We start from the raw sequence: 72,089 nt of genomic DNA on the forward strand, positions 1-72,089 counted from the left end.
CAGACCCCTTAGATGTGCCAAATGCCAGATTAACTAATTATGGGGTTGCTGTCTGCCTGAAGGGGAAGAAATCCTCCAAACTGAAGAAAGGTGCAACAAGCATTGTTAATAGGGTTTTTTTGGTCACTGGTGGTGATTATATGGACAAATGAACAAAACAGAATGAAATGGTGCAATATTCCTTTGCTTCCCTGCAAGTGCCATTTTTCTGCACTACCACAAAATTCTTCCTGCCCAGGCTGATATTAGCATAACGCTTGTAAGTGCTCTTGGGGCCCTGATTACATTCACTGCCTCCCTTTGCCAACATGTAATATATTTTTTTCATATATGTTTTACGTGTTCATAAAAAGCTATACCCCACTTGACATCTGTTATCTGGATTAAGGCTATTCATTCAGCTGGCCAAAAAGGGATGGAAATCTGTGGAGCATTTCATTTGCCACAATCCACAGATGATGGTCATTTGTCAAGTTGCTAATAGGAACAAATCCAATAAACCAAGCAATCAGTCTATGGACTTAAATGAAACAACAGAAAGGGGAAGAAATACCAAGCCCTCCTCCATAATGCTCTCCTATGTATTATTTTGTTGTAGGTTGTAGAGAGATGGGGGCTGACCTCTTCTCCCTGGTGACAAGTGATAGGACGAGGGGAAACGGGTTCAAGTTACATCAGGGGAGGTTTAGATTAGATATTAGGAAACATTTTTTCACTGAAAGGGTTATTAAACATTGGAATAGGCTGCCCAGGGAGGTGGTGGATTCACCATCCCTGGAGGTGTTTAAAAAAAGGGTAGATGGGGCACTTAGGGACATGGTTTAGAAGTGGCTCTTGTCAGGGTAGGCTAAAGGTTGGACTCGATGATCTTAAAGGTCCCTTCCAACCTCAACAATTCTATGATTCTATGATTCTATGATTTTTGTCTGTGTGGTCTTGCGATCGTAAATGTTGCCACTTAGTCTACGTGACTTGCTTGCATGAATCACTAAGCAAGGGTTTTATCATCAAGACCCTCTAGTAATGAGAAGACAAAAATGCAATGTTTTGAAGGTCTCCTCTGAATTCAAATGCCTGAACTGAAAATGGCCAGTATTACTAGATTTACTAGAGCTAGTAATGTCCAGAGTTATTTTCGCGCTGCTCTTTTACAAGCCATGTGATTTCATTTTTCCTCTATCAACACTCTAGAAGATGAAAACCAGACTCATAATCATACAATCAATTTTATTACATTGCCACTGTGTGAAAAAGAAGGCTTCAAAGATTAAGCCGCATTTTAGATAAAGAGAGTGAGCAAACCATGACCGCTTCAGCAACAACAACAAAGCGAGAGGAGCATTTAAATAAATGGTTGTGGAAAAGAACTATTTCATATAGTCAAAATGTAATTGGGCACATAAAATGGCTGGTATCCTGATGGCCATGAAAATTTAATTACCTTCTGAACCACTGAACAAATTATGCAGCCTCTGATCACTGCAGAGCAAAGTTTATAGGCCAGATTCACTGTTGGCACAAGCAAACAGAGTTACATTGGCTTCCACGGAGTTGTCATCATTTGTTCCATCGGTGAGCTTGGCTCTCCATCCCTGTGGTGAGGATGCAGAGTCCTTTGAAGTCAATGGAAAGGGCCCTTGAATTCAAGGGACTTTGGATCATGTCTGGCTTACCATGTGTTTTGCCAGCGACTGAATTAGTTATACTGCAGATCACCATGTACATACACATTCAGTGTTGTGACACGTACTGACCCGGGAGAGCGACTGGAAATGAATCCCTAGCAGCAAATACTCTATTTCTGTAACTCACAGCCGCATTTGGAGCTGGTCTCTTCACATTTAGAATATTTCCATTTTAGTGCCCAGCCCCACCTCAGTTTGTTTGCAGTTTAATTCCTCCTAGCATGTTATTCCATCACCCCCTCAAATCACTCAGTAAGTGCCTGAAAATTGAAGCTATTTTAGGTGAGGCTTCATTGGAAAAGACGTGGTTATAACCTAACGTATTCTTACCCTGCACCAGCTGTCTGTTCTCTAAACCTAGCTGTGAACATAATTTTCCCAAGAAAGATCTCTAGCAGAAGTTAGGTAGGAGAAGGATGAGGAAGAGCAAGATCATGCATTTTAACCACCAGTTAGTAGCGTTAAGTTGTAGAGCTTGTTCTTGCCAAATGCTGTCCAACCTGGGCAGAGAAGCTACATGTGAGCAATGCAGTGACTCCAGTCATCACATAAGTAAAGAAATGCAGAAAATGTCCAACGAAACACGAAGCACTTCATAGGTTCTGCTTCCCAATGACTTGGTGAGATGCCTCAGATGGCATCTCTGGACAGGTTCAAGATGCATCACCTGGGTGGCTCTCAGTGAGACCTGTGTCCTGTCCATCCTGGGCCTGGAGATCAAGCCACAGGTCTCAGCAGTGGCAATCAACCTTTCCTATTGACAGGTGGAGGGAGTAAATGGATTTTTACTGGTCCACCTCAGCACGACAAATGTTTGTGAGAGAAGGAGACCAAGGAGAGAGGGAGACTGAGCAGGTATATGGAAAAATAGCCAGAGAGGTTGTCCTAACAGGCAGGAATGGCAGCAGGGGCTGACCAAGAGAACTGAGGAGGAGAAAAAAATTGTGCCAGAAACAGCGGTGTTTTCTTTATGGACAAACATAAGCGTGAGTTTGAACTGTCTCCTGGATGATAGGAGGATGAGATGGAAAATCTGACACATTCCACTTCTCAGGTAGCATCAAATGTATTAAAAATGTTTACATGCCTAATGTGACCTAATTGCAACCTTACTAAACTAAAACTCAGGTCTCCATGTATCGATACCTCCAGCTTTGCCCTGCTGGGCTACCCTTGCTGTTTTGCTATTCTGTCCTGCAGCTTCCCAGCTATGAAGAGGAATGACCATAAATCACATTGACTGCTTTAATAAAGCACAAAAGAACCTTCTGCTCTAAAGAGGAGCAAAAGCAAAATAGGCAGAGTTACTGTCATTTAGCAGCTGTATTCAGGTATGAGATGGATACTTGGTGATAGGATGCTGATATCAGATCGCAGGTTTAAAATAGACACTTTCATAACATGAAAGTCCACAGACAAACTTGTGAAATACCAGTTCAATCACTGACCGTGGATTAGCAATGAAGTCTAAGTTCAAACTCCAGCTAGAAAGCCAAATTCATGGTTGTAAAATATAATGTTTAAACAAACCTGTATCTGACACCAACTGATCATCACAAAACAGAATTAGAGCTGGCTACATTTCTTCTGGGTTAGCATGAAACTACTGGAAGTTTAATGCTTTTTCATGTTTTGTCACAATCTTGATAATGGGCTTATTATGGGGGTTGTAAAATTTCATTACAGCACATTCATTTCTTCAACAAAATGAGGCTCATTTTTCCAGTGGAAATAGCCTGGTCTTGACGATGCTTCTCTCTGTGCCAGAGAAAAGGTTCAGCTGGCTTCTTGGATCAGCTTTACGGCCTCTTTGCAACGCCAGGCTGCTGCAGAAAGGGGAACCGTAGAGCCAAGAATTTGGCCTCTGGATTTCAGTGACATTAACACCCAGAAAGAATTCCTGGGAAGGACCACTTCCATGAGCGAAGCTGGAGCCATTCCTCGCAGTCTGGGGCTTGTCTGCACATGCGAATAAATGCATCTGGAATAAGAGAAGCTGTAAATTTAAAGTGGGAGGGTGGTAAAATGGAGTAAGTCATGTGGCAATGCGATTATTTCTTTTTTATGTCTGATGGAATCGATCATGCAAGTCAGTGAAGTTGATGCAGGGAAAGACACATTCCAGTCTCACAGCATCCACATGTACTATTGCTCCGGACTGGGGTTGTTACTTGAGGTTGTTAAATGATTGTGCTGGAATAACTCCGTCTACAGACAAGCTCTCATTTTTCTGTAGTCTATCAGGGAATAAATTCAGCTTGCTTATTTCCTCTCAGAACTAAAGATTTGCCCAGGTTTGTGAGGTCAGTATAAATAAAATTGCCAGGATAAAGAAATCGGTGTTTCATTAGTAGACATTTCAAGTTGAGTAAACTTTTTTCAACATATCAGCTGGAAGACTCAACCATTTCTGTTTTTCAAACCATAAGTTTTGAGTGTCTATTCTAGCTTTCAAGCACTTTGGTTGAAGGAGAAAAGATCAGCTATCATGTTTACCCAGATATAATTAAAATATGGTTTTAGGGCAATTTTCTAGAAAAAAAAAACAACTTGCCTTATACTTAGGTGCAACTTATTTGAAGAGGAAAGCAAGTCTCAGTTCTGAAGTGCTACACACTTAGAGAAGTTATCGATCTGTTCTTTTTTTCCCTTGCCTGTCTTTCAGTAAATGTTTTCCCTATTTTTTGCCAGCCATAAACTGTCACAATACGCACCCAGGTCTGCAGCTTTTAGAGGTGCTTCATGTTCATACAGAACTTGCAGGGATGCCCTTTGTTATTCACTGCCATTTCAGGGCACTTGGTGTACAGAACAGATCCTCTCACAACACATTCATGGAAGAGAGCAGAGGAGAGAGGGAGGGAGGAAGAAAGAAACTTGGGGATCTCATTGGGAATTATGCTTAACCTCCATTCTGACCTTCCCCAGATGCCTAATGGTACTGCACCAAGACTGAAATGAGTGATTCTGTCACACAAATATTAGTTAGGCACACTTTGGGAAATGAATAGTGCCTAAATGTTTGTTTGTCACAGGAAAGCATTTCCACATCTGCAGCTTTGCAATGAAAAAGTGTCCTGACTTACAACATCTTCCATAGGCTACTATGGTATATACTGTTCTTTCCAAACTTTGTCTACCATTAGGGTAGCATTTAAGATACTTTTTTTCTGAAAATAACAATCTGGTTTTTTCCAATAAATAGCAAGATTGGCCATTTTGTATGAATCACCTAATTCATTCCAGATCTTGGACTTTGATATTTATTTTGAGATATTTCTTATTTTGGAGCACAGCAAAGGGTACATTTCACAGACCATTTTACCAATTTCATTGGGTAAAGAATGAATAACAATCCCTTAACTTGAAAATTGTTGTTTAACCGCAGTTGTTAAGTGAAATCTTACTCTGCTTATGATTCAAGTGTGTATCTTTGTTGTAAAGGAAAGATAAATAAATTATGATCCTAACCAGCATTAGACAATTAGATGCTTAATATAAGCAGTAGAAACGAAGAGACGTTGAAATACGTCTATGGAAGGTGAACAATTGGTACTGCAAAATGATGAGTACTAGAGTCATCTGACCTCTGTTAAATCTTTTCCTCAGGCACGTCAGCCCTTTTTAATGTATAGCAACTCAGACTCACTGCATTTTAGTTTGAGGCTGGTGTATTCCCAAGAGAAAGCAGATATGCAGTGAAGGTAAATGAAGACAGCTTTATGTTTGCTGCCCCCATCGGACATTTTCCCTCTGCATGAAAGTCCTCAGGACAGAACACACGTCTTGCCCTCACAGTGCAGGATCTTAGCACCAACTTACCTCCACGACCTGGTTTTGGTTTCATCAGAGCCTGCCACATGTTTGACCCTCAGCTGGAGCCTTGGTAGTGCCAAGCAACGCTCCATTCCACTGTTGGTCCTGAGGATGCTGATCTTGGGCAAAGAAGAGGAGCAGGCAGGCAGGGCAGTAAAGTCTTTGTCCCTTGTGAAAGGTTCATGGCAATGTGTCTGTCAGGGTCATAAATCCTATGTCCTTAAACACTTTCCTCCTCTCAGTACCACTAATGTCAGTCACCATGTCATATTTTGTCTGGATAAACATTTACAGGGGATAGAAAAGAGGGAATGAATTTAACAGCCATGTGATATGGCGAGGTGCACAGTGACCATTGTGGAATTTATTGTTAAGGGGAGATGCAAAAAGCATATGTATGTTGTGCTACTTGTGGAATTACGTTGTTTTGCTGTGTGTACTGTGCGCTAACACAGGACAGGGCAGCTCTGAACAGTCTCTGCTGAGGGAATATGCGACATCCTGGAAATGCTCCAAAAGCTCTTTCAAGCCATTTAGGTACAGGATGTTCAACCTGTACCTGTTGCATTAAAAGGGCCCTGTTCTGGTAATCTAATATTTGCAGAGAGTATCTGCTGAAGGCTGAGCAGGCGAGTCAGGGTAACATTCCTTTATTCATGTAATCCCAACAACATAAGGGTGACCAGGACATGACTTTTGCGGCCAAACAGCATATTAGCAATGAATAAGCAACAGCTAGAGCATACACTATGCTTTTTTAAGCTTCTCTCCATCACGGATTTGCTAGAGTTATCACAGAGTCTTACCTGTTCTCTTTCAAGATCAGTCTGTCATCAGACTAACACTGAGCAAACACACCCAAAAGTCATCAGGAACCTTTGTTCAAATACAGAACTTGCATTCACTTTTCCCAGTCCTTTGAGTCATCTCAGCAAAACTGAAAGAGTTTGTTGGTTTTGGTTTTTTTTTTAACCTGGCATCCCATGAAAGTGGCAAATGTTCAGTCATATGGGTGAGTGTGAGGGTGCATGAGTGGGTTTTTCTCTCTCTGTTTTCCCATTCTGCACCCCCTCCCCCATGCCCAGTAGCTTTTAGACCTCTATTCAGAAAATTAGCGAACGACATTTTTCTGGAGACCACTATGCTCCCCTGTCAAATTCTTGGCTTTCCACAGACATTGTCATCAGTTTGGAAGATGAAGTGAAACATTTGTGAAGGATGGCGGATCTGACTCTGGCACAGTGAGCCTGCAGTCTCTGAAGGTTCATTTCTTCCTTTCCTAAGTCATTGCAAGGAAGCAACAGAAGTGAAATTATGCTTCTTCCACCACCTACCTCCACAGAAAAAAATAAAAAAAAGAGGGAAAAAAATGAACATTAAAGTCAAAGCCAAAACAAATAGTTCAGAAACAGTCCATGAGCTCAAATAAGTTCCTATTCAGCTGTGTGTTGTACAAGTCCAAATACTTAAAACGACTCTAAAAATGTTCTGTTCACTGATAACTCCTGAATAAAAGAAAGATAAATATGTCATATCCCTCAGTAAAGTTAAAAAATAGATTTTAATTTACCATGACTATTTTCTTCTGAATGATCTAATGACTGAAATGGAGGATTTACTTGACAGACATATTCATGCACTTAGTGCACACAGGGACGTGGGGCTCCACCGCTTTGTTTAGTCCCTGAAATTTTGGATTCAGATTTAATTTAAATTTATTCATAAATTTAGAAAATTTTAGAGACTAATATAATTATCCAACTCAGTTGTTCCCAAAGCGGTATCTTCCATTTGTGGGGCGGGGAGGGGACTGAGAAAGTGTTACTGTGGGCTGTGTAAGGATCTGACCTGCTGGTAGATGCTCTGCCCCGACACCCTCGGGACAAGCAGTTGGCGGACAAGGAGGCTCTCACACCCTCAATCACCATGTGGGCAGTACAGTCCTTACTCATGGATAAGGCAGCTTTGGGATGGTCATGGAAGCTTTGATTTCTGGTTCTCTGTCCTGCCCGTCTTCAACCAAGGTAAATCAGCATAGCTGTATTTATACAACCCGAAGATCTGACCACAAGCACTGAGAGGTTGTGGTTTGCTGGTGATTCACATCAGATGCACATGTCATGACATTTTTCCACTGTAGTGCACTACTCCGCAGCTAAGCATGCTGCATCAAGGCCGCTTCTGCTTTTCTTAACTTGCAGAGAAAGCAATGGAAGTTAAGCTTGTACCAAAGCAGGAAGGAAAAGTCCGACTTGTTGCAGTGTATGACAGTGCTCTGAAGCTGGAAAGAATGAATAGCAGTGCATTATATATTATACTAATGTATGTATATAATACTACTGTACAGTCCCTTACTGCCCGATGAAAGTTTGCTATGACTTTGACGAAGATTTCTAGCCCTTTCTCCTCTCCTCTCCTCTCCTCTCCTCTCCTCTCCTCTCCTCTCCTCTCCTCTCCTCTCCTCTCCTCTCCTCTCCTCTCCTCTCCTCTCCTTTCCTTTCCTGTAGGACTGAAAGTTCACAGAAAATAGTGAAGATCCTAAAAAATTACTGCTAAGCAGCTGTCAAAGCCTGGAGCAGCCTGGTCGCTGGACTCCTAAATGGCTGCCACAAAAGTCCCCACACAAGCACATTGCTGCAGATGCGTACCCACAGGACTTCCTAGATCTGACACTCAAGAAATATGTAGACCCTTTGGGACTTGGCATGTGTGTCCCCTGCAGGGCTCAACACACTACAATTTCTTAAGATATAAGCAAGAAAGTGCAATAACAAACAAGTTTATTGAAATGGATGGAGCGCTCATCTGAACGATACAAATTGACATGTCTCTCTTTATTTCCAGGGATGGGAAGGGAATGGGAGGAAGGGGTTGGGTTCATTGTCAGGTATTTCTGGAGAAGAATTAGCTCACTTGTAGTTGATGAAACTGTTTTACAGTCAATACACAGCTGAGACATTGACTTTAGGAATGATTAGAGCCCTTATCCAGATAAGAAAGAATTGGAGCATATGTTTGATTATCAGCACATGGAGGCTAGGGCTTGACAGAAGAAGGATTAAGACACCTGCGCACTTTCACCTCAGCACCCCAAAGCAGTGTTCTTTGAATTGTAGGACATGGACATCAGGTCTACAAAGTGACTGAAAAAAGTCATGGAGCACACGTGCTTCCTTGCAATGAAACAAGCAAGCAGAGAAAATGGAGGAAAATTGAAAGTTAACGATCAATAATTTAAACATTAACATCCTCTATACGTGGCTGCAAATGAAAACCTCTGTGACAACACAGCATAGTACCACCTGGAAATGCTTTCCTAAATGCTAGGTGAGCCCTGCAATTACAATAGTTTGAGAAACCTCAAACTTGAGAAACCTCAAACTTGAGGTTCTCAAACAAGATTGAGAAAATAGTTTGAGTAGTGGGTAGGGAACCTTCTTGGATTAAGTAAGTTTCTCTCTTCAGACAGGGACTTGGATCTCTGGCTTCTCTCACAGGAGAGCTAACCATTTGCATAAATGAGCAGTTTTAAGCCTGTCATGCACCCACTTATCATTCCCATCCCCCACAGCGTGCACTCCCTTCTTGACGTTCATTCTTGGTGCCACAGGCATCTGTGTGCTCAACTTGTTGCATGCCTCTTTAGGCAACAAGCTAGATTGATTTATTGTGTAGAATATTTTATGGCAGACTGCAGGACTGCATTCCACTGGGCCACACAGTGCTGGGAAGCTAAGCACAGTAACAGTAAGTTAATGGTGCCAAAAGTCTTTTCTTCACTGCAGGCCTTGGTGGCTCTCAGTCCAAGACCTGGCCCACAGACCCAAAACTCGTACTTAATACAGCTTTTCCTTGCCAAAGCTTTAGAGGAGCAAAATCTCTAGAACTCAGAAAGCTGCCAAAGATATTGATATGAGTCAGAAATAAGTCCCATTAGAAAGTCGACTTCTGTATAATAGGCATGCTACGTGGACAGCACTGCTACCTGGTTTGCTACTCATAATCTGACCGCTTCAGTGATCTGCTGAGTCCCTGGGTTGTGTGCTGGATGCCACTGCCTGCACCAAGCACTCGGCTCTTTCAACATCTCCGAGGTACCACACCCTCTCCCCATGCCACAAAGAGATCAGGAGCTGCTCAAATTAAATTCCTTTATTAATGGAATGGTTTTAAAAGACCAAAAATGAAATCCATGAAAGGAATGCTTGTACTTTACTGCTGCCAGAAAAAGTAAATATTGTCTACAGACATTATACAGCTTTCTTTTAACCAAAATTAAATATGGTCCATAGCAAAGCAAGCAATCTGTAGAAATGTTTTGTTATGCTGCTATTACAAACTATTTACATTGGATAGAAAACAGGTATCTCAAAGCCAGCTGTAACCTTAGTTGATTACAGTTACAATTCTGTGTAGCTTGCCCTCATCTCCCCTTTTTGCTATTATACATAAATCAGTCATTAGCAAGGTTAAAAAAGTGAGTGGTCACAAAAGAAGCTCTGAGTAGCCGACACAGAAAGCAAGCTCCCTTCCTCACCACCCAGCGCGACTGCTCTGTCACCCTCCTTCAAGATTTAAGAAGGAGTTTATCAATTCCCTGCAGGCTGTTCCCACATCCAACCATTTGTCTCTCCAATCAACTTACTTTCAGTGCCAGGAATCCCTGTGAAGGCACCAGCTGGTACAAGAATATCCATTTTAAATATACATATTTTAAAGGAGCGTATTTTCTTCTAGCAGTACGGTGTGCTGTCTCTGTGAATGCAGGTTCACAGTAAAACCATGTCAAATAAATATGTGAAGGAATCAGCACAGTGCATCCAGTTTCACTTTCCAAACGGAAAGTGGTGTATCTGCTTTTAGTGGTGGTATAAGGCAGAGACTTAATAAAAATCCAACTTTGCTAAGTCAAGATCATGAACAAAGAAATCCTGCCTAATTACAAAATACTTGATTAACAATTCAGCCAAAGGGATAGGTTTACTCTACACCAAAGCTATTTGCTGAAAATAACTTCACTGCTGGTTTCATAGCAGACATACAGCACAGAGAGTATGTTTTTTCAGTTTGCAAAAGGGATTAATCAAAATAGTTTGTGCATTCAAACATTGCTCTGCTGTAACAACATTGTTCTCAGTTCCCTCTCTCTTTGATCCTCCTGCCTGTATTTCTCCTCTAATTTTTGTTTTTCAGAGTCCATACTATAAAAAGTAGAATCTGTGCTTCTCCTAATCTTCTCAAACTGACTGAAATCCGCAACGTACTTTCCATTTGGAGAGAGAGAAACCACAGGCACGAACTCGTAGCCCCAGTGGATCTCCTCGGGGATGTAGGAAGTCCTGCTTTGGCAGACAGCACTGGTGGACTCCACCGTGGCATTCAGAAGCACCACAAGCTCGAAGTCCTTCTCCTTGAGATTCTGAGGTGTGAGATCTCTCAAAGGGCTGCTTTCATCCAAAATATGGTAGAAGGTTAAAGGCAAAATGAGAAATGGACTCTCCGAAGAGGAGTCAACATTGAACTTGACACTGGCTTGATTCAGCAGGATCCGCTCCCCTTCTTTGGTTTCATACGTCTGAAGAAGCTTCCCAGACAGCTGACACTGTATCAGAAGGCTTTTCCTCATATTTGCTACTCTGATCACCAGGCAAAGTTCTCCATTGTGTTTAGTAATGACGGCACAGTGGCTGAATTTAATAGTCTCTGCCCTTTTTTTAGGTCTTGCAATTTTGGCCAGAAAGGTACCCGTGATGAAGATTTCAATCAAGGTGGTGATTACCAGTTGGGCCACAAGTAAGAAAATGGCATGAGGACACTCCTCTGTAATGAAACGAAATCCATAGCCAATGGTTGTCTGTGACTCCAGGGAGAAGAGGAATGCCCCAGTTAGAGAGTCTACGTTCTTGACACACGGCTCGCGCTTTGGGGTGAATTTGTTTATTTCTAAATCACCATGAAGGAATGCAATGGCATAGTAGATAACTCCAAAGAGGAACCAGGTCATAACAAAAGTAGCAGCAAATAAGGTGAGTTTGTACCTCCACTTCATGTCTATGACTGTAGTCCACAAATCTTGCAGGTAGAGTAGGTAAATGCCATCGACTTTGTCTATCCGCACATTGCTGTGACCGCTTTTGGACATCACACGGGGTTTGTGTGCCTTGAGCATGGCAGTGTCGATGCCTCCGTTAACCAGCGGTATGCGAGACATATTAATCTTTGTGGTTTCCATTCTCACTGCTTCAGTCCTAAGGAGAGAATAAAAGAAGGCTGTTACTCAATGAAATCAAAGCACATGGCTGATTCTAAAAAGCATTTGAAAATGTTGATGAAGAGAAGGCACAAACATAATCTAAACACAGCAGCAGTGAATAAAAACAGTTGGAATATAAAGTTACCATCATACAATATCTGACATTACAAATAATTTTATATTCTTTTTTTTAAAAAAAAAAAAAAAATCATTCTTTGATTATGGTGACTGCCAAATATGGAGAAGTAAGTTTCTTTTTTATGATAGCCTGCAAAAGAAATTTGACCAAGCTGAAATTTTATATTAGTATTTTATTTCTGTAAAATGCATTAAATTTTTTTTCTTACGTTTCTCTAGAGAAGAGGCTCTTTTTGATTACTGAGCAGGTTTTCTTTAATGCCCTGAAGAGAGACATCTGATCAAAATTATAGTCGCGTCAATGCTTGGTTTAGAACGGAGATCCAGCACACCACCTCTGTCTCTTCCTGCGACGGAGGCAAAATGAGCCAGACCAGCTTTCACTGTGAACAATTAACTTCCACAAGTGATTTACTCAATCGGATCTGGCTCTGGCTCTTTGTTACAAGCCTACATCTAATCTAGAGGGAAACAAAGCAGACCTGAACACATCAAAGTCGAGTTTTGGAAAGGAATATTTACACCTGAAAATGCTTCGAAGCTGTTTGCACTGTACAGCACTCCGATTTTAAGCCGCCTAAGGAAAAAAAAAAAAAAAAAAAGGAGGCAATTCATGAAGTCAGCATTCTAGCCGTGGGCCCTGACCTGCGCGAACCCAGCAATCATTGGACCACCCGACTCCTGAAGTTTGTTTACTGTGCATCAGTCCGGATGGAGAGTAAGTGTGCGGACACTTGGGACTGAACAAAGCCCACAGAGTGGAGAACGGTGCCTGTGCCAGTTTGATGAGGCAAGTAACAAGACCCGGCTTGCAGGACCAGACAGTGATTACGTAGAGCAAGGACAGTGCATGTTATAGTCGTTTCCAACAACAAAACTTCCTGCTGATAAAAACAACAAAGAAAAAAAACATCCCATGCATCCTTTGTGCTTTGGCAGGTCATACAAAAAGCATTGTTTTGTTTTTTGTTCCATTGTTTTCCTCAAAAAGAGTCTTAAGTAAGTGATTCGTTTTCTTGAACCACCAAAAAAAAAAAAAAAAAAAGATCGTCTTCCTTATAGCTACTTAAAAGCATTTTGCAGGAAGTACAAGATATATTTGTGGTACACACATGTGCCAGTCCAGGACATCAGCATAATTGCTCACTGAAGTACCTTTCCTGTTATGTCAATTAAGGAGCATTTTTGTTTACGACTATACCCATCACACTGTTGCAGATATTCTGGGAAAGGGTAATGAAACTTAACTCCCATTAACACCTGTAGCTCATACCAGTTTTGGTTTAATCACCAACATTCTCTTCCGTAGCTTAGGAGCCATTGCCATACACACATGTACATATATAAGAAAGGAAGGCATCAGTGATCCCAGTAGGAGATTCCTTATGTGACAGTCAAATCAACACACAGTACGCAGCATGTCCGGATAATAAACAGGAAAAAACCTTCAAGTGATCTGAAAAAGAACAACGGGAGGAAATGGGGGGGTGGGGGTGGGAAGGAGCATACATGCAACTGCTCTTTAGGCAAACTCAAAATCAAGCCCTACTGTCAGTGCACAGTAAATACATGCAACCTCTAATGGGAAACCTTTTAGGAAAATGCATACCACTTAGTGAAGAGGCTCCATTCCCCACACCAAGCCTCACCCTGGATAAGCTGTGGATATAAATGTGTGCAAAAATCTGTCCCAAAATAAGAACATCTCTTCCTCTCAAGCACAGTTTCCCTTAGCCATTACTTCCAGGCACAAACATTACATTGTCAGAACAAATTTCCCTGCCACAAATTGCTAGGTCACGAGATAGCTGTCCTTTCCAATCCAGCGCCAGGGACACGTTCCCATCTCATCCCCCTGCTCAGCCTACCTGGACGCCTGCTCCTGGGAGCAGCTCCCCAGGGCTGCCGGCTCCTCCTCCTTCGGAGGCCACGAGGATGGAGACGGCCAAGGCTCCACCTTCCCTCCTCAGTGCTCCAGCTGGTGGGCTTGAGCTGGTGGGGCAGGGACAGGGCTTGTGGGCTCAGCAAACAGCAGACTTACCTGGTCAGGGTCGGGGTGGCCCAAGGCGAGGGGCGTGTGGACGCTCGGCACAACACGCTCACCATGGCTGTACCATGCCCAAGAAACACTGGCTTCTGCACAAGTGGTCAGCATACGTGTAGTAAATCTGGCATGTTTGGGATGCACTGGGCACGCTGTGCAGAGCAGCTCTGCCCAACATGCACTGTGACTCTGATATGTCCTTCATATGCCAGGCTTGGCATGCGTACGCTGCACCGTATGCATCTGCAGCACCTGCCAGGGACACAGTTTCAACCCACACAAGGGGTATGTACGAGTTCTGGCCCCTGCCTCTGCTCTGCCCTGAAATAATTTGTTCCCTGTCTGGGAGCCCTGACCAGACAAAATCCTGATGCTGCAGACTGCCATGTTCCCAGACCTGGTGCAGGACACCTAACATCACCAGCATAGCGAAATGCCGTAGCAGAAGAGTTCCCTGCACAAGACGGAAGGTAGAAAGCTAGTTGCAAGGCACAATGTCTTCCCTGGGCTATGCCAACAGCGAGACAGCTGCAAAATTTGCCATTTCAGGCTTAACCTGAGAAATAAAGCTTCGCTGAAGCCCTAGGCAATGTCTGGCACGCTCCAGACTGTGTTTCAACTCACAACCGAAGTCGTTTCTCACTATGTCTCTCTGCTGTCCCCATGTGTAAAGTTGATCTCCACATGTGAGGTCAGCATGGCAGAGCCGTTAGTTTTGGAGTCTGCGATAGAAGAAAGAGGCTGTATCAGAGCTCCCCTGTCATCTTTTCTGTCCTCCCTTGATTTGTATTTCTGTATGTGACAAAATTACTCAGCTTTACAGTGATTTCCTGAAATGGATCCCAGCCAATTTCTGGTGCTTTTTTTGGTGGTAGGGTATTTTTTTATGTTGATTTGCTTCCTATTTTTTTTTCTCTTACATCACTTTTTCCTGTGTGATCCTGAATTCCTCTAGTGCTCTTTTCCTCTCCAGGGAAATTCATCTTGGTTTCCTTTCCCTGCAAAAATACTGATGCGGGAAGAGAGGATCTGTCATGCTGCCTCGGAGCAGTGCTGCTTCTGCTTCCCTCCCTTATCACTGGCAGCAGCCAGCAGCAGTCACTTGGGGGAAGAAACTCTGATGAAACCAACAGTGGAACAAATCTGGGCTTCAGAGGAGGGTTGTCCCCTGCCCTCCACCTCCCCACTGCTTCCTGAGTGCAGTAACCAGTACAATATCCCACAATAAATGATTTGTGGGTGTCCATATGTATAAAAGCTGTGTTATAACACCTGCATTACTACTTCCCGTCTTATACCTTATATAGGCGCCTCAGAAACTCTACCCCTGACAACCATCCTCAGCACCTCAGACAAAATGGTTTGTTTTGTTTGGTTTCTACTCCTTTCCCTTTAAATTAGAAAGCATGTCTACCACAGTAAGTTAATATAAGCAAACAAGACTGTATAATAATAGCAGTATACATTTTTAAATTAAATGAACGCCTACTGTCCCTTAGCTAACTGATTTTACACTAATAAAGTATTTTCTATTACTGTAAAAAAAACCCTACTCAAGCCGTAGCCAAAAATAAAAGGGAACTGAAGGAAACAGATACTTAAAGAGGAAGAAAATGAAATCGTCTCAGACTTGTCTAGCACTCTAATGTCCTATGAATTACCTCTTTTCCTCACCAGCCCTTTGGAACAGCCAAAGGAGACTCCCCATCAGAGCACATGCTGGTAAGGAAGTTTAGTGCAGACAAAGTCAATAAAACGTAGAGCTACATACCAAACCACCAACCATGAATACCTTGATATTAAGGTAATTCCAGCAGCCAGGGATATAACAAGCACATTAACACTGCTTCCAGAGACCACATTATCTAGAAGTCGAAGCCAGCTCGCATGCACGCAAAAATGTTCCTGTTACATGAAGCCAGATTTGCTTGTGCAAGATCTCTTTTGGCAGACACAACTGATTAAAAGTGTACAGGAGCATGACTTGTTCGAATGGCCTCGGCTGTTTGCTTTTTCTCAAATCAGATATGCTTTGCCACTTGAACAAACCCTCACGCACGCTTCACTGCCACTCTGATACAGGGGCAAAACTTGAACTGTATTTTCAACCAGCATAAACCACTAGCAGGCTTGGCATTAAAAAAAAAAAAAAAGAAAGCAGGGGTGAGCTAAGAAAACGTTGAAAAGAACTACATAATCTTTAGATCTTTCCTAGGTCTGGTGTGGTTCAGTAGGTTATAAAAGTCCCTCCTGAATTCTCAGTGCTCTGTCTAGCATGAACACCCTCCTCCTTTTGGGCTACGCACCAGGTTATGCCACGCAATTGTCAACCAGCAAAATCCTCTTCTGTAGCTGAGTTATGGAATACAAAAGGAGAGATCTGAGGTAGAGGGAGGGAAGCGGTGGTTGCAAAAGGATGCTTCACCTCCGCCACCAGCTGCTACCCTGGACTTCATAAAAGAGTCCTTCAGCGCTAGGACTGATCAGCGCTGAGAGTGGTGATAGGCAGGCTGGCAGGCACTCATATTGTGAAAGATGCTGCCTTTAAAAACTAAATTAACACATTTTTATTTTCTTCCACAGAAGTACTGGGCCAAGAGAACTGTAAATACCCAATCAAGTCAAAATCAGTTCCCACAGCTGTGCCTTTAGCTCCCCCATCCTTCCCTAGAGCCACCCATCAGCACAGGGCAGCCCTGGGAATGGTGACTCTCCCCGTGCTCCGGCACCCTGGAGCAGATGACAGCAGAGGCACGGCCGAGCCTGAGGGCAGGGTGGTGCCCGGGGGCTGCGGAACTGACTGTGCCAGAGGTGGGGGCGAGGGGGGCAGTGGGGGAGCCGGCGGTGTGTTTTTCATTACTTCAGGCAGGGCCAGAGCAACCATTTACAGAGCAGAATGAAGAAAGTGAAAACCCAAATCCATCTTTGTCTCTCCCAGGCCACCTGCCTGACATCTGGCCATGAAAGATGAATTAAAGCTGGAGAAGTCTCACAGTGCATTGTTTCTGAGGGAGATTTGTACAGGAATCTTGTTCCTTCCAAGGGCAGGGTATGTAAGGCTTCGCATTAACTACTGGTTTACATAGACGCGCCTTGGAAACTATACTGATGCAAGCAAATAGGAAAACAACCAAGCAGGCAGAGAGAAGGCAACAGATGACTCAAAGCTTATTGAGGTTAATGGGGAAGCTCCCAGTGATTTCCCAGGTCTCTGGATCAGGCCTCCAAGTGGAGAAAAAGCACCTACCACTAGCGTCTGAACTGCTAACACACTGCAAGTGGGCCATTCGCCCTTCCAAAAACCCACCCTCCAGCCTTTACACTGAGCTCTGTGGATGAACAGGGGACTTGGCCGTGCAGAGCCTTCAGTCCAGGAACCTTCACCTACACTAAAGTCTTCTTTCAGAGAGAAGTAAGCTGATCAGTTTCTGAAACTCTCCTTTTTGTGTTTGGTAATACGGTTTATATAACGCTGCTGGAAAAGACAGAAAGGTTCCCCAGAAACCCGTTCTGTTCTTTTATTTTTACAAATGGCTTTCCTTCAGCAGTGCAACATTCAATACTTTTGAATGTCTCCCTTGCTGGCATATTGTTGCTTCAAACTCTTTTTAGTTTCAAACACTTCATTAGCACAATTAAGCATTCAAAACCTGCCTCTGCTATGATGCTTTTCCCACCCACTAACCCTTTCCTTGTTCTTTCTGTGCAAACCTTAGCTGGCTCTTTCTACACAGGCAAGTCTGAACAGACTCTCGAGAGCCTGTCCTTTCTGTTTCTGGGGAGCCGGGTGCCAGAAGTATTCTCCAAGGCTGAAAGGGACATTTTTGTTGCATTGTGCTTGTCAAGCTCATACCCTGTACTTCCACTTTCATTGACATCTTTGACCTGCTGTAGGAACTTTAGTGACCCCTCACAGTAGGCCTCTGGCACAGGCAAATATCTCAGCAACACCACAGAGAAAGAACTGAGCTAAGGGAGGATGGGAGTGTTGTCCTAGCCCAATCAACATTAGCAGTCAATACTAAGGCCAGGACTAGACCTTCAGAGAGCTTAACGCCTTCTGTTATCCTGTTTTGCAGTCCCTGCCACTATTTCTTCACTCTTCCCTTCTAGGATGCCTTTGAGGGTTTCAGTAGCTACATCCTGCCCTTCTTTCTCCCTATGGTATTTCTCTTTTTCATGAGGGTACCTCTCATTGTCCTGTTTTCCACCATTTTGCTTGGTATCCCATTCCTCTCCTCTTTCCCACTCTCTGTGAATCAAAAGATCCAAATTAGTTGTCTTAGGCCAACACCAGAGAAGCTTGTAGCTGTGGCAGCAGAGTTGTTTTTCACAAGACTGCACACTGGTTTATGTTCTGCAAGTATCTTACCATAGGTTCACAGCACCTATTCCTGACCTCTCCGTTATATGACCCTGTTTTCAATGGTTTCAAATTTTACAAGGCTTCAACACTTTGGGCTGAGGTTTTCCTCAAGCGAACACACTTTTTTATTAATTTGTTTACTTAATGATCAGCCAAAACAATATAGCTATTTCCAAAATCAAAGACAAGAAAATATGGTTTTGGGATGCTTCTGCATCCATGTTAAGACAGTTTTGGTGTCTTTTCCCTCAGGAAGCCAGACTGTAAACGCATAAGCAATTCTTGGTGCAGAGACTGAAGCCCACACTCTCCATGGCCAGCTGAGCACCCTAACAGCTTGGCCATAGAGTAATGTTGATACCTTCTTGCTTTCTGGCCTTATAAATTCTCATCCATACAGTGATGCATCTTCATTAGGAAGTGCAGAGTCCCCCCTCCCCATCTCTCCACTTCCTTATCAATGAATTCCCCTGCAAGGGTGGAACTGTGGGAACAAATCACCTCAGACACTGGGAGGAGGGAGGTGGAGAAGTAGAGAAGGGGGTACGTTGGGAGATGGTTGAAGACAAGCCAAGGAATGCCTTATTTCTGGCTCTTCTTGCTTAGACACGAGATAAACTAATCCGTTTGGTATCTTATAGGGTGCTTTGCGGCATGCCCAAACGCAGAGCTGTTGGGCGTTCAACAAAATGACGGTCAGAAATGGAGACACCTGTACGTGTCGAGCCCTTCCAGCACAAAACAGAAGCTGGGGCAGGGATTTTCTGCAAAATAGTTTTTCACTTAGTCAACGAAGGCCTACCTAAGTCCTACTTAAGTACTTAATTCCTTTTTTGGGAATGGGCCCTTCTCCAGCCAGCTGCTCCGGCCGCTGTGAGAGCATGCTTTCACACAGCTCCCACTGCTTTCCCTGTCCCAGTGCGAGGACAGGCCACCTCACTGGAGCACAGCTCCCAGGGCTGGGCAAAGGCACCTGGAGAGACTACACTGCTCTTTTCTCTGATTTCAAGGCCAGGGCTCAAGGTGGTTGAGTTGTTTGCCCAGAGGCATATTTTACCTCTCTTTATGCTTATTTATATACTCCCTGGTATAAATCACCTGGCTATAATGCGACCGCATGAGCTTATGTGCCAAGACAGTTTCATGCTTCTGTAACAACGGAGGGATGACTGTGTTTCTTTCTAGTATTTTAGTCACATGGGGATGGCTTTTATAATGATACAGAAAATAACGAGTCTAAACCCATCTACCTCTCAGGTTTTAAGTCCGACAAATTTCCTTGGAACACGAGTCCCCTCCCAGGTCAGTGCAGAGCACAAATGTACCGGCCTGGGCTGCTGACTAAATTTGCTGGGCCTGTCGTTCCCTGCTCACCATAGGTTGGCTGTGTCCTTGTTTTCCCTTCTTTCACAACAGGTAAAGGACAGCCCCTTGTTTTCAACCTCCCCAGAACTCACCCATCACTTCACAAGCTGGCAGACACCTACCCTAACACTGAATAATAGTATAATAATAAAGTTAAACTCAGAGCACCTGTTTTGCCAATGTGCAGTTGCTTTGTAACTTGCCGCTTTTGTTTCAGACCTGAAGAATGGTTGGTGGAACAGAAAGTTTGCCTGGTTTCTTTTCTTGTTTGTTTACTTTTTCCTCCAAATTCATTTCTTGGTCTAATAAAAATCTGGTTTCATTTAAAAACAAACAAGCGAACAACCCCAAAACCAGACACTTACTCTAGATTTTTAATTTAAATTGTCAGCAGGTGGCTGAAAATGAACAGTAAATGTGCCTAGTCATGGTTATGCAAGAGGCAGAGAGAAAAGTTAGCACTTTTCCTGATAGTTCACAAAAGCTGGCTAAAACGTCTGCAGTCTGCCTCCCCAGGGCCACTTCTTCTCCCTGTTTCTCAGCTACCATGGCTGGTGCATGACAAATATTTGTCAGGCAGCAGGGGGATATTTCAAATCGTTTAGAGTGGGTTTTGCCTCTTCCTTTTCTCGGGCTACAAACACCCTGAGCATCAAACTCAACATTGGACACCAGATCCCAGCACCAGCCTTCTCTCAGCCTGACGAGCAGGGGCATTAACTCCTAGCTGTATGTCAACTGTACAGTATGAATACATCCAGTGGCTCAGCAGCTCTCTTTTTAATTACCATTTGTGATGCCAATTCATCGCATGATGCATGCACTGTACCCCAGTCAAGTTGGGTTTCGTTTTTTAATTAGTCATTGCACAGCGGGGCTCTCATAGCTCGGTGTAGGTGTGGCCGTGAGGTGAGGCTCCCTGCAGGGTGTCAGGCTTCTGCTGTGGCACACTTTTTAATGTGCTCTCACCATATGAAAGCTGCATTTCCCGTAAACCACAACATGCCTTTAGTTAGCCCATACCACAAGACATTACGCTGGCGGAGGAATGACCTTAGTACCCCACAATTATCCCACGGCATGTACCCATTCGCAAACACTGCTGAAATAAACATGTTTATAGTTTTCCAACTCTATGAAGTCATTAAATCTCAAAACTGAAATAGCAGTCTATGGAAAGAATTTTCCACACAAAAAAAAGAAATCTGCACCTTTTAAATATGTAAAAACCTAAACAGTATTGAAAATAATGGTAGGGCTGCAAAAGGCAAGGAAACTGGCAAGGGGAAAAAGCATTTTATTTAAAGGTCTATATATTTGTAACCTTTTGTTATCTAGTGTCTAATTTAGACAGAATCAAATCTAACTGGGGAAATAGCACACCTTGACCCAGCAGGAAGATGGACCCTGTTATGGTAGTAAAGCTTTTCCTCTGTGGCAGTTTCTGGGTCACTCTTACCTTTATGGTGTAGCTGATTTGTGCTGCTTCATCTAGGCAGAGTAACAATAAATGCAGAGTAGCTGGCTAATTAAGCCAAATTTATTGCTTCTCTGCATAGCCAGGACATACCAGTGAACTTGGCCTTGTGATTTTTGCAATACTGCAAAGCACATTTCCAAGAAAGAAGGATGGGTTTGTCATGGTTTCATCTTAAAACTTGTTACAAGCTGATTTTCTCAGGAAGTTATTTGGTTATGAAGAATTGCTCTACCTGTGTGAACAAGTTCATGCTGTGAAAAATGTTTTCAAAAAGTGACTCTTCTTTCATGCTAGCAAAATGCAGCCTGTGAGACAACGTATCCACTTCCCTCAGCCAAACCTTATGATTTTTAAATTGGATGTCTTTCTCTCTTAGCCAAAGCATAGTTGATGCTACTGGCGTAGCAGATACCCATATAGATTACTTACTCTTTTTTTGATAATTAATTACTTTACTGAGAATTACAGAGTAAGTGTGGCCACTATTCTCTTTGAGGGACACAACAGCTTCAAAAATGTTCATTCCTATTGTGTTTTCTCTGCACTACAAAGGTTTCAAATTGCACCAAGCACCCATTTCCCTTGATTGTCAGGTCTGATAAACAGAAAGCAAGTCCTACTTGATCTCAAACAAATATTTGGTAGCTACTTAACAAAAACAAAACGTTAAAACTTTTAAATGCTGGAAAGAAAGTTCAATAGTGCCCAGTAAAATCAGGACATGTGATATTTCACAGGCAAACATATATATACATTTACATAGAAATCATAGGTTCATTTTTATTATTTAAAATATTACTTCATGGTTTATGTATTTTCATAAATGACGCATTCCCTACTCTGCAGTTGCAAATACAGAGTATCGATGTGGGAGATTTTGGTATGTGTAGAGTCAATTGTGAATGCATCTTCTTTTATATGTTTCCCCTTGTGACATTTTTACCCTTAATAAAATCTCTAGATCTTGACACAAAATAATTTTCTCAAATGGCAAGTCTCGGACACATCCACAGTGACCAGTAACCACAACCTGCGGCTTTGGTCTTGGAGCACAGTCCTTACCCAATCAAGTCTCCCCTTGTGCTTTGCCAAAGCACTGCGCAGTCACAATACAGTCCCTGGGAGGCCACTGGTGTCACCTCGGGGCTCACACACCCTGTCCCCATCCTCATCTCCGTCCCTGGCCCCGTTCCCGTCCCAGCCCTGCTGCTGCCCCAGGCAGGTGCTGCTTCCTCACCAGCCTCGCGGAAGGTGGCCACGGCTCCCAGGATGGACAGAAATGGCCACGGGATTCCTATAAACCGTTAAAATGCTGCACTGGTGTATAAACTGGGGCCTTTCACCCGCCTCTTTGAAGTGGTCAGGGACAAATTAAAAATATCAGTGACACTTTCACATCAGTGTAGGGTTGCTTTTTCTCAGTACTGCCCAAGGGTTTTATTTCAGGGCAGCTTTCTCTTTTTTTTTCTTTTTTTTTCCTGACCAATCCATGGATGTGGTTAATTTAAGGTTTAAAAGGCTTTTTCTCACACATACACACACACCCATATATGTTTTCCACTGAAGTCCGTGCTTTTTCCTAGACCCACCCAAATTCCAGTACGTAGCTCACTTGTGTGCCAAGCTTTCATACTCTCCATGCAATGAATGGAAGAATGCCCTTTTTTCCACTTCTGCACATTTTGGGGAAAGGAGGGGGAGAGTGTGTAGAAGAGAGGGAGGAAAAGCCTCCAGAAGAATTTAGTTATACCTGTTTTTTTTAGAGCAGAAACAGGAGAGAGTCCTAGTGTCGTCATTGTGAATACTCTATTCCTGCTCACAGGTGGAAATGTATGGTGTCCGAGCCCCACTGCTTGCTTGGGACTCTAAGCTGTATTTGTGGAGTGCTAAGGAGATTTAAAAATTAATAATTATATATTAAAAGTACCATAAGCTGCTGGCTGGTGTGTGTTTCCATTCTGCTTATATGAAGCACTTTGGTAACACTCTTGAATGCATCGTTATTTTATGAGACGGATAAAAAAATAATCAAAGCTTAATGGTGAGAAACTTTGGGGAGTTTTAAATGGAAATGATAGTTTTCAGCTGTGTCGTTCTGTGCTCCCTTTGGTAGGGTATTTCAGGCCATGGGCATCTTGGTGAAAGGAGGTGGACAGAGAGCAAAGGGCCCCTCTTGTCACCTCACAGCAGGGGAGGCTGCAGGATGACCACCTTCCCACCCCTGCCCACCCCTTCCCTCCTACAAGGGTTGCCGTTGCAGCTCACGGGGTGGCAGGAGCCACCAGGCCACTGGGAAGGAGCCCACAAAGCCCTGTTTCCTCCTGCTATTGCATCTCCAAGGTGAACCCCAGGGCTGTAACACCATGCAAGCTCCCTGCAAAGCCTTTTCCCTTGCACTTGCCTCCATGTGGATTGTCTGATGCCTGGTTAAGGCTGGTCCCCCTTGATTTCCTCTTCTCAGTGAAGGCATCAATAAAGTCTCTCTGACTTACAGAGCCACCTAGTTTCATAAAGCCTGTTGGAACACAATTTCTCAAGCCTCTGTTCACCTGCCAAGTTAAGCTGAAATTAGCCTGTGGATTTAAATATGTGGGCTGTTTTGTATCCCTTCGTTGTGAGGGGATGGAAATGAAAATATGGTAGGTCAATTATTTACCCTTTCCATCAACTAATTGTTATAATTGTACAGAACCTTATTGTCACTCTTCTATTGCAAAAATTGGAATAGAAAATATAGATTTTTAAAGAAAAAGCTGTTTCCTGAGTTTCTTGACTGGAAGGTTACACAGCCCAGGATTGTATGTCTTCCAGATAAACTCCCAAGGAATCAGAGGGAAAAGAATATTTGTTTTCCTCATTGCTTTCCCAAATTACTTGATCCCTGCCAATTTCCATGACACAGACCCCTCAGTCTGCTACAAAGTCTGTGGCTTCTGAAAGGGAGGAAATAGCATGAATGTACTGGTGCACATCAATGTTTTCTAATTTTCTTGCCAAACCAAAAATATCAAAACAAACAAAAAATGAAAAAAAAAGTTTCAACTTTTCTGGCAAAATTAAAAAAAAAAAAACAGGCATTCTGGACTGAAGGTGCTCTTTGTTTAAACCAAAACTAAACCTTTCATTTTGCTTTGACATTTGTGTAGAGGTGTGTGTATGTTTGTGTTAATTTAAATTAAATCAGGTGAGGAACAAAACATTGCTTGAAGTGACAGATCGCAACATCTTGTTTCCACAAAGTCAAAATGAATTTTTTTTACTTTTCAAAATTATTTTCAGACTTTTCCAGTCTAAGCTTCTCCGTCTTGTTCACGTGAATTCATTAAATCTTTCATCTGACCTAAATCTGCATTTTCAGCCCATAAGACTTTTGGCTGAAAAATCCCAGCCTTCTGTAACTGTAAAGACCACATGAGTTTCCTGGTTGGTTTGATGACAAGTGAAGCTTGTGCGATGCTCTCTTCTGAGAACTCAGCAGAAGCAATGCCTGTCCCCGTTGTTAGGATCTAGGGACATAACTGTGTGATTCACTGTTCATTTTTCTTTGTCCTGTAGTTTCTTGGGAACCTCCATAAAAGCTTCGTGGTGCTACGCTGCAACAGGCTGAAAAAATGTAGCGATAATGTGCCCAAACAAGAAAAAAAGCTCATGCTGTTTTTCAAAGTTACTACATTTCCTTATTATCAAAGGAGGTTATTTTGCTTGTTTATTTACACATACCTTATCTTTATGAGTGTTCCTTTATGTCATCTCAAAAGCTCCGCAATCTTTTACAGTCGGGAACTTGGGAAGGTCTAGCTTTGATCACTGAAGTAATTAGACTGAATAGAACATTGTTCATGTTCTGCTCAGAATAGTTTCCAACTACATTCAGAATACCGCAAACTTATTTTTAAAATTCTACAATATTCAGCAACTTCTACCTTGTTTTTTGTAAGTTTTCCAGATGCCATGAATTTCAGAAGTCACTTTGATGTTTTCCAAGCAGCCTGATTTATGAGAACAAAAAATACCACCATTCCCCAATTACTTTCTGTCGCCTTGTTATAAGGCTTGATACATCAATGGAAATATAGTCTGGCTGAGGAGTCCAGGCATAAAGAATAACTGGGCTGTGAGGAAATCAACTACATCTCCCACAAGGGATCACTCTTTCAGTGGAAAAATCGAACTTTTTGAACTCTAACCTTCTGTAGTTTTCCGGTAATATTTAATTTAAGAAAGCCTCCATTTTCATTGAAAAACACACTTGGTGGGAAACGTGTAACTGGACCTAGTGGAGGTTTATATGTTATTTTAGTGTTATTGAACAGAATTCATATTTTGTAGACAACTGCTAAAGATAAGTGCTTGCAAAAACTAGCTGAGCAGGACTATGAATATAGCAATTTGCAGCACTGTATTTCAAATAGGGTTAAGATAATGCCATTACAGGAAAGTCCCAGAGACTGTGACTCCACCAGACAGATGACAGCTTAATGGCAATGAAGAAAACCCCTTCATTCCCTGCGCTGGTGACACGCTGTCAAACCCAGTCTGTCCCAAAAGGACATGTCCTGTCTGAAAGCACTTCCTCTGCTCCACTTGCTGTATGGTTCAGACTTCTTGTGTGAAGGCATCTTGATGCCACAGAGTCTTCAAAATCCACCTGTTCTTCAAGTCCAGAATTTCAGTTTATAAACTAACCATTTCCCAATGGGCCTCTTGTTCACATGGTCCCATGGCCAAATCACTCAGACTTCTGGAGTAAAAATCTTATTTCCTTTCTACTATTTTGACCATAATTTTCCCCTTCATTAATGTAAACATCTCTTTCATTACTTCATACCCATAAAGCTCACAGCCTAACCTCTCCACAGCTACTGCTCTGGCCCCCATAGTTCTGCTTTCTTTTTCTCTTTGTTGGCATCTCATTCCTCTTTCTCATAAATGCCTATTCCTTGTGATGTTTTGCTCCCTTCATGTTTTAGACTTCTCTTATGCCATTCCTCAACAGCTTTGCATTTGACATACATGAAATTCCCCCCTTCACCAGCTTCCAACCAAATCCTGAAAATGCGCCCATTTTAAGACACATTACAACTTCAACAAACATCTGCTAGTCATTACGTTCACCTATCAAGTTCCTCCTTTGTGTTGCATGATGCCTCATTTGCTGTTAGATCTTAAATCATTTAGAGAAGATATAAAGTTTTCCTCTTCAAAAGCATGTTGAGGACCTACAGCATGGTGAGAAATAATGTGTTCTGATTATAGGCTATGTCCGGCATCAGCACTGATAACAGGTGATTTGTTTTCTTGAAAACACTCCTTTTCCAGGATGTCTCTGCCTACTACACACCTGAGATACCCAGAATGATGCTTCTTTATGTAACAGTGAGTTTTGTCTGAAAGAAATGTGGAGATATGCTTTTCTTAAAATCTGCCTGTGAATACCAGACATCTGGAAACCTCACTGTGAAGCAGTAGTTCTAACTTGGCTGCCAAGCATCTACCAAACAGAGCCGTTTCTAAAGGTACGTGCACTGCAATGCCAATTGTTGGATTCTGTAGGTTGAAATTCCTCTCTGTTCACGTTAGTTCTCAAAAAGGTTTCGGTCTAGTCTGGGCTAGTCTACTAAGGCACCAGAGTCAATGGAGAGAGCTGGACACCTCCACAGAGTGAGTCTGCCTCTTCTTCCTCTAAAGCCTGGAGATGCCCATCTCCTCACAGTGCCTGATGAGCTGAGACCAGATCTTTAACCTTTAGACAGTTGGGATTTTTCTTATCCTTGCACCTGTAGAGCAAGGTCAGTACTTCTGAGAGGTGCCAAGTTTATCGCTTGTATGGAAATCAACTGTTCCAGTGTATGTGAAGGTACCCCTACTCTTCCTGGAAGCACGAGGCTTACATATGTAAATTACATAGTACATTTCTGTACTTTAAATTGAAATATCCTAAATAAATACATGTCAGTCTGACTTGCACTGATGAAGCTTTTCATGTTAAATCCCATAGAAGATGCTGTGCAGTGTGGAATCCAATGTAAAATTACACAACATAGTGTACTCTTTCCATCACACTTATAGTTTAGTTACTGTAAAAGACTTTTAATTATGCACTGAAGCAGATGGACAAGGTTCTTATGTAAAAAGAAGCTATCTAGGAATCTAAAACAAGATACAGGATATGTCTGCTCTGTTTTATGTGTTCTCGCTAATGACACTCCCCACCACAGGTCAGCTTGCTTGTCTATGTCATCAACATATACACTGCCACCACATCCCTTACCAAAGTACGGATTCACCATGCTTGTGCTGCAAAGGCTTCCTCATCCATGATGTTTTTACCTATGCACCTCCAAAAAATGACATCTGGGCCTGCCTGCAAACAACCTGCATCCTGCATCTTTGTCACTACCGCTTCTTTCGAAGGTTCCCCTTTTCACAGCGCAGTTCAAATCTATCTCTGCTTTTCACCATGCCTAACCTGCCATTCAGCAAGATGGAGCTAGTAATCAGTTGAAAACGAGGAGGAGACTAAACCAGAGCCATTCAGTGGCACACATTGTCTTACACTGAGCAAAGCTGAAGATCAGAAATAATTTCTCTTAATAGCAGCTGGAGTTTTAGGAACTCAGCAAATTCTGAAACTTTGACCATTGTTTTCTTCTGAGGCCAGGGAATGAGGATCTGGTTCTCCTCCCAGCTTTTTTGCGGATTTCAATGTTAATGTTTGAGCTTATATAATATGTATTGTTAGCAACATGCTTAAATCAAAGTTTCTAGCGAGAATGCAAAGGTTATTGACTTCTGTAACACTGTCAGTCTTCACGTGACAGCTTGGGTGGTTAACAAGTTTCTTAAGATCGTAGAAAGCAATCAGAAACAAAAGCTTTTCCTTGATTATGTAATCATTATTTATAAGATCTAAAGAAGTAATGTAGCCTAAGAACATGCAAAGTAATCAGAAACAAAAGGTTTCCCTTGATTATGTAATCATTATTTGTAAGATCTAAAGAAGTAACGTAACATTTAAAGGCATGGTGCCCTCCTCTTACATTTTCAACTGCTTACAAACCTGAGATATATCTGCAAAGGCAGAACACTACACCAAGGTACAGTAGGAGGATGTACCACTAGGATTACTCCACTGAAATGTTTTCTTGGATTTCAGCACATAAACACTAAGAAATGGTCTGAAAATAAGATTTTATGTTACCTATCACCTGAGACCTTACATAGGGGAGGGAGAATTACTACCAACAAATATTATTCTGTGTCATGATAAAGTCACAGCTTTGGTCATTTTATGCTGACAGAAAAAGAAATCAACACTAAATTTTACACATTTTTGTTCCAAATATATATATTTAAGGTTCAGTACAGAGTTTTTTGGGGTTTTTTGTTGGTTTGGTTTTTTGGGGGTTGTTTTTTTTTTTAAAAAAAAGAACTGCAACAATACAACAGAGTCGAAATGAACTTCAAATACCAGGCACTCCTCAAGACTTGGGCTGAAGCACTGATAACGTTGTTACCTGTAGTGAGGACAGGTAGTCAAGCTTGCAGCCTGAAGTGTGTTGGCATAATTACCACAAGAAGAACAAGGGTATGAAGCAAAATAAGACAGATGATTATTAGGATTCCTGCCACTATGACAGACCTTTAGACCTCTGAAAAACTCACTGATGTACCGCACAATTTTCTGAATTTTGCTTGTGGAAATCTGCTGTCGCAAATGAAACCAGACAGAACTCAATTTAGAGCTCATGGTGTAACGCCACCAGCTGAAAAACGCCTTCTGGCTTCTGCATTTCCCATAGCAGTGTAAAAGGGCCACAGTGTGAACGTGAACCAGACCTGAAGCCTTTTGTTTGTTCATTATACATAGATAAAAATGGCATTGTTAGCTTTTCCACACTTGCCTGAATTGTGTTCATTCACCTCTAGTCTTGTGGAAGCATTTTACACTGCAGGCCATTGCAGTCTTTGACCCTTTTTTGTGCCTTGATAAGAGCTTTCAGCACCTTTTATGTAGCACATTTCACAACAGGTAACAGACATATTGAAGGCCAGCACCCATGAAGTGACGTTTGCTATGTGAATTTATAACTCATAAACAGAGTTCCTTGTAACAATTGACTTTCTGCCTAATCTTAGGGAAAGAGGAGTGATCTAAAACCAGTAAGCTGGGAACAATTAAGAGACCAACTACCAGGTACCACAGAGGCCACCAAGTGTGCCAGTTAATGAAACTCATTATGGTAATAAAATAAAATGTTGCCTTAAAAGTTTTTTTCTTTTTTTTTCATCCTAAGCTTTTGCATTGTTGCAAGAATGTTTTGTCATTTGCCTAAGAAAATGAGTCTGAATTGCAAGTGCTCTGTATCACGCAAACACCTCCTCCCATATCCTGATATACCTTTGGTGTGTAAATGAAGCCCAGCCTTGCCCAAATGCTGTGAAAGTCACAGAAAGCACATCTTTTCTTGTCTTCCCTCAGTCCTTTTATCCATTGCTGCAGTACATGGAGTTGTGGTTTGGCTGTTTATTGTGGAGAAAGGGGACTATTGATAGGTTTGGTGTTGAAGTGTTTGAGGAAGGAAACTTTCAGGAAACAGTATTTATGGGTAAGGCAGCAGGAAACTGCAGCCTGTTTCCTTGGGTGAGAGGCTGAAGGGGGTTCAGAAGAGGACAGCTGGCATGGAGTAAGGGTAGGCAGCTTTGAGTGGGAGCACCACTGAGCGGAAAACAAGGGAGCGCTTATGGGGATCTTTACAGACAAGGTCGGAAAAATTCAGAAACATTTTTTTGATTGACATTTTTTGATTCCAAGTTTCCTTGGAAACTGTTGACCAAAATAAAAATCATTTAAGCAGGAAGAATTTATTTATTGGTCAAAATGTTGTGACCATTTATTTTATTATATGTTTTTTCAGGCGGTGCAATTCTAGTGAGAAAAATGGGAAATTTGGATCATAATATATTTTTCCCTTTTTTCTTCATCTGAGGGGAGACCTTATTGCTCCCTACAGCTACCTGAAAGGAGGTTGTAGAAAGGTGGGGGTCATTTCTTCTTCCAAGTTACAAGCGACAGGACGAGAGGAAATGGCCTCAAATTGTGCCAGAGAAAGTTTAAGATGGATATTAGGAAAAATTTCTGCACAGAAAGGGTTATCAAACATTGGAACAGGCTTCCCAGGGAAGTGGTGGAATCGCCGTCCCTGGAGGTATTTAAAAGACAGGTAGACATGGTGCTTAGGGACATGGTTTAGTGGTGGTTTTGGCAGTGTCAGGTTAATGGTTGGACTCGATGATCTTTCCAACCTAGACAATTCTATGATTACAGATTACGGTAATTTATTCAACAGATAAACATTTTTATCATATAGCCTCAATGTAAAAGTGCTAATTGTAGATAAGGAAAAGTTCATAATGTAAAACCAGAGAGGTATCCTGCAAGCTATGATCTAACGAAGAGTGAATTACCTCAGTTAAAGCAATGGAGATTAAATTAATCTAATCAGGCTATACTATTGTTCCAGTCAAAACTTATTTTACATTTATCACTTTCGATTTACAAAGAGAAGGTGGTTTACCTAGGCTCCCTAAGCATGGACAAATCCAGCTGACAATCTCCATGAGAAAAACAAACCAGAAAGGAGTCAAGTGAGGTTTTAAAAGGTACCAAGCTGCAGTTCCAAAGCTTTAGACCTTCCCTCCACCTTAAAATCCAGATAAAATACAGTATGCCCTGAAGGTCAAATTGCAGGGGCTACTTTGAACCAAGTGGAAAAAAGACATTTCTTAATCAAGAAACCCTCCTGGGAGGCAACAGAAAGGCAGCTGGCTCTCATACCTCAGCAGGCACAGTGCAGGGAGGGAAGGAGCTTCACAAGTAACAAAATGCCTAGGTGAAAATGATCAAATGCTCACCACCGACACCTGCAAAGTGAGCCAGATCTCCTCAGCAAAGAGGCCAAGGGGATTCTCAAGCCTTGGTGATTAAAAGCTCGCAAGGCTTCCCAGTATCCTGCAGGCACAAGAAAGCTGCATAACACCATGGTACTTCCCTGAGATCCATGCTGGGTCCAACCTGTGGCCCAGCAGTTTGTTTTCAACCTTTTGCCAAAGGCAGCCCACAGTTTGCCAAGGGCTCTGCTGGAAGATGAAATTTGCCAAACACCTTTCTCCCCAGTAGGTAAAAATGACTGCAGATGTGTTACTCCAAAGAATACACCTACCCTCTTTATGTCCAAATGATTATTTTGTCCAGTAAAGGATGACAATACTTAGAGCATTCATGTCGTTGCTTGCTCCCTTTCTGCCTGACCATGACCTGTAGCTTGCTGTGAACCTCAGTGTGTGCTAGTCATACGAAGACAATTTCATATGCTTAGGAGCAGGGAAAGGTACTATGGTTCTTACTTGGTACTTTTCTTCCTTCCTGCAGCCCAATTAGTAATGTATCCACTGTCTTTGGCTGCTCTCCATGTGTATTTCACAACATTCAGGCTAGATAGGTATAGAATGAGCAGGCGTTTCAATTCATGCACAGTCAACACAAGGGAGCTGCTTTTTTCAGCTGTGCCCTGTTTACTCCAAGAGTATGCACACGCTCAATGCCAAGCTGTTTACCATATTAATGATACAAACACATTAAGTTCTAAAATGATCCTCAAGCCTGTTGTAACTCATTCAAGTAAGCCATGAATGCTCTCTCATTCCAAGGTATGAGGGACTGCCTGGCAGGAATCACAGAATCACAGCATAGTAGGGGTTGGAAGGGAGCTCTGGAGATCATCTAGTCCAACCCCTCTGCCAGATCAGGGTCACCCAGAGCAGGTTGCACAGGAACGCGTCCAGGCGGGTTTTGAACCTCTCCAGAGACAGAGACTCCACCACCTCTCTGGGCAGCCTGTTCCACTGCTCTGGCACCCTCAGGGTAAAGAAGTTCCTCCTCATGTTTAGATGGAACTTCCTGTGTTGAAGTTTGTGCCCGTTACCTCTTGTCCTGTCCCCAGGCACCACTGAAAAGAGCCTGGCCCCATCCTCCTGACATCCACGCTTTAAGTATTTATAAGTGTTGATAAGATCCCCCCTCAGTTGTCTTTTTTCCAGACTGAAGAGACCCAAATCCCTCAGCTTTTCTTCATAAGAGAAGTGTTCCAGTCCCCTAATCATCTTGGTAGCCCTTTTCTGCACCCTCTCCAGCAGTTCCCTGTCCTTCTTGAACCAGGGAGCCCAGAGCTGGACACAGTATGCCAGATGGGGCCTCACCAGGGTGGAATAGAGGGGGAGGATGACCTCCCTCGATCTGCTTGCCACACTCTTGCCACACAAGAAGGTAGCTTTCGAACATTTAACATTTAGTGAATTCATTTGGACTGAAAAGTTTGAGTTTAACCGTTTGATACTCCAACCAATGTTTTTTTCTAATTTTCATATACACAGTATAGCCAATAAAGTAAAGAATTTTCCCTCCATTAAAAAAAAAAAAATAATAGTTGTCCCGTAATCTGCTTTGTTTTTCCTGGAAGCTAAGTGAATCAAAATTTATTTCAAAATGTTCTGAGGTTCAGCATGCAAAACACTTAAGTTTCTGTTTTTCTTGGCCCCTCGCAAGAGTACCGCCTGGTACTTCACAGCTTTGGTCTCTACCTGTTCCCAAAGAATACAGCCTGTCTGTGTGAACTGTGTGTCTTAGAAGAGAGAAACAGGAGAGGAGGAGGGAACAATATTCCAGACTACCTTAATGAAAACTGAACAAACAAAAATTTCAGTTCCAATCAGGGCTGTGGGTTGATGCCTTGTTTGTTTCATTACATGAGGAGCCAGGATAAAAAAGCACTATTTGTTTTCACTTGAAATTCTATAAAAAGTAACAGGACCAAAGTATTGTATGTACGTTGGAAGACTGAAGCCCAAGTCATCTGCTGCTGTTTTTGTCTCTAGGCCATGCCTCATTTACTGGGATGAAATTCTTGGGGAAGTTTTTGGTCTCGTCTACGCTCTGCTTTGCAAAAGTGATGCCAGTTTCTACTGTACAACCAGCACTACATTACATTCCAGGCTTGTTTCCCCCCTCCTATAAGCTAATTATTAGAGAGTGCAGAGAGCATAGTGACATTTTACAACCAAGGAAATAAAGAAGACATTTCTGTAATAGCAATTGGTCCCCTTTCCCCTTCAATTTTAAAAGAAGAAATCTTTTAAAGATTAAAGAAGGTAATAATATCACAGGAGAACACAGACAATAGACTTGGCAGATAGGTATGCAGGCACCATGATCAGAAAGACCCTAGAAATGCCTCTAAATACAATACAGCCAAATGCAAGTGAGGAAACAAGGTTAGTTAAAAAGTAATGTAGATACTCCTGGTTCACAAAGGAAAGCCAGCTTTGTTCCTTTTTGCAACCAGCACGTCATGGAGAAAAAAGGAACTTATCTGTAAATCTGTTTAAAGCATGATCCCTATGTGAAAATAAAAAGGGAGTCAAAACCAAGCAACACTGAAGCAGAGGGAAACTTGCACCACAGGCTCGGACTGTGATTACTAAGGTTAAGCCAAACCTGTTGCAAACAAGTAATATGAAGACACATGTAAAAATTGGAAGAAAATGCATAATGTTCTCCAACTCAGACATGTTTGCATTCTTTGTACCTACCACAGAAAACTTACATAATCTTTTCTTATACAGATAGGTAACAGGGACTGTATAAAGTACTAGGTAAATTTTCCCACTGTGTCAACTAAAACTGATTTCTGCATTGAAAAAAAGAACAAGAACTGACTGAAAGGTATGCTTCTAAAAGCCTAAAAAGCACTACATATTTCTATAAGAAAAAGTCTCTGGCAGACAAACATTTACAAAGATAGGTTCAGTATCTGCCCCTCTCCCCAGCACATATAAATATCAGGAACATACATTATAAACCCCAGATTCAGTAACTTGCATCAGTGGAAAGACCAAACCATGACAGCTTTTTCTTTATCATCGCTCAACTGCCTGTATCTCAAAGTTCACAAGAAGGCATAATCTTATAAACATTTTTCTTTTACAGACAGTTTCTAAATCCTTAAATTACTAAAATAAGAAGAAAATCGGAAAAGAACGTACTCGTTAGCTTTCAGTTCCACAGTTTCCAAAGCACTGCTAAGCATGGATGCATTTTTGACAAATACCTCTTACCTGTAAAAGAGCAACGTTCAGATTCCTTACTAGATGTTATCGTCATGACAAGTCAAACAATCTTTTTTTATAAAAGGTGGGATGTCTTTTCAATAAAGCATGTGTGGTTTAAAAACAAACAAACAAAAAAAAAGCAAACAAAAAAAACCCAAAACACAACCCTCAGAGAGTCTCCCTTCCCTTACTGTCAGTCAAAACAAGTTGGAATAAGTCTGAGTTGGAATTACCTGAATAAAGAAACTCGAGAGAGGGAGGGAGGAGAAGGAGGGAGGGAAAAAGAGAGAGAGAGAGAGAGAAAACTCTGAGAGGAGACTCAGTGATGTCAGCAGTATGTCTTAAGGAAATCTACAACTGAGCCTGGCAAACTTTATAACTACATAGCCCTCAACACCCAGTTACGTGGAAAGCAAATACCTGCTTAAGAGGAAACTGATGTACTTTTAAAGAACGTCAGTTAATCTTTGAAGAAACTTTAGCCAGGCTGATCAAAGTCCCTTAAAGGCCTTATTGCCTAAATAAATAAGGTTACAAGTGGTTGTATAATGCTAAGAAAAGAGTAAGAAGAATAAAAAGTCAACATTATTGATCACCCCTTTCCTGTTGGCAAAGGGGAGGCTGAAACTCATCTGAAATAAATTCATGCTATGGTTGTAACACACTGAGCTGTAGCAGCCCCGGACGCAGCTGAAATCCCTAACCACCAAAGTTTCCAATCTGTTTAGCCACAACACTTTTTTCATTTGATGACTTATTCTGTGTTTGCTTCAGTGCCTTTCTGCTCTTGTTTCCTAGATGCAGAAAGCACAGATACTGCTGATTTGAACCAGGGAAAGTCAGGTGCCTCGAACACAGCAAGGAAGAGGTGTGGGTGTTTGCCATCTGTAAAGCCTCTACACTGCCGTTGGTACCACTCTGGTATTTGATGGGATTCCCAGAACTGAATGAGGACAGCAGCAGTGAAAGGGAAGTCACTGCAGCACTAGAAAAGCTCATGTGGATATCATTCTTGTGTGTCCATATTCCCAGGGATACTGCTTCCAGGATTTACATATGTCACTCAGCAAGCTTGTCCAATGCACCTGTAGCTCAGCATCACCTGCAGGGACATCCCATGGTCCAACTGATGCCAGGTTAACTTCATTCTCTTTTTCTTGGGGGAAAGAGGAGATCAACACACGGGGTGAGTGGTTTTCTAACAAAATTCTGCCCACGACAAATTCACAGAGAGCACATTAGCAAAAGCAAAATCTCTCCTTTCCTCAGCAGCGTTGGTAAACAGACATTTAAATGCCATGAACAGACATTAATAATGTCATGATATGCAGCCATAGGAAACTAGAGGCTGGAATCCTGCCGTCAAGTGGTCAAGTATGTAGGCATTCAGGCAGTGCCAGTAGGCAGCAGCTGTTTTACATTTAAAAGGACAACAGTTAGATGTGATTTTTTTTACTTTGCCAGAGACTAAAGAATTTCACACGACTTGGATTGTTCCCCAAATCCATGAACCTGTTGCACTGGTATCTCTTTCTCTATATTTACTGTGAGGGAGATGGCAACAGCTCCTATCAGTTTTCATTATATATATATATATACACACATATATATATACATATATATATAAAAATGCTAGTGAATGTCTTTTTCTGCTTTCAGATCAGCTCTTTTGTTTGCAGGGCCCTCTGAAATGTCATGGGATGAAGCACCTATACTAGAAATTCTTTTTCACTGTCCAATTAAATTATGTTTAGCTGTAACTGAACTATACATTGTTAAAAATCCCTAATTACACCTTTCCTCTTCTTTCTTCTGGCAAAGTTTGGGAAAATGCCCAAATCATAAATCAATATGAATATTCTAGTGTTCTAGTCCCACACATCACCCATATCAGCATCTGTGGCAACGCAGTGCCCGTGAAATCAGCTGTAGCATGAGGGACTGTTGGGAGAGCATAACATGAGGATATGACAACATCGGAATGATGCAATTCACACTTCGGGCAAACACATACAGTTCAGTTTTTAATTCCTGTGCTGTTTTGCTAATACCCTGTGAATCCCTATCCCATTCCAGAAGATAGACCAGCAAAGAGTAGAATTTAAGTTGCATGGGCATATCCCAGCTTTGCACGCTTGACTTGAAAAAGTAAATACCTTTCTTTGAACACAGTTTTGCATTCATCCACTTAGCAGAGAGCCCACAGGTGGTCAGGACTCTTAGCAGGAAATGAAGAGTACAAAACTTTTCTCCCAGGAGGATATATAGAGGCTCCAAAAGATGACTGAGTTGACTGCACTGCTCTTGGCCATGCAAAGTGGTCTTCCAGTTTCTCATCCCCCATTTTACCTCTGCTTTAACTGTGCTGCTTCTTCCCCACCTTTGCAACATCCCTGATGCTTGCCCAACCACCTCAGTGAATCCCATCAGCTTGCTAAATCAGAAGGAAAGTGCCATATGTCTGCTCCTTTCTGAAGGGTTACTTTTCTGCCAATCTAGTGATCTGAGGCACCTCACCTAGAGATCACCCGAGTCTGGGAGCTCCCACAAGAGGAGCGAGAGGAGTGCGTGGCCAGCAGAGGAAGAGCAGGACATGGGTTACCACAAGTCAGCTGCCTGCCAGTAGCTGTCTGTGCTCCACTCTTTCTACTCCTTTATTACAAGAAAACTATCTTAAAGAAGTGTCGTTTTCTGGTGGTGACCACATGCTCCTCGACTGTTCCCACACTGTTGCTGAGGCGGGCTAAACAGAGGAGCTAATTTGTTAGTTCATGCCTTCCAAAATGCGTAAGCTCACATGTTGTTTCCTCAGCTTTACCTCAGTACTGAAGCTCATAAACCTGTCTCCTTACAGCAACAACAAGTAAGAGATCAAAAGTTTGGCCTAGATAAGTAGAAATACTTATCCAAACTTCTTCAATCAATAAAGCTGAGTAGGAAATCCCATGATGATAAGAGGCTTGCTTAGGGCATTTTCAGCTCTTATGTTGGCCCTGGATGGAGTTGAGTTAGGAAAAGAGACAATAAAACTAGAATCCCTGGCAGAAGAGTAAGTCATACACATCAGACCTGCACCTCCAACTTATCCTCCATCCAAAGGTCAGTTCTTCATTTACTAAAAAAGTGCTTTGGGCTTTTCATGTGGAGAGTGACCCTCAGCTCATGATGGTCACTTTCATGTGTGCAGTGGGAAAAACCACCATCAAGCCTTACCTCTTTTTCTTGGGATTAAGACAATAAAAAAATTTCTGTTCCTGTGAACCCCAAATTCATGAGTTAAAAATTCATGATGTAAGGATATTACAGGATATAAGAAAATTGTAATTGTTATATAAACCAGACACAAGACTAGAAATGGACCTTGCACAAGTTCAAGATGTCCTTCGCAGGTATGTCACCTGCGAACTGCTAAAAATGTTTATACTTTTATGCACCCAAATATCTGTGTACAGCTGAGCCTTGTCTACCCTTCCCCAGATCCTTAGAAATACCCTTGCACAGCTCCCAGAGAAATCTCACTGGCCCCTAAACATTGCCGCATACGTGGTCCCTCAGGACTGAGTCTCCCTCTGTAACATTGGGATAACAGCACGACCAAACCTTAGAAGCGTTTCAGGACAAATACAATAAAGATGGGAAGGAAAAGCACAAAAAAATTAACTCTTGCAATAGCGCATTTATTTTTAGTGCCCCCATCCAAGTCAAAACAATTAGGTAAAGCGTTCAGTTCGGCTGGCTGGAGGCCAGAACTATTCTGCTATGATTCAGGGTGCTCTGCATTCTGCAGCCATTTCAGTCCTGCAGCCCAAACACTGCTTTTATATTTCAGTACGAAACTGCTAGTACTTAATGTTTTCTGCGTGTACCAGCTGGCTTTCCACTTTAATCTATGCAAGTTATTTTTTCTATTTTTATTGTAGGCTTTTAAAAAATTGCTTCAATAATAGCAAGGCCTTCAGTTAGTAGAAGCGTTAGTGAAAAGCTGCTAGGAATGCTGCCTAAGTTGTCCATGGACTCGTTACTTCAACACGCGCCTTTATTTGAAAGCAAGTATTATAAAACCAATGCAACAGAAACTATCCACTTCATATTAACAATAACAAAATATAACACACGATGCAGAACTAAACCCATATACCCTTTTGTCACACATTATTTGAATTATACCTAGTCATTCAGTACAAGACACCTCCAGGATTAAAATTACATTCATTAAAAATGGTAAAAAAACCCATACTGCTGTGCACATGAAAGAACTTTATTTTAAAAATAAGAAACTAACTGAAAATTTATTTTCCTATTCATAATCTTTCTAGAAGGTCTCCTGCAGCTAAAGTTTTACTGACTTTCTCATATATACTTTCCAAACTGGAACTCTTATATACAAGACATTTAAAGTATTAAAAGAACCAAAACTGGTTCTCGTTAAACACAGAGAAACTCTCCTGTGACTTTGCACTTTCATCACTGTATGCTTTTTTCAATTGTTTTAAAATAGTCTTCTATTTTTTGTATTTGTGCCCCTGTGCGTTACAGTATTCATCTAAACTGTAAATGAAACCATTCATCTGCTTCTTATTGATGAAGTTCTTGAAAAAAAAAAAAAGAATTGAAAGGGCTAAAATTCATTACACACATTCCCATGAGATTAAGTAAAACACTGGAGCTGAAGGTGCTGCAGGAAATGCAATTCGCCAAGCATGTGAATGCTAATGGGCACACGAATCTTCACACTCCGAAGAAATCAGAAACCATGCCCTCACTGTGTATGTGTGCTCCTAGGATGGTTGATACACATTGTTCTGTCTTCTTTCTTTTGTCACCTCTTTGTTGATGTTGCAACAGCGGCCGCACCAAGGAATCCACATCACATTACCTAGCCTGCTACGGTTTAAAGCGGTGGTTTGTGTACAAGCCCTCCGCCATATGTTCTTCGCATTATGAGAGGTTGTGGCTGACACTGTCGTTCCTAAGGGAGATTTGCACACATGAAAAGCATGTAATTGGAACGGGATTTTATTCCACTTGACAAGCTTCACACAGAAGGATCTGGCTGAGGAGGGCCCAGCTCTGTTCTCAATGAAGCAAGCAGTGACCTTTGTGGAAACCCTGTTACCACAGCAGTTAGTGCTTTCAAAAGCTTCAACTTCATCCCAAGTAATTTGGATTTGAGAGGCCTGCAGTTGCTGAGATGTGTCTTATCTGTTCATATTAGGGAAGGTGGTTGTTCTCCATCCAGCTGGCTCGGGTTTCCAGAGCCTCGGCAAGGCTGCTGTCCTGCTAGGGATAGAAGGACTTTGACGGCAAACCGCAGCCTCCAAATTTAAGCTCCTGTCCAGTGGTATTGCTTCTTGAGGACACAAGTACTGACATGTTACTGCCTAAGATGTCAAAAGGATTACCAGGTAGCAGAAATCTCTGGAGAAAAAAACAGCCCCCTGAGAAAAGCCGCTCATTCCCAGGCACATTTGGCTGCCTTCTCCCCAGCTGCAGAAATGAGCATCCTCTGGTTTTGGTTCTAGACCAGAGCTGGGGCAGATTCACAAGCAGGAATTCAAATCCAAGCTGACTTTCCACACTAGAGTGAAAATGACAATGGGCGTCAGATCCAAGAGGGATTTTAATTTCCCCTCCCCCGCCAATCTGGTCAAAATGTCCAAAGCAGCCAAAATTCACCTCAGATTCCTGGAACTGGGCCACATGTCTTTGCTTTCTGAAACTTTGTGGTGGGCGCATGCTTGGTTTGCCACATCATGAGCCATCAGGATGCGTAAATGTCTCTATGGGGATGATCTGCTCACATTGCTGTTATCTCCCCAGAAGGCAAAGATGCTTCCTACAGCAATTTCATGCTCATCCTTATGAGAGCAAGAGCAGACACCTCTCCAGGTCGTTCAGGTCATGGCTCTAACATAACATTGGTTCTGTTGTGATAGGATTGAATTGACAGTCATGGAGAACTATGTTCTGCAGGACTCAATCCTAAAAATTGCTGTCAGCTACAAGAAATATCTGGCCTAAGAAACGGCCCAGGGTTATGGTCCAGAAGATCTGCTTCAAAGGATGCTGGGAGAAGCAGGCCTGAAAGCAGACAGCTGCAAGAACTGCTGACCACAAGAAAGGGAGGCAGCTTTCTCTGATCTAGCATTTTCCTCCACTTGACCCATGATGGTCAGTCCTCCTGGTGTTCCTGTGGCTTCTCCTCAAGTGTGAATTTCCCTAGTTAGAGCTGCCCTGATGACCAGAAATCCTTCTGGGAAATGCTAGAAAGCCCCAGCTTCTCAGCCATTGGATCTCTCCTTCTACTGATGTGTTTTCTGTGGCACAAAGACCATTCCTCAGTCAAAGAGAAACTTGCATATCCAATACCTCCTAGCTATATCCTGTCACATATCTTCAGTAGCACACTTCGGAGGACAGCAAGGGAAAGGGAAATCTCTCCCAGTCAGATTTCAATTTATTTGTGTCGCTGAATCTGGAGAGTCCACTCTGAATTCTCACCTATGGGGCCACAATCTCGAATTCTCAAACACATTCCTTAACACTCTCCAGCAAGTAGGTTAGTTTTTTCCTCACCTTTGAAATGCAGTGATATTTTAATGGAGCTCTGCTTTGGAGTAATTTGAGAAATAATGGATTATTTTACTTGGAAAATTATTTTCATGAACAGCAATAAGAGCCCTGTGAAAATACCCGTTACGGGCTTTCTTTACTGAATTTCTTTGAGCTGTACAAGCCTGTGACTATTTGGTATAAAAATGTGACATTGCTGTTACTGGTTTCAGATGCCCAGACTAGGTGGGCTCTCAGGAAGCAGCACTAAAAAGGCAGAACACATTAAATGAGTACCTTTGTGCATTTTAAATGTTCCTTCCTGGAAAATAACTTCTGGCTTGAATGAAAGGAACTGAAGTGTGTACTTTTGCCATACTTTATCAAAGAGGATTATGAAGTGAGCCTACAGACAACTATCGAGGTTGACAGAGCATATGACACTACTGAAAGTGCACAAAAAGAGGGTAATAAAGGGAAGGGTACAGAGTTTGCAGTACAGGGTGTATGTACAAAGACTATCCCCAGGCTCACTATCACCAACATAGATCATGGCATCCCTACTACAAAAAGATTAGGAAAGTGGTCTTCCAAAAGCAAAGTGCAAACATTTGCCCAGACAGGGCTAAAAAGAGTCAGCTTTAAGATCACATTTTGTAGAAGGCAGAGTTGTCATCATTTATCTACTGAACTCAACTTTGAGAGGAAGTAAAATATAATTCATGATATTTCAGGGGAAGAGATTGTTTCATGACAAGAGGATGGCACAGGGGTGCTGCTCGCACCCATTGTCACTGTGATTGCACCATAGTTTCCATTGCAACCTCCTATTTTCATATGCCATAAGCATTGCAAAATGCTGACCTTTGGGGCTGCATATTTCCATGCTTGCTCCCTGCCCCAAAGGTGAATTCTTTCAGAAAGTCTGAGCAAAATCTTTTCAGGGACCATGGCTATTGCTTTTCGTCCGGCTTGCCTGGGGCAGATTGTACAGCAACTGCTTTGTTCCTCTGAGCTATAATAAATCCTACCATCCATCATGTGAAGTAGAAAATTAATAGCATGAAAAACAAATCAGAGCTCTTCTGATCTTAATGTTTGCAAGGATTGTTTGGGCTTGCAAATGGCAGCATGTAAAGAGATGAGACATTTAACTGGGAGATATTGAACTGAGTAAGAATCTCTTTTCATGACAATTGCTGACACTACCATAGTCAATATCAGAAACTCCTGTGTTACAGAGACAACTATTGACAAGTGGTGTTAAATATGGTCTTCAAGACATGCCAACATGACAACCCACGCAGCAGGAGACTGGGTGCGTTTTGTCCCTTTGAGTGTCTCTTAGATGGGACACTTGCTTTTCTCAAGCAGTTCACTAAGAAGTAAAAGGGTGCGCACGCATTCCCAGCTATTGCCATAAGTTAACTTGTTTCCTAAAAGGCTGGGTAAATCAGTGCCAAGTGCTCTGCTTTTTTTCAAAAGCAGGACACTTGAAGGAGCCTTAAAATATGGATATAGATGCTCAACTACAGATACCCATGCTTGAAAATGCTCTCTTTGGGCATGAAAGACCAGAGACTATGCATTAGGACAGAGAAGATGAGCAGCACTCAAAGCCAAAAATAATCATGAAACAAAACCCCATGTCTACTATTAAGACATAGCAGCCAGGTGGCCTCATATACCCCCACACATTCCCCAGATTTTATCATTCACAGAAAATATGTCTGAAAGATACTGTACGGACAGGAAAAGCCAGTCTCCCTACGGGCCTCAATAAAAACTAGAGCTGTCCAAAGGTCTCTGGGAGGGGAAATGTATTTGTTTCAGTAGGTCTAGTCTATGAGGATGCACACCCTCCAGATTACAGCATCATTTGGTGCCGAGTTGGGGGCAGAGAAAACTTGTTTGCAACCTGATCTTTAATACTGACAAACAGTTGATTAATATTCAGTTCTAAGTTCATCTCCCATGGTTTGGTCTTAACAGGGACTTCAGTCACAGATTTTAAGGCACAAGCTGCATGGAAATCTGAGTTGGGCTTTCTAGAAATAGATAGCGTTGCTTCAGTAAAGCATTGCAACCAGTGGACAGGAGACCAGAGACAAGTTACACCGAAACCTTAATTTATGCATCAAAACTTGTGCAGGCAACCGTGAATGATCTCTTTAAATGCCGTCTTTCTCTGCATCTCCTAGGCTTTCAACAGACACTGGGAACAGAGCAGCGTCGCTGCTTGTCCCTTCCCGGGGACTTGTTTCTCCACTGAGTCCAGTTTGGCTACATCCCTGCATAGGGCGCCAGCCCACTCAGCTGAACCCGTTCAGACCAGCTCCTTCAGTCTGTTTCTTGTTGAGCTGACCTTGGCTGCATTTGCATGACTATCTCTGGCATTCTGTTATCTCTTTGATTTCTGCAGTATTCCCACCATCATAATCTTTTCAGGTTCAGTTATTCCCATGCCTTGATTTCACCTCCTTCCCTCCTTCCTGTTTCCTCATTTGCCTTCAAATGACCACACTTTACATTTGCTATTGTTCCAACTTCAGCCCTCGAGTGCCTGTTGATCTACTCTCTTTGACTACATTGTTCAGTCCACAAAATCCTACTGTTCGTGCACTGTCTTGATGCATTTGTATCTGACGTTGAATATAACGCTTTAATGCAATACTTTTAATCTCAAACACAACAGAATGCCTAGCAAAGATGGAGTTTACAAGGTGCACAAAATAGTCTCCTTGTTTTATAACTTCCTTTTCCTAGCTGGAACGAATTCATCTACATGACAATTTTTATTAAATAATTCCTCCAATTTCGCATGGTCTCTCAGAATATGTCAGATATCCAGTTGCAACTGCATATGGACCTTAGCATTGGACCAACAGTGGTTTTGTTCTCTGATACATCTAGTGTTTGTAATAGCTGATTAAAAGCAAAAAGAGTGATGGTGGATTCATACTGCTTTGTCATTCACTAAGTTTTTATATGAAGCCGTTGCTTAACCCCCATAAATCCTTATGGCACTGTTGTGTAGGAGTTCAAGCATATCTTTTACCAGTGCATTTATGTGGAGCTCCCTATATTTCTTCTACTTCCCACAACATATCTCAGCTGAATGCTATGATGAATCCAGCAGAAACAGTGACAGTGGAGTCATAGTGGAGTACCTCCACTCACCACACTTTTCCATGTACTGCTGGAGTACTCACAGCTTGACCACTGCAACATACCCTGATTTGAAGTCACACTCTCTTCCCCCTACTGTGCAGCTAACTGCAGCCTGTTGACAACTGATTTCATCAGGCCAATGAACTTATATCTCTGGATTGCTTGGAATGAAAGGAACTCTTTTCCTCAGGGTTCATTCAGCTATTTTCTTTATTCAGCTACCTTGAATGTCCACTTGCTCCATTATACCTTTTCAGATTTTTTTTTCTGCTTTGGCAGAATTTGTTCCTCCAACCCCTAAAAGGCCAGCTGTGCTATTTATCTCTTCTCTGCTTTTAACTCTTTCTTGGAGCAGAGTTTTCTGATGAAGGAACTGAGCTCACTCAAGCACGTTTACTGTGTTTGCATTGCAGGGTAGACTGCAAACTTCTAAAGCTGGCTAAGGCAGGCATCAAAATATTCCCTCCGTATTTACTTCACCTTTGTAGTATGTGGTTCACCACTCTTTTTTCTCCCTAATTGTTGGTATTATTGGCCCAGCTGCATTTCCACAGAAATTAACCTTTAGCATACTGCTCTTGTGCCTTGCTTTCTTGATCTTCCCTCAGAGCTTTCCCTGCTTGTCCGGACTCAGTGTGATTCACTCAATTTTCTGCAAGATACTTTTACTTCTTTTGTTTCCCTTCAGACTTGGCTTGTTTACATTTTCCCCATATTACCTTGTTTTATTGCTCGTCTAGACTGTCGTTAACTATGTGTACTTTCCAATAGCTTCCTTCACTTTGTTTTGTATCACTTCCTTGAATATATCCCAGCTGATCTGTAGTGAGATTTCTTCGTCCTTGCAAGTCAGCGGCCTGAAAAGTCACCAAAAGTCACCTTAGAGGACTGCCTCCAAGAGCTATCCTTTAACACAGTCCTGTACTTGGGCACAGGAGGTTTGAGGTGGTTTCCACAGGTGAACAGAAGCAGGAAAGCACTCTATCTCCACTGAAGTCATAAGGTTTCCAGTGAATAACATGCATAAGGTGCTACTGAGCCAGGTCTGGGCAGGGGGACACAGACTGCAAGCAGGCAGCTCACAGAGCTGCACAGGTGAGTCTGTCTCAGAGGACAGTCCCGCGCTTCCCACCTTGATGATGGAGACCAGCTTGCTTTGGACAGCAAGAGGGCAACATCTGGTGCTGGACACACAGTGGGCCCCGACGTGGCTGTCCTTCCTGCTGGACAAAATAGGCTGGCCAAAAAGGCACCCACTCTGTCCAGAAGAATGCAGTGAGCTATACTGATTTTTTCTGGAGCTTGGCCATCAGGCCTAGGCCATGGAAAGGGCTCTGGATTTCCAATAAATTGAACCTCCAGGAATCTGGAGCTATCAAAACTGAGTGAGACAATTTAATTCCAGCATTGGCAAGACAGTATTTGGACACAACACATTACAAGATGTCCTGCCAGTTCTGGTTTTGGGCGCACGCTCCAAAGCAGGTGAATCCTTCCTGCTTTGTAGTTCCACAGCAAATAAAACATTTCACAGAGCTCCAGCAGGGATGAAACTAGCTGGCTGCTAGAAAGAGAGGGCTGAGAGAAGTGGTCCACCTCAAGCGAGCTACTGTACCTGTTGCCAGCAATTTCTGAAATGAAAGCCAATTAAATTAAAATAATTGTAGTGTGTATCTGTATCTGAATTGAGATAGATATTTGTGTGTAAATAAAACCTGAATTTTTATACGCACACTCGAACTACATGGCATATGTGCTTTGTGTGCATGTGTGCATACAGGAGCAGAGGTGATTTGTAGAGGTGAGCTTTTCACACATTCCTTGGCAGACCAGGCGACCTTTACCTCCTGTGATCCCACATACCATGATGCTGGAGAAGGAAGGACGGTCCTTCGCTACTCCTGGGTTTCTGGAACTGCGTCACTTCAGACTCTTTCTCATTTTTATATCTCCGCTCCTGACACATTTGCCAATCAAAGTACATCTTTATCTCCCTCACTCTTTTACTGTCATGTTAAGAGTAGGCTGAGTTTTGTGGACTTTGGCAACTGAGTCCTAAAAAAATTAATCTCAAGAGCTTTGTTATAGAATAAAGAGGGTTGAGCTGGACGGAGTTGCCAAACTTGAATGCTTCTGTAAAAATGCACATTTTCCTATAGTGCTACAAAGCCCATATTTACCTAATTGACTGTTGAGAGTCCAAAGGAGCTTCTACAAAATTTCTGGTAAATTGTATTTGTTTTAAGAATTGATATGCATGCCAAAAACAATGTACTGCATTTATCAGCTTGGAACTATTACAATCTTTCAGTAAATAATATCCTGGTTTCTGAAAAAGCCTAAAATATGTATCTAATCCAATTGTGTCACCTCTCATTTCCTTCAAAGAGGGGGAAAAAGGGAAAGCTAAGTCTGAAATTCTGTTTCGAATTAACTGCCACTTTATCTCTAAGTGACCTCTTTATGCAAAGCTATTACTGCAAATACTGTTTCTGAGATCATTCAGTCATCTCCAACCCCTGCAATGCATAACTACAAGGTAGTTAATGCTATCAGCACTACCATCTTGCATTTGTGCAGGGCTTCTCATCCAAAATGTTTTAGCTCCTTGCAGGCTGATCCTCTTGCTGGGGACCAGGCTGAACTCTTCAGAGACTGGCTCATACTGTGGGTGTTGTATTAACTACTGCAAAGGGTAGGGTAACTGGGAGTAGGTGGGGGAATTATACACTTTAACTCCACTTCAATATGCCATTGTTACAGAAAATAACCCTCCCTAAGGTGAAAACCAGCAGCAAGTGCTCTGCAGTGCCACACAGCCATTCAGAGAAAGAAGTGAGGAATATTCTGGGTATTATTCTCAATTCCACTCAGTTCTTTTATATCTCTCTGGCAGTATGAAGAGACGTAAGTGTAAGAAAAGTTCAGACCCTCTAATGGAAAATACAGGGCTAGAAAGGGTACTTAGATTTGGTTATTCAAGCTGTGATAAAATCAGGACAATCTGGTGTGGTAAAAGCTTGACTAGTTCAATTGGGATGATTAAAAGCCCAATTAACTTTCTTCATTAGAATAAAGGCAACTTAAACACTATTCCCTGTTGCCAGTCATTCCAGCCCCTCACTCTCTCCACTCAGCCATGCACCCACAAATACCTTTCCGCACCCGTCCATTTATTCCTGATCCCTCTTCCTTGCCTTCTTCAGTAGACAGGGGCTCCTCTTCTCAATGGCATCTCCAGACTGTGTCAGCAGTCAGTTGCTGAGGACTGAGGAGCTCGTTTCACCTCTCTTCTGCCCTGCTGGTTACCGAGGCTCTGTCTTTTCTTCTAGTCAGACCTGTTCCCAACTGCTCCTGCAGCTTCCTCGCTTTCAGCTGCTGCAGAAGGTTGAGGTGGTGAGACGGAGAGCTAGAGAGCAAAGAAGAAAGAAGAGAATTTATACTTTGGTATTTTGGAAGCTGTAATCCAGGGAGAAGCTTAAGAACGTGACTCGAGGCCAAAACGCTTGGCTCTCCAGTTACAGAGTGGAGTGAGGCAGGTTTATTCCTATCGCAACACTGTGGCCCATGTCTTGTCGGGAGCTGCCAGCATCAGTGATGTGCGGTGGGCTCAGAAGAACCTCTCCTTCACTTGCCTCGTCTCTGCAGCACCGTGGGAGGAAAGGGATAACAAAAGAATTAGCAGCACTGTGAGAAACTTGTCTGAGATAGAGCGGTCTACTGTGGAGCATAATACATACCACATTACGAGATCGTGTGCCTGGGATTTATTATTGGGACATCTGGAGGTTACAATTCCTCCTGTCGCTGTCCTCCTCAACTGTCCTCCTTTCCCCTCTTTGTGGCCCTCAAACTGTTAATCTGGTCTTTCACTACTATTTCATTTATTCCAGCTGCTGACTTAAGGAAAAAAAAAATAGGCAGCATCTCACTGAAAACAGATGCTGCCTCTGTACTAAGCAGATAAATTAAATACATAAAGCATGGGTTGTGCACAAAGTTGATTCTTTGTAAAGTTTTAGGTTTTTTATCCTTGACGTTAAAATTCCAAGTACATTTTATCACTTTATTTTTGGTCTGTCTGGATTAGGGGAATATCCCATTGGCATTTCTTATGAATACTGTAAAGTAAGTGGACTAACAATTTACCACCGAAATGATAGTAAGGAAAAAAAAACCCTGAGCCTCACTTTTACTCCTGTAGAACATATGCAGTTCTTCTAGCCTGCCTTTCTCCACTGTCATTTACATTTCTATGTAATTTTTCTGTATCTCCAACATGCATAACTTTAACATAATGGAGTAACTCCCAACACGGACCTACATACACACACGCACACTGGTATACAACTCCACGCAGAGATGCCAGACTAAAGCCGTCCCAGCATGCTGTCTTGCTCAGAGCTTGCTGGCTCCCCAGCAAACAGCGATATATTCTGCTATCTAGTTAGCAGAACGGAAACAAACACTCACCTTTGTTTTAGTACAGTGCAACAGTTGAAGCTGACCCTACAGCCTCTGAGGTAAAAAACTGATCTCTTTGTTGGAAACACAAACACCTGATCGGTGTTTACAGTTCTATGGAAATACGTCAATGTGCGTAGCCCTATAATCTTGAAAACTCAAATGAGAAATGCCTGTGATTTTCAAGTGTTGAAGTTAACCAAGGGATGATCTTTCCAACATCTTAGATCTAATGACACAGACTGCTCGTAGGAAAGACAGGCAGGGAGTTTGCAGTCTGCCAGGGCCAGCAGAATTTGGAATTTGTTAAAGTTGTTAAAGTGCCTCAAGTTAAATTAAACAGAATATGTATATGAAAGCGTATCGGTGTCTACATTGATATATGCTGATTTTCATCTCAGTAATATAGAAAAAATAAATTACAACAAAGATGGTTTGGCAGCAAAGCCACCTTGAGACATGGTTAGGGAGATGTGAGTGGAAGAAAGAGCTAGGTCAAAGTCAAAGCACGGCAATGGCAGAATTTCATGCACTACATGTTTATATAGGTTTTCATCTCCTTCTGCCTCCTTTGGCACTTGTGATGTCTCCCTCAGGCAGATACAAGCAAGATACCACAGACACCCTGGCAATCACTACATCTGGGGTTCCGGGTTAGAGTAGCAGTGGGGTATGGGGAGGGGGTGGTGGCAGATTCTCACACCACAAGGCAGCTCCAGCCACTGATCCTTGTGATCCTTTTGTTAGAACTTCTGCACAGGACTTATACGGCTCAGTCACTGTTTTGCCTGATTTCTGTGAAATCTGTCTGAATGGGCAGAGTCTCTCACACACACAATACAAGATGGGGCAAGATTTACCGTTGCACTGGCAAGATTTACCTTTGCACCTTGGAAAACAATTGTAAAAGGGAGCAACGTGCTTGAAGCGGGTCATTTGGCTAGTTTTAATTTGCAGACAGGCGCCTGGTTTTCTGTGTATAGCCAAAACTCTGAGATCACACTTGTTAACTGATGTTAGAGGGTTTAGAAAAGCCCCCGTAAGCACACCCTTGCATGCTCTCTGGTAAAACAAGGGTAGAGCAACAGTAGAGAGTAGAACTCCTTGATCTTTTGGACTCCTCTTGAGTGAAGCACCTGAAATCCGGAAGTCTGGTGGCATCCAGATTCCTTACTGGAGTAGCACCTGAGTAGCCTCAGAAATTGCCGCAGCCCAGTTGGAGATCAGGGCTTCCCATTCTGTCCTGTGCGTTTATCCCTGGTTTACTGGACAGTGTGCAAGAGTGTGCTTATGGGGCCAACCAAAATTTAACCCTAGGGAAAGCATGCACTCAGAAGTACCCTTTTGTAGACCTCTCTGAGCACAGTCACATACTCTTTTTGTGGGAACTAGGCCAGGCTTTTGCAGTGGTTGGAGATGGTGCCCATGGTTTATACAGCTATCGGCTGATTTATGCTCCTCCCCAAGAAGCGGGGTATCTGAACGGCTCTCCTCAGTCACAGAAGGGTCTCCTCAGGAGTAATCCCAGGTGACACAGAAGCAGGTTGAGTGATGAACCTTTGTGTTCCTCCCTCCTCTGCAAGCTGGCCGTTGAAAAGAAAACCACTATATACTAAAACGAAGCACCACAAGCGCATCCTGTGAGGGGGTCTGATTCTGTCAGGGTGTCATAAGTATCCTCAAAACCACACTGAACATTGACCTTGTGGCAGCAGAGGTAAAGAAATTGCCTAGTCCCCTGTTAGTCTAGGCAGGAACTCAGGGCTTAGGTGGTTACAGCAGGAAATTGCTCACCATGTGCAGAAACAGAGCTGTGTGTCTAATGAGTTGCTCTAAACTGATCAGAATTACAAGTCTAGTCAAGCACATGGATCACCAAAGCAGTTTTTGCATCCCAGTCACTTCAAAAATAAGTTATCTTGTTAATGCATATACTGTGGGAGTGAAATGGATTGCCAGGAAAATGATTTCCTGAAGCTTAGTTTGTGATGGTCTGACTCGTGAGTGGTAAGCAAGGCTCAGTTGATCAATATGGGGTTTACATGTAAAGAAATTAATTCTTTTCTATTTGCATTTTAACAACTGTCATTGCTTTTTCCATAGATAATCTGGATATAAAATCAATTAATTAGTCAACTGGTTTATCAGATAAAACTTTTTATTTTCTTGTATTCTCCTTGTCGCTGTCCCTGGGCAATTATTTTCAGCCAAAACTGCATTTAATGAGACCATAGCTGTAATGTAAAGACACTCTGACAAATCCATTAACTGCAGTGGCTGTTACAAAGTCCCTTCATTCTGCTTCTCGTGAAAGCTAAAAATGAGTGCCAGTGTGACACCCTAGCAGGCAAACTCAAGAACCCAAAGGAGGCTTCACCAGACAATGGAAAATTTGTAGTATTTTTACAGATAAAGCTACACTATGTTTTGAAAAGAGCAAAAACTATGCTCATTTTTTGGAAGACATTATGCCAATGGTAAAACTTATGACTGAAAGCATAAGCCAAATCAATTCTGATATCATGAGCACCAAGATTCAGCACTTATTTGTCAGAAATCCTGCAATCTGGAAGTACAAAAGTTGTCTGAGATGCAGTGGGAACCACTGCAGTATTAAATGTTTGGTTCAAGAACAACATCTTCCACAACGTTTAGCCCACCAGTAAGGTTCCTACTGTGTATGAACTGTATTCTGGCTACTTTTTAAGCATCCCTGATGAGGAAAATCATTAAAATGTACACCGAGTCAGTTATTAAGTAATCACAGGATGAATTCCTACCCTTAAGTAATTGCCCTCACAGTTCCTACATCCTCCTTCAGCAATTAGAGGTCCAGAGGTTAACTGAGGATCTAACCAGCTTTTTTATAACTGCCTGCAAACAAATCCTGTTCAGTGGCTCCCTCACTGATATGCCTGCATGAACCAAGCCGTCAGGACCAGTCCATTATCACAGGGACCGAATGAATGGCCATTCAATTCAGTGGTGAGCGAGCGCCGCTATGGCAGAAGGTGCTGAATCAGGCCTTTATCTCAGAATAAGTGAGAACCAGGCAAGGGAGGTCGGGAATGCAATTGCCAGTTTAAACTGTAGTGTAATTTTTATTTAATTTGACAGCTTTCAAACTATACATCCTGTAACCTTTTGCAAAAAAAAGCAAGACCTGACTGTCATTCCCGGGTCCTGGAAATGTCTCTCAAATAATACCAGAAATAATTAGAAAGTGTAAAAGTATAGTTTGCACTAAGAAAAAATAAATTAGGGTATAGTGATCAGATTTTCTCAGTGTCAACATGAAGCTCAAGGTCAGAAAACTGAGCCAAACTTCCTCAGCTATCTTTTAACACAAGGGCCTTTTTTTCCTTGTAGTGCTGCCATAGCAAAACAGATGCTAGAAATTCTCACTCCAAAACTCTTTGCTTTTCATCCAGTTTTAAAGCCGTGGTGACGTTCCAAGTTAAACTCACAAAGGAGAAAGAAATATGCTGGTGTTTTCATTGTAATATGAATTTTCCATTGAAGATGTGGTTGAATTAGCAGTTCATTTTTTAACTATTACTTTAATTTGCTCCTTGTGGTCAATCTTTTTTTTTTTCTTTCTATAAAAGTCATGCCTCAGTCCTACGCCTTTTGAGACACCTCGACGTAAAACGTTTTAAAGGGAAGGGAACTGTCTAATTATATGTCTGTAAAGCGGCTAGAGAGATTCGTTTGTGTGGAGTAAAACAAATAAGAGAAAATGTGGAGGAATGTGCTGCTGAATGAATGTGGACATACCCAACTTGTTCCCATACATGGGCAGTAATATTAAGGTGTTGGGAGTGATTCTGAGTCTAGACATCCATTATAGCTTTTGTATTTTCAACCCCTCTTTTAACTTGTGCCTGGAGTAACTGATGTGTTCACACACTGGGGCATTTTAAACAAAGCAGAAGGAAACTTTTTCCCCCTTTTTTCCTCTTTAGCATATGGAAAGTAGAGAGAATTTCATGTGTTTTGATTATAAACTTCCCATGCTTTATTAACCTCCCAGGAGCTGTGCTTAAGGGGTTCTCCAGTCCTGAGCAATGGTGGGCTTTCAGAGCCTGGGATGCAGAAACCCCTTAGGACATTTTAAATTGTGGACCATTTTCTAGGAGGTAACTAGTAAGAAATTCAAGGCTGGTCCTCCGGGTTCTCTTCAGCTGGGCAATCAATGCAGAGTTGTAATCTCAATGCCACTATGAGTATGTGAGAGGGACAAATGCAACTCATGACCCTTTTCTTCTAGGGAAGGTAATAGAAATTAAGAGAGAGTTAAGCCGATGGCATACTGGAGAGAGAGGAAGCTGGCAGCAGGACACACAGAGAGGAGGCAGCCGACTGAGACCCCCATCTTGAAGCTAAATAGGAAAGCAGTGAATTTGGCTCACTGAAAAGATGGAGAGGCCAGTAAGGCTGTGGACTGTGAAAAGCAGGGAGGAAGGGCGCTGGGGAGCAAAGATGACTTTTCCCTCTGTTTACAGTAATAGTTGCCTACCTCCAAAGAGGGAAGGGTTGGACAGGAGCTGTACTTCAGCTCCTTCCAACTTGTCATATCCTAGGAATATAGCTACTATATGCATATTGTATGCCAATGCAATAGGAAGAAACCTCAGGTGCCCTGTGCAGACCCTGATGAGATAAACATTTCAGCTGCATTTAATGAAGCTAAGGCTATTTTGAAACAGCAGCAGTTGTTGGAGACTCAGAGTAAAAGCACAGGCCAGCAAACCTAAAAAGAGCCCGGTGCCTTTCCCCAGGGGATGCTTTCCCCAGGCTGCGGTAACTAATGAAACAAGACTTTTTAGTGATAGCTAGATAAAGTTGCCTGGGGGTTCTGTTTTCTTGCCTAAGGCAGCACCAGAGGGAGCCCAGATAAAGTCGTCTGGGTGGTTTGACTGGGCATTTTCACAGGTTTGGGTTCTTTTCAGTTCCATTTAGAGTCTACATTTTACAGATGTTTAAAGTTTCCTGCAATCTGCCATACTGCTTCAGGAGCTTTCTTCCCTAAGTAGTAGTTGTGTACACTCAGTAAGCTTTCCTTAACTTGATTGGACTGGGGTTTTTAAAGGATTCTTAAACTCAGTTTGTGCTTGAAAGTTATTTCCCTTTCCTCAGTGTGCAATTCCTGACTGCCTTTATGCTGTGCCGGGGCACAGAAGTTAACAGACTTCTAATAATTTGCTATGTAAGCACACAACATTTTTTCAGGCTCTCCTGATACACTTTTAATCTGGGAAGAAACAGGACAGTGCTCTAACAACATAGGAAAATCCCACACAATGCAATAATTCATGAAGTGAAATGTATCATTGCCAGGTTAAAAATAAACTTTGCGAGACACATCTGCTACCTCTTCTACCATCCATCCTAAGGGCTGAAGGTTTCTGTATTCATAACAGTGTATATAGATATATATGGCCCTAACGAAATACGGTTCCTTTTCCGATTCAAAACTTGATCCATCTCCCATGCTAATGTATTTTAATACTATTCAAGTCCATTACATCTTAATCTAAACCTGTCAAATACACGTGCTGTATCAAAATATGCCTTGATATAAAAAATCTCAAATAACCTAGACTCCTGAATGCCACTCAGAAGTACTTCAGTACTCAGAAGCCACTGGTTCTGCAGCCCCCTTTAAGTCTCTGTCAGTTCCTTCTTGACAGTTAAGAAGCAGATTCTCAAGAGATTTTTTCTGAAGGGAATCCCTCATTTCTGGGACTGGAGAAGTGTGTGAAGGCTAGCCATTCTTCTGGCAGCGCCTCTTCAGCTGTATTTCCCACCCAGGAATCCTCCTCTGGCCCTTGTAGTCTGCAGACTCAGCTCACAGACCTCTCCCTCCTTTATTTTTCCCCCCAAAGAAGCTGAATTTGAACCAGATTTTATTCTATTTTAGTGCAACTCTCTGTAAATGAATGATCATTTACAACTGTTACTGGTTTAACCAGAAGCAAAAGGCCTTCATGACCGGTGATTTTTATATTATTTGACTGCAATAAGCACAATTGCACTCAGGGAGCAATGAGTCATCTCACTCCAGCCAAAGGCGTTTCCTGTAGAAAGAAAGGCTCAAGGCTGAGCTGTAGATTTTCAACCAATTAAGATCCTGATTCAGCATCAAATTTGAGCAGGTACTTCATGTGCACTTAACGTATTGCCTTGTTTAATAAGGCACAGAAGCTTGCGACCCTCTCCTCTGAGACTAATTCCACAGAAGTATATGCTTAAATGCTTTGATAAATATGCGGACTTCAATATATCCTCATATGTTTATCCATATTTGGGTTTCCCAAGCTGTAGAAAACAAACAACTTCGAATATGTCAGAGGTGCATGAGGGAACTACAGAGAAATCTCTAGGTAGGTAGCTGTGGTACTCAGATTCTGGTGGTAGGAAAGGAGAATAAAAGATATAGCTGGAAGGTGGCTAATGACATCTGAGAGCAGACTTTGTAGTAAGGATTTGAGATCAGCAACCTTGTCTGTGTGCTGGGTCTAAAGAGCTTGAGGCAGCTCAGCACAACCTCTGTGTGTTCTCGGTGATCCTTGTAAGCCAAAAGCTTTGGATTCAACAAGAGAGCTTTGGATTTAACAAGAGGGAGGCTACTGAAGCCCTTCTTCCCCTCATTTCAGCAGGTTGCTCCAATAACATTCAGAAACCCTTTATTTTCTTTGTGTTGAAAGAAACCACCACCTTGACATGTCAGTGAGCGACACACCCTGCCTTTTCCCACTGCTGCGTGAGAGAGATGACCATGTACCTACTGCCTCTGGGGAGTTTCTCCTTTCCCAGTTTTGAGCTTGAATGGTGCCGAGCACTTCTAAGAGGCCCTGAGCAAGCCTGACTCTCCCTGAACTGTAACCACGTAGTCCTGTAATACAGTATTGCCATTGCTAGTCACAGGCCGTAATCTCTGTACCGAGTCTGCAAAGCCTCAGGGCTGAGGCTCTGCTCAGCCTGAACTGTGGCTTCACCTGCCTGCAGTTTTCTTTTACTTGGTTTGACTGTGACAGTAATTTCTCTAATTGACTGGGTGTCTCTGGTTAATTTTCTCTACGTTTGTTTATCTTTGTGGAGTACAACCACAGTTTTAGATAGATAGCAGTAACAAGCAGTTATTCTATGCATAATGAGGCATTTATGACTCCAAAATGATGATGTCCCATAAAGAAATACAAGCCTGATATGACAGCAGAGGCCTTGAGAAGTGGAGACGCAGGACAGTAAGCAACATAAAGGCGTACAGGCACGAACTGCAAGAGACGGGGCACAGGCTTGGCACTGGAGACCCCACGGCCATAAATAACTCACCAATGGTCAGTCAAAGACATGCCAGACCTGGAGCTGGACAAATAAAATTTAAGGAGTAACAAAGAAATACTATCTAACATACGTAAAAGGCCCTATATACAGTAAACTCAGATGTAATGTGGAGCTGCAGACCAAAGAGACAAAAGTGTAATAGCATGTTAGCAAACACAAAAGTGACCCCAAGTGGATGCCAGAGTGCGTAAGAAGAAACCATCAGCATGAACATCACTTTCCTCCCACAGGAGGACTCTGCACGCTGACTGCTCTCACCCCACTGCTACAGGAATGGAACTGCCGACTTCAGTACCCAGAGGAGCAGTGGAGGGGCGAGCGTAACACCAGGAAAATGCACGGAAACTAAAAATTATATGGATATCAATTTGGGTTAAAATGTTATTATTTCTTCTTCTGTAACTATTAGATCTGGACTAGTTATGATTAGATTCTTAAGATTTCAATAAATTCATGACTTTATTGCTATATAAAGTGTGTTTTCCCTTTGTCATAAACAAGACTTTAAGAGTAGCTTTTTCAGCTTCGTAGGTCTGAGTCTTTTATTGCCAGCACAGACCCCAAGCCAAGAGGAATGAGAGCTATGGATTTCGACATATTTCAGGTTTCATGGAAACAAAGTGGACACATATATATATATATAAATACACATGTTCAGACTAGGCTTGGGGATAAGTGCTTTCCCTAGCAGAGGTCTAAATGCAGCATTAGGTTAGAGACCCGACGGTGCATGGTGTAAATAGGAGATGGGGCAGGGTTCAGCTCAAGCACCACTCAGGTCCTCTATACACTGAGCCCAGACACAGGGACTCATTTTAATTCAACTTTCCTTCCCACATTCTATCTGATTCCCTTCTTTCTCACTGTAGTTCTGTGTTCATGCAGCTGAAATTGCACCAGAGTGGGCTGTGCAAGTAGAAAGGCCCAACAAAAGCAGACCAATAGCACTAAACAGTCCATGCCAGGGACCTGCCTGTCCCTGGCTATGCAGTCACTGAGCTTTACCTCGAACCATCCCTAGCCTGGGCCTGCGGAGCGAGCACCGCCAACGACTGCACGCCCAGAGCACACCTCCCAGGCAGGCGCCATGCGGAACCACTCTGGTTTGTTCACTCTGGCCCCTACAAAAGCAGGCTAAGTGGGGGTACCAGGGAGGCAGCTCTCAGCAGCATGCTCCTGAGGTGGTCTAAAACACCCATACAGGTGGCGGCACCCTCTAAGTAGTCCTTTCCCACCAGGACCATTTTTCTTAGAGAATTAGCCTTTTGAACTACTCCTGGGTAACCCTGGGCTTTCCACCTCTTGTTAGCCTTTGAGGTTGCAGTGTCATCAGTTCAGCTGCCTGCCTTCTCTAGCCTCCAACTCCTCAGCTATGTACACAAGTTCCCAAGGCAGTTATTTTGCTGTTCCAACTGTTCCACTTGAAATGGCTGAATTTTGGTGATTCCTTCTTTGTTTAGAAATGGAGAGTTAGTGGTTTGATTTATCACAAGAAATTACTTCAAAGGGTAAGCAGCATTCCACTGGATATCAAGAGAATATGTGCAGCATTTTGGCAAGCTGTAAACACAAAAATCTTACATTTTGCCAAAGTTTAAAATACATCAAGCCATCTCTAAATTAAGTGATTGGAATGGTGCATGCTTTTTAAAACTCTGCATCAAGTTAATACTCTGTTTTAATCTTAAAGGCTTTTTGAAGAGGAGGTTGTGTTTAAATTACAGGCAGGTTAAAATTCAGATCCTGTGTTTGATGAGAAATCAGCATCAAACTGTGTGTATAGACTGCTTACTGGTAGTTCTTACAATGAGAAATTTAAAACACAAACCAAAAGAAAAGAGACTTAGGAAGCGAGTTGAGCTTCATGAGGCGTCATTTCAGGCAGAGAAGCCTACTCTACAGAAAGGCATAAAGCCAAAACTAAGTACTTTGTTAATGTTAATAAAAAAAATCCGTCTCTACTGGCAATTTGTGATTAACTAACTGAGCACTGAGGCATACAAACTCAGCAAAAAAGATGTGGTTACAAAACAGCTATCTGTTGGCACAGTTATTTCCATTTGCACAAAGCTGCTGTACAGCAGGGATAATTATTTGCTGCACAAAGTGCTGTCTAAGCTTCAACAAGTTTCCCCTCACAGCTCCAACAGTCAGCATGGGAATAGGCAATTAATGGCTGGACAACCAAACCTGATGGAGCTCCTGGTTAGTGCCATGTCCCCTCACATGGCAGGACTGCAGAGGGTTGTGGGACTGGTCTCAGGAACTCCCAATTCCCTATCTTGTGCTAAATCTCTGTCTCGAAGGCGGGTGTGAAAGCGGCTGGCTGGGTTACCTTTTACCACACTGGAAGATGGGGCCTAGACAGCCAGCTCTCTGTCTGAAATAAATCCTGTTGCCTTGTATTTATATTTATTTCTCCGTGTGTTCTAGTCATTGCAGGAACTGAAAGCTTTCAGGTTTTACAGTTCGATGGTAACTATTAGTGGTGGTGCTAACATCACTTTGCTGAGATTCAGCACTTCGATAACTTCTCTTAGAGGCCATGCAGAAAGTTAGCTTTAAGTTTTTCCTCATGACTTTTTTTTCTTATTACTCAACATATCCTCATCCCTTTACTCAAAGGCAGAGCCAGGTGGTCCAGCTAGACAGAGACTGTGACTTTGCCTCAAATCATAGGTATTTCTTCCTCAGGTTATTTCAAACGGGCCTTCTTCAAGCTGACCCAAGTCAGTTGTACGATTGTCCGTGAGTAGAGCAAACATGGTGGTTCTTGTCCTGAAGCTGTATGAGTCCTACCACCCTCATGTCAGAACTACTTGAATGGCTTCGTGGAGGTATTTTGCACATGTGCAATTTATCCATAGGTTTGTTGAAGGCATGATTAAGGAGAATTCTAAATTGACACTGAATTATGATGGAACTTTAATATAATAAGTCAATCAACCAACATTAGAGGAAAAAGGTTGCAAAGACAGGAGAGGGAACTGTGCTCCTCTCAGTTAACCAAGCTGCAAACACCAAAGTGAACACACAGCAATTGGTCTAAGCCAGAATGTGCCAGGGAATGTTATATTTCAGCTCAAGACTTTTTAAAGCCAGCTACATTTACATGAAAGAAACTATATGATTTGCTGGAACACGGCCATGAATTAAGTTTTATTTTATAATTATGTCTTTAACTTACTGGTATTTAGTTTTATGCTAGCTCCAAGATAATGAATTGAAGAGTCTTTTGTACACAAGAATTCTGGACAAAGCAATAAAAAAGCAAGAAGTACAACGTAATCTCAGAATTAGAAGGATTTTTTCATTATTTGTGGTTAATTGTCTCTAAACTGCCAGGTCTATGCGATTTGGTTTCACCTTAAACTAGACTGACTCCTCTTCCATCAAGCAGTATTTTTAATTATTTGCTACAGAATGTGCTACAGGTCATAACAAAGATTTGGGTCTAAGTGTCTTTGACACCATGTATCAGGAGAGCTGGTTGGTAGTTTTCTACTAACATCATATTTCTATGAGGAACGCTTAAATTTTCCTGATGTTTTTTGATTTCCCAGCAAGCCATCACAAATGAAATGTTTCATTGTGGGTGACCTTGAGCTATTGGCTACAAAATAAGCACCTTCCTGGCAGCCAGGTTTTGGCTGGAGCCCAGTCTGAGAGGGGTGTAGTAGGAAGGCCTGTGGGATCAAGCAGATCACAGGTGAGATGAGTATGGAAACAGCCCACCTGTGAATGCCAGCAGGACTTAGCCATGGGATAAGTGCTCAGACCTGTCAAGACCACACAAGGACCTTTAAGCACCAAGGGAGCAATTTTGTAAGAAATGTCAGCATCTCTAAGAGCAGGCTTCAATGGAGAGAATCTTTTGGGGCAATGTTGGCTGTGGGACAAGTCACGGGCTATAGTATTAAGCTCTCAGTAATATACTGTCTATAATTACATTTTATGCTGAAAGCTCTTTCAGTCAGATCTTTGCATTCTGCCTCTGTATTAGTTCTGCATTGATAACAATATCAGAGGAGTCACTCGGGTTATTTTTTTTTTTTTTTTTTACTTTTCTGACTAATGGAGACTAGAAACACTGAAAATATATACCTGTTCCATCTCCTTGTCAATGCAAAAAAGATAATAGCAGCAGACCTAGTAATATCCAACTTAATTTAATAATACCTTTTATTAACATATAATAAAAACATTATTACAATAATTCACGTTCATAACACCTTAATAACATCCAAAGAAATGGCCTTTTCTTTCAAAGCCTTTTCTGTCAGAAGCTATTGACAGGCAAGCGGGCCTCCCTACCAACGTGTTTTCTTTACGGGCAACCTACATTTTGCTTCAGGCCCTTCTGCCCCTTGCAGCCTCTCCCCACCACCTGGCTGTCCCTTGCTTTTTGTAGGCTCCAGCCTTTACAAGAGGCTCCATCCCCTCCCTGGCACTGCCTGTAGTTCTGCAAGTCCTTGCACTTTTCCTCACAAGCTGGTTACTCTGTCCCTTCTCTCTGTGTATTGATATTTACTGGGGTAGCCCTGCTGAGAACAAGGGAAGTTATGTGAAGTTTTCCCTCTTCTTCTTTTTTTTTTTTTTTTTTTTTTTGTCCTGTATAATGGCATTTAAAGGCTTCCCCACGCCAGGCTTGCTACATCTATGCCATCTTCTGGATGTTCAGTGAATCATAGTTATCCCAGAGCACGTCTGGCAGTTGCATGTTCTGACTAAAGTGTAAATCTCTTTAACAAATGTTACCACTTCCTGAAATCAGTAAAGGACAGATTAATGATATTGGGAGGGGGACAAGGTTTTAGGGCCAGGGTCACAGCTTCAGATGTGCTCCCTTTTTTACTGTCTGTATACAAGAAAAAGTGATTGCTTTGTTGCTCAGTGAACTGTCACTTCTATACTAAGAATAGTTACTGAATTTAGCAAAAAAATTCCCCTTTAGTAGGGAAGCTGCTTTCACTCATTTAAGCATTTATCAAATGCTTTTTTTTATGCGCTAAGCACCTGTTCAGAATTTTCTCACTTTTTTCTGCAAAATATTTACATTATAATTTCCTTTCCAGTACTTTCTCACTTTTTATGTCTGCGTTTCATATCACTGTTCCATTAAGACCTATAGCTAGACGACTTCAACTGTTTTAGAAACAGTTGTATCTGAATGATGTACAATTTATGATTTCCCTGGATGATTAAGGAACATCCTTATTTTGATCATTCTTCTGCTATTACTTGTATATTAACTGAAATTAAAATAATACTGTGGTTTTCTTTGATGAAAACTAGCTAGAATTCTTCAGTAGTCCCTCTTGTATGGAGCCCATAATTAGTGAGGACTTCAGTCAATAAACTAATTCTTTCTTGCGTATTTAAAGATTAGCAACATGCTTAAATGACTTGCTAAATCACAGCCTGGATAGCAGAGACTCAGGGAGATAATTTCAGCTTTAGACAGAGAGATGATGAATAATATTCATTGCTTAAGGTTTCCACTTAATCTCCTCCATTGTGTAAAGAAGTGGAAACAATTCATTGGAAAACCAGAGAAACAGTAGGCTATTTCACTATTTTAAGTGCTGCTTTTAACAAGCAGGTTGTTCTAGACTGATCAGTAAGGCCATGCTGCTACATAATAATTTCTTGATTTCAAAGTAAAAAACTAAACAGACTTTTTTTAGAAATTAATATCACAGTTACTACAAAGTGAGACTTCTTATGAAAGCTGGCTATCTCAGATATTAAAAAAATAAACACATAAAGAAATCAAACTTTCATTGCCAGAAAGCAATTACAGTAACTTACTGTTGAATGGTACTTCCATAGACTGAAGATTCTTACAATCAGCTGAAAAAAAAATAATTTTCACTTCATCATAGATTCAGATTATGGCCAAGAATGGAAGTGCTGAAATTCCTCAATGACAGTTATGCTTTTTCCCAGATTATTGGAAGTGGAGAGCATTGAGATGTTACATTTCCATCACTTTTTTGTAGATTAAGATATATAATTTTATTTTTTTTTTGTAGATTCAGCTATGTATCAGAAACTGTAAATTACCTAACTGCTAGGGACTTACATAGCCAGAAAAAAACTTTGAAATCTCTTTGCCTTCATGAATGGTGGTGATTGGAAAATACCAGCTTCACACACCAACACAGGGGTTGCATGGTCTCATTTGATTTCTTAAGGAACTCCTGACAGTGAGATGGCAGAACCCAGGCGAAGCTCTGGGACTACTGAAATAGGGACCACTGGAATGGTCCCGGCAAGTTGTATGTGCACACCCTGGGTTATTAACTTGATTCCTCTTCTGCTTCTATGCTCACGGAGGTTTCTCCCTAAACACATGTGTTTCGGTTTCACTTGTCAAATTCCAGAAGTGAGAAAGACTCATATTCCAGCTCACATTCACCTGCAAGGCTCAGAATCCTATATCCTACTTATTCTACTGCACAGATGAAGGCAAAGACGTGGACGTAGAAATACTACTGGCCCAAGTCCTGGATTTCAATTGCAAGGGTGGACAACTCCAAGCCTCAGGACACTCAGAATGATCCTGCTGTTGTCAAGCTCGCTGAGTATCTCAAGCAAAAGCCCAAATCTTCCCTCCAAGGAGCAGTTTGACAGCAGGCTGACCTCTTAGACATTGTGCTTATTCCCTTTAATAAGGAGCTTGGCCAGGGTGAGATAAATCAGGAGTGAAAAATTGAGATATTCTGGCTGCTTCTTCTAACGTGCAGAGCTCCAGCCATGCTAAATCACTCCTCGACCAACTCCTGATTACATCTCATGGTATTAGGACTAAAACAATGTATTTTGCATGAGATATATCACCTACAAACAAGAGAGCTTGCTAAGCTGAGGCATATAACCTAGTTAGTATACTTGCCAGCACACGGGACAGCAGTTTGTAGCTAACAGGCAGGAAGATAATAGAAATCCAAAGACATGTGAGAATGAAGATGGAACTGCTTGGCTGTATCACACATATTCAGGATTTCAAAACACTTGACAAACTCCAATATATCTGTCTGACAACTGTAGATGGAGAGAGCAGATAGAGGTTAAGGCCAGCACTTCTAAAACGTCTGCTTCTTTTTATGGTCTCATTAGTTTTAGAGCTCACCTTTGGGTTCACATGCCAAGAACCTAGACTGAAAAGTAGAATTCAACATATTACACACCTAGTTTTCAAAGGGCCTGAGCATCAACTCTTCATTTACAGAGTGGAGCACCATTGCTGACTATCTCTGAAAAGCAGACAGCTCCATGGACATTTTGGAAAGGTGAAGAACAGGGATGTTATCACCATCCTAGCAAAGTGCAGGCAAGGAGAGCTAGAAATTTCCCCTCACAGTCCATCTTAGGACTCATCTTAGCTAAAATGCCCAATTAACTGTGTAAACTGGTGATCTTTGCCCTCTCCAGAGACAACGCAGACAAAGAACTCCAAGGGGGAATCCACTCCACCTAATTTAGACATCTACTTCAGTGGAAGTTTACCAGCCTAGCCTAGAAGCTTAACTGGTGGTTGGTAAAAAACAGGTGGAATGGGACCTACTTTGTACAAATTGCACCTAGAGATTTTAATGGTTTGCAAAGATTGGGAAAATAAAACAATACATATTGGTGCAGACCAAGAAAGTTATTACACTTATAAAGCAGTCTGGAGAATTCAAAGATAGACAAAGAAAAAGAACATCCACCTTCTCCCCTGTGAGAGAGAAATGGTGAAGGGGACAGACATAGCAGAAAATTCATAAAACCAAACTGACTATACTTTTTAAAAGAATGCTAATCCCCCTGCTCTGAATTATATAATGCCTTTACCCAAAGTGAAACAGTCCCAGTTAGCAATCAACCATTATGATTTCTGTTCTCTAAATGTAAGAATAACCCATTTCACTAGAAAATGAGTCATAAACTTCTGGAAGGAGGACTGCAAACAGGACCGTTCAATATTCAGCCCTCTGCATTGTTCTGTAAAGAACCATCTCTAATCTAATGAGCTGGTCCAGTATATTTATGATACTGCTTCCAAATCCACTTTGTATTGCTAAGAGATTATTTCTGTTTAAGTAATGGGGCTGTCTCTTGTTTGCTGCTTATTCATTATTTCTCAAGTAATTGCTGTTAAACCCACAGACTTTGGGATGAAAGCTCTGATAGGACTGCTCTAGATTTGCAAACAAGTGTTATAATCCCCTAAATACCCTTTTATTTTCAGACTATGTGAAAAAGCTGTGCAGCTAACTCAAGTATACTCTGCAGTCGAGATCCATGTTTTTAAGGCCCATGCAGCAGGCATCAGCCTGGCCACAGCTGACTAAACACAGAGAATCAAGTGTCTCGCCCAAGTTCCCACGCTAAGGGCTTGATCCTGTGAGGAGCTAGGCATGCCTTTACATGCACCGCAGTCAAATAAAGCACGAGCTATGCTTAAGTAAAGGCTCAACCCAGTTTAATCTTTCTCTTAGCTTAAAACACCCAGAGCAATAGCGGACTATGGGAGAGAGAAAAAATTAAATATATATGAGTGAGAAGCCGAGATTCCCACTCATAGAAAGGCCTGTATTTCTATCTGCTTAACCAAAGAGATCAAAGTCACATTAAGCAGTCACTGTTCTCTAAGAAACTGAAATACATGGAGTTTCTTGCATTAACGGGAAGGGAAGGGAAGGGAAGGGAAGGTCTGGGCATTGTGCAGGAAGGCAGCTCCTGACTCAGGTTCCTCATTGCTCTGTTCCTCAGGGAACCATTTCTGTCAAGGCATACAGTTTGGTAGGGTCAGATGCCTGCTTTGTATCAAAATGGGCTGGATTAAACAAATGCACAAAACAGAGAAGCTGACCCAATGTTAACAGCAAGCCACCCTGAATAACAAAGAAGTCTTCATCTTCATGTGTGGAGCCAAATGGCAAGCGTAGTTCTACGCAGAGCAAGTTTATTCAAGAACCGCCAATATTTGGGAGCAAATGTGGGATTTTAAATTAACAAGCACACTGCCCATATTTCCAGAAGGTGAACACATGTATATGCAAAACACTTGCTACATGTGTGCTGATAAATTCAAAGTGCCCCGGACTGTTCTTTAGCACCAGGGCTAGAAGGCAAGAAACAGCCACATTTGTACTAACGAACTCTCAGCCTCTCTGTCAACTCAGCTACATGCAAACTATTTATTGGGTACTGCCCCTGGGACATGCTAACTCCCAAACAGGGACTAAGAGATATTTGGGACAGTCCTATCTGTCTGAGACTAAAACCATATTAGGGACTGCTCTAAAAGTTATACTGAACAGGAGACAAATTTACGGCAGCTGAGAATGTTTCCTGGAACTGTTTAATTTACTACTAGAGATGTAGCCTCTATAAAAAAACATGGTTAGTAATCTAAGTAAAGTACACCCCACAAATTTAATGTTACAGAAGGGTTTGCAGAAAGAGATAAATACATAGTAGGAGTGACACTTAAACTGGATTTGAAGGGATTGTTTTCTGCCTCTTTTTTAGCTTGAACATCTAGTGCAATTTCCTTTCAATGATTTATTCCTCACATGAAAGATGAGATTCTGGCTAGAAGCCTGTTGTAACTGGAAATGAATTTTACATGCTGCAGCACACTGAAACTCTTTGACTCTTCAGTATAGATAAAGAGAAAAAGCGATGTACCCAACTCACCTTAGCAGCTTCCCGTGTACTTCCCTCCGAGATTTGTAAACCTGGCTAGCTGGCCATCTGCGCTGTAATAGCTACATTGTGTTTAAAATGGCTGTCCCTCCTCATCATCCAGCAGGGTTGGAGTAATTAACTACCTGGGTCTGCTGGGCTCCCGGATGTATGGTTCCCAGCTTAAATTTCCATTGGTTTGCTGGGATTTGGAACAAGCCCTGCAACAACAAAACTAGGAGTTTACTGCCCTTCTTATCAGGGGCAGACTTCTATGCAGTCACAGAAAAAGGGTGGCATATTTTATGATGAAAGACTTATAATTCAGCATGCAAATATTCATACAGAATCTTCAACCACTGGGTAAGATCCAGAGAAATTCCTATTTAACAGCTACAGGGCTAAGGCTCCTGAGGTCTTCTGGTGAGGAGAGGGTCCTAAAACACTGCCATTCCATTTTCGACACAGTAAACTGTGCCAAAAATGACACAGTCTATACAGTAACAGGGAAATGAAAGCAGCACCTGGACCTCCCAGTGTCGTCCTTCTTAGCTCTGCTGGCTCAGCAGGGATAAGAGCAAGTCAGATGAATGAAGTATTCCTATTATTTTTATTCTAGAAGCTAACTACTGATTCATCTTTCTGTAGCAAGTGTAAAAGTCTGTGTAATCTTGTGGAGAGCTGAAAGATTCACATTGGTTAAAGTGCTTTTTTTCTTACCTTTTTAGTCAAATCATCTGGGGGCTGAAGAACCCGCTATTTCCATAACCTCTCCCTCCTTCTGCATTGACTAGTAGCTGGAGGATAAGATTGTTTCTTGCGCCCATTCTTAAGAATTTATTATGGAAAAACCATACAGACACATAGACATAGATATAGTATACATCTTTTATGCACAAATACACCCTGCATTGGTCAGAAAGGGTCCAGAAGTACCAACAGGATTGTCTGCAAGTTTCAGAACAGTTATTTCTCATTGCAGCTTGACTGAGGTCAGGGTACGGCCCTGAAGTGGCCCTGCACAGCACCAGCCCATGCCGCTGCAGTTGAGTGACTTTGTACACAGCTGTGTGAAGTAGAGGCATGAAAAGTTGTCAGACCCCAAATGAGGGACTACTGCTGTTTCTTTCCACCTTGAATTACACCCGTGCAGTTGCACTGCGCTCAGCAAGGACAGTAAGGGCTAACCAGAGGTAGAAATTAAAAAGTTGGCGGACGCCATCAGCCACACATCCATATGCAGGCAACAGTGTCCAGTTTTTAAAACCAGTTTTATATCTTAGTTGTAGGAAACAGAACATGGTTTTGAAGCCAATGGCATTTAGCAACAGTGCTCTGATAGTGCTGTTAACAAATCTGAAGCAAGAAAAACAAAACCTGCAATTGTTTTAATAAAGTCTCACATTCCTTTTCCCCCTCAATCCCCTCCTCATTACAAATTGCTTTTCTGGCTGATAAATAAAATCAATTTATCATGTTTTCTTCCCAACTTATTTAGGTACACAAAACAGACTGAGTATGAAAGTATAATGTGCACCACCCAGCTGCTGTTTTGTTTGCTGCTCCAGGGCTGGCGGGATCCGAATTGCTGCTGTAACCACTGACAGAGCGCTTGTCAGACAGGAAATGTTACGTAAATCAAAGCAAAATCCATAAGGTAAGACAATCTAGCCAGAGTACTCAGATGCCACTGTTTACCTCTTTAAAGGCAAGTTATGAGAGCAAGCTGTGAGGCTGAGAAAAAGAATTTGGTAGGTTTTGAAGTTTATATATGCCACAGTGACTAGAAAACAAGCCTTAGCTAATCAGCAGTGGGGCACCGGTTGGTGAAGAGCATCCGTCTATGTCAGCATTAGCATGGAGCGCCGTGCAATAGGAGCAAAGCAGCTGTTGCTGAAAAGCTCCAGATTCATGAAAATTTCAGCATCCATGTGCAGCTTCTGGTTCAAAGTAGCCCGTTTTGACAGAGAATTCACCAGTGTCTTACGGGTATTGTTATTATTACTATTACTTTGGGCCTTTTGGTAAGGATTCAAAGCAGTGGCTCATGGCAGCTCCTCCACCTAGTTATTGACTCAGCTGGACATACTGGACAGAATCATACACATCACTTAGGCTGCGGAGTGTTTTGGCTTTGCAGTCATTTTGCAAACTGAGGTCTTTTTTTTTTCTTTTTTTTTTTTTTTTCACCATCAGCATCAGCTCAGGCTTTACTGCTGTATTTTTGGAGCAATAATAATAACAATAATAATAATAATAAAAATTCCTCTCTTATATTTTTATACTCTAAAGTTTCCAGAGAGGAGAGAAAAAGCCAACATTATTTCTTTTGCCTTGTTATTTTTTTCCCTCTCTGTGCACAAAGTGCTAATGATCGGTTCATAAATAAATGACCTGAAAAACATCTTGGCAAATTTATGTCCAGGCCAAGCATCAATCTGCTTTCAGCAGAGAAGGAAGAAGAAAGACCAAAAGAAAAAGCCACAGAAGGAATAAAGAAGAGCTGTACTGTTGCAAAAGCAAACAAAGCAGGCTGAGGGAAGCAGTCCTTGCTGTGCAGGCAAAGAGTGAAGTACAAATAATTCCTCTTACATAGAAAGAGTCTGCTGCAGAGTGAACTGCAGCAGGCACTGAGCAAAACAAAGCTCTTAACTGAGAACTGGAAAAAAAAATCTAGGTCTATCTGCTCTTGGAAAACAACCTGCTACGGACAAGGATGTCAGCATCAGAAGTCCCTTGTTTCTCCCCACTTTGAGTATCTCCCAACCATTTTCTTTTCAACTGGTGTTGACAATGACTTGGTTGCTTGAGTCAGTGGGACAGAAATAATTTTCACCACTATTGCAGTAGACTCAACTAGCATAACAGTACTTAGTACCCTTAATACTTTTCAGTCTCCCTCATACTAATAGTTAAACATTTCTTCTGTGCCACGCGTCATTCTGTGGTGCAGCTGGTTTCTGGAGTTTTGCTTGTACCATTGGTAACATCAGCTCAGCTATGGGAGACGACAGAGCAAATAGACTTTTGGCTGCAACCAGCATCTTATGCAATAGGGCATCTTATTCACTCTCAGCAGATATTTGGAGCATCATATGAAACACCAACACTCTTTACTGCAACCATGGGGGCAGCAGTTTGCTTGCCTTAGGAGCTATGGCTTTACCATGATGGAGGGGTTCTGGTGTGGGCAGCAATGGATGGCTCTTGCAAAATTTCTTTAGCACAGGTGGAACTCCAAGAAGTTGAGGAGCTCTTTCATCATCAAAACATCTTCAACTGCAGAGATAAAGACTTGATCAAACTGAGAACATAAGGGCCAAGTTCTACAAGAAACTTCACCATTCTGAAGACACAAAATGCCTTCAATGTTTTTAGTTTCCGACTCCCACTGTTGGGATCTATAACCCTGGTTTTGGTATCAAGGCCCTCCCTACAGAGCATTAGGAGGTCGATTCCAGCTGAAACAGTTTCCAGTGTAATGGCTTCACAGAAGAAGTCATATGGGACGCCCAGTCCCAGCACAAAGAGCCTGGCGATCTGCCTCTTGTGTGAAACAGCAGAGCCAGGGCAGCTCCCCCACATCCAGGTCTTTCTGCAACTCAAGTCAGCACATTTAAGCTCTTGGTGGAAAAAAATGATCAAGCTTTGCTGATAATAAGAAGAGCTGCTGTAGTACTGCTTTGGGACCAGGCACTCAAGTAGCTATTTATAGATGAGAGAAGAGCAGCAACAGGGAAAAGGAAGGAAAAATGGAACTGACTGAATGTGTGAGCAACATTTTTCATTTTTAAATTATACATCTGCAAAGTGATCTCAGGAGCCAGCAATTCACATTCTGTTCTCCAAACATCTGATTTCATGAAGAAGTTTTAAGGACGTTGTAATCCCTTCATTCACAGTTGTGGATTAAGAATAAAGACTAATACATACAAAATTCTCTGGATCTTCAAAGCTCTCTGTGACTGGTGATGCAGTGACCCTTGCTATAGTCTTTTGATATAGGAAGCGAATGGTGATCCTCTTTAATGGAGACTGTCCTGTCCTCAAGAGCAGCTCTCACATCTTGGGTCTCTAGGCACTGGCAAGGTCCCTAAGACTAAGCCTGTGTTGCTCTAAACTGAAGTCAATGAAGCAGCCTCCCACAGACTGATGTGGAGCGGGGATTTCTGGGGGAAGAGCTGAACTCCAGGGCAGTTTGTGCGAGCTCTGGAGCCGCTCCGTGGCTCTTGCTATTTCACCTCACCCCTCCCACATCTCTGCTACCCACTGGGGTGTAGCAGCGTATTCCCTTCTGCACCCTGACCAGTGCAGCACAATAAGTAGCTATATCCCCGACACTTACTGTATTATATGGAAATTAATTTTGTCTTGCAGGCATCACATTGTCAGCAGTTAACACACTTTGAGGGAAAAAAAAAAAAAGAACGAAACAAAAAGTGCAATACTGAGATACTGATGCAAGGCTGAACTCGGTCCCTCGCCCCACCCCCCTCCAGTTTAGGTTTGGAAGGTGGCTCGTTCACAGTCAGCCTGAGTATCACCATATTTAAATCCATCGCATGGGATAGCCCTTAACCGTCTACCACCTTTTCTCAGAAAATGGGCTCCTCTGAGGTGGACACCCTTTCATTTGCTCCTGTTGAACCTGTTTCGCTTGTCAGCAGCCCAGAGGGACAAAGCAGGAGAGGGAGGGAGAGAACGACCCCCTGTGTCTGAGGCTGGACTTCCCCAGGACTTTCCGCAGCAGGATGCCCCTCCAAACCCCACGTTTCAAGCACCTGGAGTACGACCGGTTTCCAGTACAACTGTCAGCAGTTCGGGAATCAAGGAAAGCACAAATCACTTTTTTTTTTCCCCACGCTATTGAAGGCTTTGGCACCTGGGGACCTAATCCGGTGTCGCTGTATGTCCCCATGCCAGGGCTGCGGGTGGCACTGGGGGCTCAGCTGTCGGCATCTCCCGGCGGCGGCAGAGAGGGGACGGAGGGTGACTGCCCGCGGCGCCCTGTGAAGTGCCAGGACCGTCTCCTCCTGCAGAGAGGTTACAGAGGTCTCTCCCTGCAGAGCAGCCGTTTCCACTAGATGGCATCTCCGTCCTGCAAACCTCTCCGGCTCCCGTCGCGTTATCTAACCCTCCTGGATGTACACGGCTCACAGTGCATCATTCTAGCATTTAGCAGTTAAAGATGGGCAAATATTTCGTTAGCTTAAATCAAAAAGTTTCTATTCCAGGATACCACAGAAAAGACTACCGGCATTGGAGCATCTTTCTTTCAAACGTCCCTTCCAAAACGCTGGTACTGCTGTAAATGATCTCCTGGTGACTGAGAGAGTTTGTTCTCTCAGTACTTCAGCAGTTTATTTCCAGGTGTGCTTCCCGATTAGGGCAATCTTTTCAATGCTGGTAACAAATTTTTGAGATTGGTCATACTTGTGGGATAATCTGTCAGGTCAAATGGTAGCAAAACAAGGTATTTATTGACACTGTAAAATTCCGTCTGTGAATTGCATTGTAACATGTGCAAACTACATAGTTTAGGCTGTGACTAGTTCCATGAACAAAATATCAGCTGTAACAGAGCTCTTTAAGCCTCCCGCACTACAGCCTCATCAGTACCTGGGTTGTCTGAAATGTAATAAATGCCCAAACCGATGTGTCTGAAGCAACAAGGGTAACTTGTTGAAACTGGATCTGCAACAACTGGGTTTGTAACCTGCAACCTTCCTTTCGTTAACTGGGTTTGTCAGAGTACCTGCATCTCTGCTGTGACTGATACACAGCACTATCCTGGAGCCAAATTACCTGTCAAAGTAGGATAACACAGATAGAAACAAAGCATCAGTGCTGCCACCAGAACTACTCTTCAATAACAGTCTTTCTTGGCAGAGTCAAGGAGTTCTGATGTTAAAGTGATTTTTATATGTATATGTATGTATATACACACATACATATACATATCCCATCCTATTTGGTGTACTTTGGTGCAGGTCCTAAATTACTCACCCTTATTCCCTCTCTGGACACATCCAAAGTGGAAGAACAAAAATTTATGGGCTTTTTTGAGGCAAATGCACCAGAAGAAACACCAGGCATCAGCCCAATAGCTGGTGAAAGACAGACAGATTTGTGCCTAGGGAATTCATCTGTTTCTGCAGCACTTTTCTGCAATCACTGCAGCTGCTGTAACTGGGAAATGTGTCAGAGATTAGATTAGGTTGGTTTCCAATGGAAGATACCACTAAGGTGGATATAACGATAACAACTTGGTGTGTCATACCCCTTGAGATTCACATTATTTTTACATTATTTGTATAAATTAGTCTCAGACAGACCAACTTCCCCTACTAAACTGAACACAAGGCATAGTGCAGGTGCCATAATAATAATACTAAGCAAACAAGAGTTTAAGCTGTAACTTTGCTCATGACTAGAAGAGGCAAGGAAGCAATATAGATGCAAAAATACAACACTGTGGTCATGGTTGGGTAGGCACAGGTTATAAACTATTGAACTGAAATACTGGATAAATGTCATTTGATACCATGGTATTTCCAGTG

At 42.2% G+C, this 72,089-nt stretch overlaps 1 protein-coding gene across 6 annotated transcripts; it reads right to left on the reverse strand.

The window, feature by feature from the left end:
• Positions 1-9,637: 9,637 nt before the first annotated feature.
• On the reverse strand, positions 9,638-34,709 carry KCNJ15 (potassium inwardly rectifying channel subfamily J member 15). 6 transcript variants are annotated; one of them, XM_054186832.1, is made up of 4 exons: positions 34,321-34,709; positions 13,166-13,348; positions 12,102-12,239; positions 9,638-11,749 (listed from the first exon to the last, which is right to left on the reverse strand). In XM_054186832.1, exons 3-4 carry the CDS (start codon positions 12,167-12,169, stop codon positions 10,603-10,605), a joined length of 1,215 nt encoding a protein of 404 aa, XP_054042807.1. In that variant the 5' UTR covers positions 12,170-12,239; positions 13,166-13,348; positions 34,321-34,709; the 3' UTR covers positions 9,638-10,602. The 6 variants fall into 6 exon arrangements, with proteins under 6 accessions (XP_054042807.1, XP_054042797.1, XP_054042823.1 ...); XM_054186822.1 differs by having other exon boundaries at positions 12,102-12,469; XM_054186848.1 differs by lacking the exon at positions 12,102-12,239.
• Between the last annotated feature and the right edge of the window lie 37,380 nt (positions 34,710-72,089).

The sequence above is a fragment of the Rissa tridactyla genome, chromosome 1 (genome assembly GCF_028500815.1).
Source record: "Rissa tridactyla isolate bRisTri1 chromosome 1, bRisTri1.patW.cur.20221130, whole genome shotgun sequence".
Lineage (NCBI taxonomy): Eukaryota > Metazoa > Chordata > Aves > Charadriiformes > Laridae > Rissa > Rissa tridactyla.

Excerpts from the sequence above, each read along its gene's own strand:
- KCNJ15 (XM_054186832.1), bottom strand. The coding sequence starts at position 12,169 with ATGTCTCTCTTCAGGGCATTAAAGAAAACCTGCTCAGTAATCAAAAAG. Across the intron at positions 11,750-12,101 it reads AGCCTCTTCTCTAGAGAAAC|GACTGAAGCAGTGAGAATGG; the intron begins GTAAGAAAAAAA and ends TTCTCTCCTTAG.